This window comes from Cibotium barometz, chromosome 2, assembly GCF_041138505.1.
Source record: "Cibotium barometz isolate CiBa-2024 chromosome 2, ASM4113850v1, whole genome shotgun sequence".
Taxonomy (NCBI): domain Eukaryota; kingdom Viridiplantae; phylum Streptophyta; class Polypodiopsida; order Cyatheales; family Cibotiaceae; genus Cibotium; species Cibotium barometz.
In genome coordinates this window covers 33,638,840-33,710,928 of record NC_141047.1, presented here as the reverse complement: position 1 = coordinate 33,710,928, position 72,089 = coordinate 33,638,840, and the positions used below count along the sequence as shown (strand labels likewise).

The 72,089-nt window shown below is 38.2% G+C and overlaps 2 protein-coding genes across 9 annotated transcripts; both read left to right on the top strand.

Moving 5' to 3' along the window:
• The first annotated feature begins 3,837 nt into the window (after positions 1-3,837).
• LOC147640968 (guanosine nucleotide diphosphate dissociation inhibitor 1-like) lies at positions 3,838-20,293 on the top strand. Of its 2 annotated transcripts, none has more exons than XM_086816917.1 (14): positions 3,838-3,971; positions 4,138-4,239; positions 4,806-4,868; positions 4,966-5,049; positions 17,467-17,574; positions 17,962-18,134; positions 18,347-18,458; positions 18,551-18,631; positions 18,724-18,786; positions 18,870-18,971; positions 19,273-19,397; positions 19,490-19,700; positions 19,817-19,891; positions 20,069-20,293. In XM_086816917.1, exons 2-14 carry the CDS (start codon positions 4,153-4,155, stop codon positions 20,117-20,119), a joined length of 1,335 nt encoding a protein of 444 aa, XP_086673043.1. In that variant the 5' UTR covers positions 3,838-3,971; positions 4,138-4,152; the 3' UTR covers positions 20,120-20,293. The 2 variants fall into 2 exon arrangements, with proteins under 2 accessions (XP_086673043.1, XP_086673048.1); XM_086816922.1 differs by having other exon boundaries at positions 3,878-4,055.
• Positions 20,294-52,821: 32,528 nt separating this feature from the next.
• On the top strand, positions 52,822-58,126 carry LOC147640967 (bifunctional pinoresinol-lariciresinol reductase 2-like). 7 transcript variants are annotated; one of them, XR_015268643.1, is made up of 6 exons: positions 52,822-53,259; positions 53,385-53,519; positions 53,765-54,005; positions 54,101-54,304; positions 54,401-54,537; positions 57,761-57,895. XR_015268643.1 is itself a non-coding variant. In XM_086816888.1 (6 exons), exons 1-6 carry the CDS (start codon positions 53,077-53,079, stop codon positions 57,768-57,770), a joined length of 906 nt encoding a protein of 301 aa, XP_086673014.1. In that variant the 5' UTR covers positions 52,826-53,076; the 3' UTR covers positions 57,771-57,903. The 7 variants fall into 7 exon arrangements, 5 of the variants coding, with proteins under 5 accessions (XP_086673014.1, XP_086673001.1, XP_086673008.1 ...); XR_015268645.1 differs by lacking the exon at positions 57,761-57,895 and adding an exon at positions 55,329-55,563; XM_086816888.1 differs by having other exon boundaries at positions 52,826-53,259; positions 54,405-54,537; positions 57,761-57,903.
• Positions 58,127-72,089: the final 13,963 nt, after the last annotated feature.

Genomic DNA, 72,089 nt, shown 5'->3' with positions numbered 1-72,089 from the left:
TTAGGTTGGTATGATTATTAATCCTATGTCAAGCCTTGAGGCTCTCGAGCTGTTGCCTTCCAAACCTTTATTGAGTGGAATGCCCCTTCAAATAGTTTACATATGTAGACTTTTTGTGATCTTTAAAACTTGCTCAAGTGGTCTTCTAGTGTCACAAATCTTCACTACTGAATGGAAATAGAAGGTTTGAAACCTTACTAAGTCTTGCCTATGATATACTCTCGAGCTGTTGCCTTCCAAACCTTTATCGAGTGGAATGCCCCTTCAAATAGTTTACATATGTAGACTTTTTTGTGATCTTTAAAACTTGCTCAAGTGGTCTTCTAGTGTCACAAATCTTCACTACTGAATGGAAATAGAAGGTTTGAAACCTTACTAAGTCTTGCCTATGATATACTTACCTTTGCACTCGTGTGAAACTCGAAATTAGGTAAGTCCCTGAGTATAAGTAACAACATATCACATGTTCTTTCGAGGTTCTTTCTAGCACTATGTCAAGTTCAAAATGCAAAAGATCTCGACTGTCATTAAGGGCAAGCTCAGATCATCGTCATCTTGATCAAGCTGCAATTGTCACCAACCATTAATGTCGATCGTGGGTAACCTAATGAAGCATGATCTCTCTTCTTTTATCATTGGTCAGCACCTTGTCAACACACTATTGTGAGACTATTGTTAAAACTATCTCTTGTGTTACATCACAACCTCTTCCACATGTGCACTTTAGTGCTACGTGAACTCACGCAAATTCCCAAGTATAAGTAACAACACATCCCATGTTCTTTCTAGCATTATGTTAAGTCTTGACCATCATCAAGGGCAAGCTAATATCGTATCATCTTGATCAAGCTACAATTGTCACCGTTAATGTCGATTGTGGTAACCTCAATGAAGCATGACCTCTCTCATCATATCATTGGTCAACACACTATTATCATGTGTGAACAAGTTGGCATCTTCCACATGTGCAAGTTGATGAAGTAGTAGTATTGCTAGTTGGTAGTACACATGTGCAAGTTGGTAGTACACATGTGCAAGTTGACCAAGTAGTAGTATTGCTAGTTGTTGGTAGTACACATGTGCAAGTTGACCAAGTAGTAGTATTGCTAGTTGGTAGTACACGTGTAAGTTGACCAAGTAGTAGTACTGCTAGTTTGGTAGTACGTACATGTTGGCCTCTTCCACATGTGCAAGTTGACTAAGTAGTAGCATTACTAGTTGTGATAGTATATATGGGTACATATAGGTTGGCCTCTTCCACGTGTACGTTGACTAAGTAGTAGCATTACTAGTTGTGATAGTATATATGGGTACATATAGGTTGGCCTCTTCCACGTGTACGTTGACTAAGTAGTTGCACTACTAGATAGTAGGCTTGCAGTGAGGACCGTGGGTGCTCTGCAAGCTTGTTAGCTTGTCATCATAACCACAAAGGGTCTCACATCATAATTATATTATGGCTATGGTTGTGTATGGCATGCGCGCTAGACAAGTTGGAGAATTGCAAATATTAACTAGAGTAGATGACGACCCTCTTGTAGTTATGACCATAATTGAAGGAGTTGAAACCAACATATAAAATCTACTAACCCTTAAGGTCCATGCCTCAAGTCACACCTACCATGCCTTGGTGAAGCCGAGACGTTCATGGCTAGAATGCCAAAGTGGCTAGAGTTATAGGATTGAAAAATGAAAGTGATTGACTAAAATGAGCCCACCCAATTTGTTTTCAGTTAATTCGACATTGAAATTACAGAAAGCATGAGGTGGCTATCGACGAGAATTTGCCAAACTTTTTGTAGGAAAATGTGTATAAACAATCTCAAATTTAGCAGCTCAATCTAACCAACTCTCATTGTATGAAGATTGGGCATGCACCTAATGTGTAAAGCCCTTGATGAGATTACATATAGTAGTGGAATGAGAAGGTTGTGCATAGGTCAACCTTAGAAGGTGGGAAACAAAGTATATGTTTGTTCCCACCAAAAAATCGTCACAACTGGTATGCTAACTCCAATGTGACTTGCGTTTGGCAATGGGAGTTCTTCTAGGCTAATCAGTCTTGGTGTCAACTCTAGGAATCTCGTGCTATCACACCTTCCAAGTTCCTACCACATAATCGTCTAGGAACTTGTTGTTACAAAACGAAAAGAGAAATCAAGGGTTTTGGATCACCATACAACTTACTACTGTTTCCCAAGAAAGGGTTTCCTTTTAGGCAAAAGGAATAATAAACTTTATTAAACCCAATCAATGTAATATAGATGCTTGTGGTGGCAACTTAGTAAAGAGTGTTATTGATTGCATGTTCCAATATTTGTCGACTCTGTATCATCATAACTTTACTATAAAAGGACACAAGCCTTCGACTATTTTGACTGTTTGACAGGGGTTCGGATCTCGAGAAACCTTATTGTCATCACGCAAAAAATAAGGTTTCTTGTCAGGTAAAAGGAATAGTAAAGTTTATCGTCCCACTCGATGTAAGACAAATGCTTCTCTCAAAACCTGGTAGGGAGGTTACTAATTGCGTGCTGCGCACTCTAGTACTTGACTATTATTGCTAACATCTCCAGAAACCTTATTGTCATCACGCAAAAAATAAGGTTTCTTGTCAGGTAAAAGGAATAGTAAAGTTTATCGTCCCACTAAGACAAATGCTTCTCTCAAAACCTGGTAGGGAGGTTACTTAATTGCGTGCTGCGCACTTAGCTAGTACTTGACTATTATTGCTAACATGTAACCCTCGTAGATGTATACACAATAATACTACTCAAAAGTATCATGTGAGTAAGTGTGTGCGTCGCAGTGCAGATTTTGTAATCTTCTTTCTTTGAGATGTTGCACACATTCTTTCATCCTCTTGCACATGATTCTAGCTAAATTAAGCTTTTATTTTTTTGTAATTGCCATCGCATCTCTAAGCTCCTCTTTATCAAATATGGTCTTCTAATTAATTATCATTAGTGATGTACTTAATACCTAGTCTTTTGTCTATGATATAAGTAGCCCTTGTTTCTGTAAAAAAATGCAAGCTCAAACTCCAACATCTCTACATCCTATCATACCACGTATCATTTGCCCACCACTTTAGTGTGTTTCTTTTCTTGTGAATCATAGTTCTACATAGCTTTTATGGGGCTTCTACACAAAATCATCTATGTGGATAGAACCTGTCAATTCAAGCTTGCTTAAACTATTGGTAAATTTCATATACTAAAGCACATTCCTTCATTGCCATGGATTCTTGTGAAATTGATTGATGTGAAGAAAAGTATATGCTAAGCTTGGTTGTAACGATAAGAGATAAAAATAGATAAATAGAATGATTATAATGAGAAAGGTATTAGATAGATAGAATGATTCTAATGAGAAAGGTATTAGTGTTTTATATAGGAATAGAAAGCGAACCTTTAAGGCATTAAATGAAGACTCGTACAATGAAGAAAAAATTACAATGACGAGAGTGTTGCGACAGTAGTAACAAGTTTTCATTTGGTAGTCAGTCAGTGATAGGAAGCTTTGATTGTAAGGGATTTTCAAATGATTGTGAACAGGGTTTGACACGATGATAGAAAAATTTCTTGTGCCTAGGTGACCTGCACGCTACAGCCAAGCCATACAACAAAAAATGCTTGGGAACAGCCAAGCCATACAACAAAAAATACTTTCCCAAGCGTGAAAACATTATACCTTCATTTCAAATTTCAAAAATCCTTTGTCTTCCTTTTCTCCCTATTGTTTGGCCACGTGGAGAGCGAGTAAGTTGTGTTTTGCTAGATTGTTCAACAAAGTTGTCCGGCCATGTGTGAAACGTCCAGCCTCTTGTGAAATGTTCAAAAAAAGAAGCATAATTTATATAGGTAGTGGTCAGTCTTCGCTTGATTAGCTTCCTATTACCGCATCCTGCAGACAGACCAGCATTACCGATCAGAAAAGAAGAAGGTTTCGAAAGCTCTGCTTCGCCTACGGTTAGCTCTTTTTCCCCCCTGTGCGACGCTCCGATCCACCAACGGACACCCCTGAGATCTAGGGTTAGGGTCAGGATTTCAAAGGTCTGCACATTCTAGGGTTAGGTTTGGATTTTTCTGTGTGGCACTCCTCCTATAAGAATGTATTTTGTTTTTTATTCTGCAGATTTTCTTATTGGCCATGGATGAAGAGTACGATGTGATCGTACTTGGCACCGGCTTGAAGGAATGCATTCTTAGCGGCCTGCTCTCTGTCGATGGCCTTAAGGTAAGCTCTAAGCACTATTGACAAAAGTTTATGTTTGTGAGAGGCAGTTTAGCCCATTGGCGTCCCGTTTTGATGTGCTTTTCAGTATTGAAAACTCCAGCTTTTGGATAGATCAAGGGAAGTAAACAAAGGCTTTGAGAAGTTTTTTAAAAAAAAGTTCAAAATTTTTAAGCTTAGATCACCACTTTTTTCAAAGCTATGAACATGTTCTTTTCAAGTATATATCGGGCTGATTACAGAAAGTTCCTGCTCCGTTTTGGTGGGTGGAGTCTTGGATGTACAGGATTCCCATCCATCCTTGATGGCCGGGTGGCTTGTATGGACACCCACTGTCGGGCAGGAAGATCTTTGTAACCAATCTTAGTTATTTTCCATTATTTGCTTCATGTGGAGTGTCTAGACCCAGTGGTCAATTTGTGCTTGAGTTTGTGAAGCCCATGTCTAGAAGACCTACACAGAAGCATGAATAGCAATAAAACATAAAAGCACAAGATTGATACAGCAGTTTTCTGAATGCTGCTTTTTTTGGGATTCAATATGACTTATCGTATGTTTTGGTTATTAAGGTCCTACACATGGATAGAAATGATTATTATGGAGGAGAGTCAGCATCCCTTAGTCTTACCCAGGTAATGATCCTACATGTTTATGTTCATCAAAAATTTAAAGGCTGCAAACTTTGCCTTAGAAGTGGGTTTTTTCTCATCGCATGTTTCTCTTGTGCAGCTTTGGTCCAAGTTTAGGGGCAGTGACAAACCTCCCACACATTTGGGTTCAAGTAGAGACTACAATGTGGACATGGTTCCCAAGGTTTGCCCTTTCATGTTTTCAAAAATCTGCTTGGGGGAGCTTTTTGTTTTTGTTTTTTATTGCAGAACTGTGCAAGTAGCGTGACAGCAGCATTGGTTTTGTGGAGAGTACTAGGATGCACTTCGAACTAAAGCTGATTGTGGGCTCTTATGATTTTTTTCTGTGCTTCCCAAAGCTATGCTCACTTATTATGTGCCAAACATGGCTCTGTGGCAGCCATGTTTGGCAAGGTAGACACATTGGCAGGTATGGTCACGGAAAACTATCAGTGAAGTGGAGTTGAATTAGGCCAAGTGATATGCTATTTGATGACTGTTTAATGCAGGGCTCTTAGAACTGGCAACAGTTCTACTGAGTCAATGGAAGTATGAAGGCAAGTAATGCAAAACATAAAGTAAGTCAAATAATGTAAGTTGGCTCACCTAGTCGGTCTTCTTTTGGAAGTCTATAACTAGAACCCACCTCTCCCATTCTACATGTCACTATTTGTGGGTTGGGGAAAAGAAATGTCAAACACCGAGCATTCGGCACATTGTCGTCAAATCTATAAAGCTCTTAACATTCTCCACATCATTGATGTGTCAAAGCATCTATTTCTCTTCCTGTCAACCATGATGGCACATAACATCCATGTGAAGGCCATTTCACTTGAGAAAATGGGTTGCTGCTATGTGGCCTCCCATCTTCTCCGATTGAGTGGCCTCATTAAGGCTGTTCTCTTTCTCTTCTACAAGCCTCTTGGAGTAAGGCTGGTGGTGACAGGGCATTTTCAGCCAAGGACAAGGGGAAAGTGAAGAGCTTTAAGCATGGAGGACACCAGCCCAACAAAGGCTGGTCATTGACAACCCTCTTGTGGAGGTGATACATGTGAAAAAGGGGATGCTAGCAAGCCCAAAAAGAAGGGCAAATGTCACTACTATCATAAGCCTGGCCACTACATAGATGAATGTAGAAAGTGGATGACAAAAGAGAAGAAAGATGCGGGTAATGCATCTTTATAGCTTACACTTCGAATGACAAATTAGAGTAGTCTGCTAATGTAGTCCATGAGGAGTGGACATTTGGTCACATGCAATGGTGACACACCAAGTGCAACAGAATAGGATTTGTCTTTGATTGCATTCCACAGTAAGGATGTCACTTGGTATTTTGATAGTGGTTAGCAAGTATGTATTTTAGCACTTGGTTTATGCTTCTAATGGCGGCATTGTATCATGTGCAGATCATTCTACTTATCCGGTGAAAGGTTTAGGCAAGGTTATGCTTGTTGCAACCAATGGTGCAAATGTATGCATGACAAATGTATTGTATGTTCCAGGGATGAAGGAAAATTTGCACTCTGTCTTAGTCGTAACCGATCAAGGTTAAATGGTTGAATTCACAGATAAGCTGGACAGCTATAACGAGTGTTCATATGATGCACATATAGTGGTTGCCCACATTTCTACTATGCATGAAGTATGGCATGCTCGCTTCGGGCATGTAAACTTTGGGAGTTTGATGCTTTTTCAGAAGCATTATATGGTTGACAATATTCTGTCTCGAGTCTCCAACAAGACATGTATGTGAGGTGTGTATCTTGGGAAAGATTCATCGCAAACCATTTCTCGAGGATGTTGCTGTTAGAGCTGAAAATAAATTACAGCTCATACATAGTGATGTATGTGGTCTGATGTGGACACCATTCATGGGGGGCATCTTTACTTTGTCACATTCATTGATGCAAGTGCAAGGCTTCACGGACAATATCCACGGTGAGAGCCAAGGTCAAGTCAGCACCTGTAGAAATCGGACGGTGCTAGTATTGAGGTGGGTGTCATAAGAGGAAATGAATCTAAAGCAGGTGGTGTTGAGGTCTTGTCTCTAAGCCTACAGAGTTGCCAGTCCATCGAGTTTGGGTCTGTCTAGGTGTTCCATGACTTTTGGTCTTTTGGTAACTTGGTAACACTCTTGTGTGTGATAGGTGAGCTTGTGCTCCACCTCTTAGATTGGTTTTGGTTGTGGATCATGTGGTCCCTGACTTCTTGGAAGAGGTTGACTAAGTCATTGGCTGCTAAGTGGTATTCCAAGAGCTTGGCGATCTTTGTGGCCTTCCTCTTCTTGGTGGGCGTGAGCAGCATTGTATCCGAGGAGGTATTTGAGGCTTCCTTTATGCAGCTACCCCATGATGATAGTGGAGGAGGCAAAGGGCTGGGCGGTGGGGAGGATTCTAGGAAAAATTGTCACGTGTATCCTGCACTTGGATGCTATGTAGACATATCTGAACAAGAAGGTGCAGGTCGTGGAGTGGAAACTGGTCTCATACGAGCCTAGTCCAGGACGAGTCAATCAGGGTTCCACTCTATGAGTTCGAGATTAGGTGTGCATTGTCTTGCACATGAAGCAGTGTCAGTTCGTACTGTGAGTCTCCCTCTGGAATGATGTTAGATGATCTGCTTGTTGGGTTTGCAATCGAGCACCAGGTGTTTGTAGAAGCATGTAGGAATTGCATGTACAAAAGGGGTCCAGCCCTTGGGGCTACCCTAGAGAGAGTATCATACTCTTGGATTGGGCTTGGGACAGGTTGTGTCACCCTAAGGGCGAGGAAGGCTCCAAGCCTTGCCCACCAGCCCATAGAAGGGCTGGGCAGGCTGTTGGCCAGCCCAAGGAGGCTTGGCCAGGCAGCTGACAGGCCTATGGGTTAGTCTAGTCAGGTGGCCAGGCCAAATGGCTGCCTAGTAGCTAGTCAGCCATGCATGGGGATTGTTGAGCAGCCTAGAGCATGTGCAATTGGCCAACAAGACAGCCAATGTGAAAACATTGGAAATAAATCATGTAATTATAGTCGTGGAGAGACTTTAGAACCAGCCGACTTGCTCATGAAAAGGGTATAAATACCCAAGTTAGAATTTAGTCGATTCATCTCATTATTCAATGGGAAGTGCGTAAGTTTGAGTTAGTCACCTTTGAATATGCACTTTCGCTTGCGCAAAGTGCTGAAATGAATGAAATGAAGTACAATGGCAGAAAGCCCAAGACTTCCCAGCTTGCCACTCCCAAGGCAACCGCCTCGCGGGGAGGGAGGGGAGGAGGCAGAAGCAGACGAGGTCTTCCCTAGAACAGAGCATGACAACCTCTGGTTCCAAGAACTGGACTAATGCGACTAAGCTTACTCCAAACCAAAAAGCTCAGGTAAGTAAGACCAGTGGGAAACTGAGTGCTGTGGAGACAACTCAGTACAAGGAGGGTAGGTGTTTCTTTTGTCACACAAAAGGACACACTTCTTAGGATTGTCCGAAGAAGACTACCACTCCGTTGATAATCACCCCGACCTCCACAGCTTCCGTGATGAGCCTAACTCCCATAGTTATCCGAGCGGCTGTCCCTAGTTCTTTGGATCCTAGTTTTTTGGTTGGTGCTATCGTTAGCCAGGAGCTTGGAGACTAGGAGTATGAGCGCAATGAATTACTTGAGACCTTTGGCTACATAGGTGGCCAGAGAGCGTCTTGTTTGATAGCGGCAACACGAAGGATGTGGTCACGGAACCAGACGCCCGGTAAGCCTGTTTCGTCCCGACTTCGGTAGACAAGAAAGTTGAGAGATTTAGCATAGGAATGATGACAAGCATCAAGGTTGAAGCTCAAGGTGCTAAATTAGTGATTCAGGGCATAGAGTTTGTGCAAGATTTTATGGTTGCTCCTCTTGTAGGAGCAGACATAATTTTGGAAATTTAGTGGTTTCACAAGTTCTAGCTAGATATTGGTTAGGACAAGCACACTTTTTGGATTATCCGAAATGTGTCCAAAGTCCCAGTGACCATTAAGTGTGAGCTAGGAATTCCGAACTTTCCTCTCATAAGCCACTTGCAGGCTAAACAAGAAATCAAGAAATGCACACAATGCACGATGATATACATCCAAATTTCAGACTGCCTTGACGGTGGCCAGTGCTTCAGAGAAGTACAAGGCTCTCTATGAAAAGTTTCAAAAGATTTTTCTTCGGGACGATCTTCTTTCCCAGCTCTCCTTGTCTAGACCTAAGGGCCACAAGATAGACCTCCTTCCAGGCTCGGATCTCTCGACCAAGTTTCCGTACCGCTTGTCCAAGGCAATAAAATTGGAGTTGGATCTCCAACTCCAGGAACTATTGCAATTTGGCTTCATACGCCCTAGTGTCTCACCATTTGTAGCATCAATTCTATTTGTCAGGAAGAAAGATGGTTCTTCTTGATTGTGTGTCGACTATCGTGTGCACTCAATAATCTGACTATCAAAGTTAAGGTCCTGATGCCTTGGATAGATTATATTCTCAAGAGGCAGAATGGGGCTAAGGTGGTCTTGAAACTAGACTAGAAGAGTGGTACCATTAGGTGAGGATTGTTGAGCACATTCCCGAGACAGTCTTCCGTACGGAACGGGCTCACTATGAATTTGTGGTCATGTCTTTTGGCTTGATGAATGTCCCAGATACATTCAACTGCATGATGGTGCGTGTTTTCAGGAACTTGATTGGACAATGTGTTCATATTTTTGGATGATATACCGGTATTTTCAGCTACGGTTGAGTAGCATGACATTGATGTGGAAAAAGTCTTGTAGTTTTTGGTGGAAAGCAATAAGCTTTATGTCAATGAGAAGAAGTGGGAATTTTATTTGTTCGAGGTTCACTACCTAGGATACATAATTAGTGCTGAGGGCATCCGACTTGATCCGGCCAAGGTGGTTGAGATTGTCAATTGGGAAATACCACAGACCGCATATAACATTAGATCCTTTGTGGATATATATGGCAGACATACTCCACCCACATAGATAGATTCTCTGACCTCGGCGGATCTCACCAATCTGCCAAAGGGTGTCAAGACTAGAAGGCAACGGATCCGAATGACTCTACATGCGTTGGAGGCATTCAAGAACCTCAAGGTGGCTTTGTTAGAAGTACCTTGTCTAGTGCTTGCCTTGTGGGACCAACCGTTCCAAGTAATCACCAATGCGAGTAACATCACGATTGGAGGTGTGTTACAATAGAATGGCCATCCAGTAGTTTATATGTCTCGTAAGTTACTACACGTCGCGAGAAAGAATTACTCGGTCTACGATCGAGAACTCTCAGTAATTATTCAAGCCTTGAAACATTGGAAACATTTTCTTTATGGTTGTGAATTTCAGGTTCACACTGATCATCAGCCATTACGTTGGATTCAGACTATGCCAAATGCATATTGGAGTGACCGTCAGCATTGTTGCAGCCAAATCTGAAGGAGAAAGCACAGGCGGAAGCATAAACAATAAACATATGAGAGAGTGCAAAGGAGATAGAGAGAGTTGGATAAGATCACCTTTTATAATAGCAGTAAAGCTTTACAATGGCAATGGCCAGCAATTGAATGTTGAACTATGTGTAAGTGGATTGGATGAAGAAGTGAATAAAGAGAAACTGCTTATATAGTGTCTCAGTGAGCTGGGCGACTGCCTCTAGGGCTGGCCGACTACTCATAGGACAAATAAATAGGAGATATAATAAAATGTCAGATAAATAGTAAAGCCCCAGAACACTGAGATGCACAATTCTAACATCCCCTCTCTAGCTCATAGTGTGCAAGAGTCGGAAGAAGATAAGTTGATGAAGATGCAATCATGGACCCTCCAGCACCGCGAATACTAGAATCACCTCGGAGAGAGCATCCACCGACCTGTTTCCTCCAAACAAGATGCCACCACGAACAGCAAGGAACTTTGCTTGGCCACGAATTCCTACACAAGTGTGCAGTGAACTGTGAACTCCAAAAATAGATGATGAGCTGCTGGACACACCGTGCCCATTATCCCCAACAGTGGACGGAACACATCACGTCCTAAAAGCCTCAAACAATGAACTTGGAATAGATCCAGTTCATAATCTCTGCGGTACCAAAGATAACCATGTCTTGCCAGATATCTAAGGCTTGGAACTGCGAATCATGGTCGCATGCACCAGTGAGTGGAGCTGTAAGCAGTCCCCTCTCGTCCACAAGACTCTTTTGGTTGGAAGCACATGGGGGGGGGGGGGAATTGCATGTGTACTAGAGAAGCACACCATCTGGGGTCTCTTGAGTCGGAAGCGCCCTGGGAACCCTAGAAGTGGTACTAGAATCTGTATCACTATCTTGTGTCATGTCTTTGTCTTTTCGCTGAGATGAAGGCTTGCCCTTCGTTTTGTCCTTCTTGGACAAACAATCCTTAGACAGATGTCCTCTTTTCCCGCAAGAGAAGCAGCGACTCCGACCTTTCTTTTGAACTGAGGAAAGTGCCTGGTCGGAATTGTTGACCGACACCTTCAACTTACCCTGTGAGATGAGAACGGACGACTCCTCCAAAAGTAGGGACACCTTCAACTTAGATGTTCTCTTTTCCCACAAGAGAAGCAGCGACTCCGACCTTCCTTTTGAAATGAGGAAAGTGCCTGGTCGGAATTGTTGACTGACACCTTCAACTTACCCTGTGAGATGAGAACGGACTCCTTCTCCAAACGTAGGGAGCTAAGATCATAAAAAATCCAACTGAGTGGATGTGACCTGGCACTGTAAAGATCAAGAAATAACATCATAGTCCAGAGGAAGCTTGGTGAGGACAAGAGCAGCCAGTTGAGAAGAGGACAAAGCAACACCCAAAGCCAGTAATTGGTGATGGATAACCTTGGTCTCCATTAGAAAAGATTGCATTGAATTGCCTTCAGGAAATAACAAACCGTAGAGCTACCCCTGCAAGGTAACTGCCCTCATCGATGAATCTCGAGCAAAGAGATCCTCCAATTTTGACCATACTTGATGAGCACTGGAGAGAGTTTGCAGTGTTGGTGAGACCTCCTCGGTGATGGTCTGCACAAGCACAAAATGCGCCTTCGAGTCTCGATTCTCCTAGTCTTGTAATTCCACAGCAAATTCATCCTCCTGATCTTGAGTCCATTGCCTAGAGTTTTGAGGATGCTCGGGCTTCCTTTCAGTGCCCTGAACAATGTTCCACAGACCCTTGTGGATGAACTAGACCCGCATCCGAAGCTTCCAATGAGCGTGGTTGGGTCCTTTCAACTTGTCATCTTTGTTCGTTAGGGGGGGAGCCGTAGCTATCTTTTTGGCTATTTTTCTTGTGCATGTCTATGTAGGATTAATGTTATCACAAGGGCTTAAAGCCAAATCCTAAAGTATTATTCAATATGTTATGCATTGTTCTATTGGAAGAATGTTCTATCCAAATGAATTTTTAATATCAAGGATTCTGTATATGGCCAAGTGGAGCTGTTTTATGCAGTGGATTTGTTTTGACTTAGTTATCTTTCTCATACCTTGGCTATATCTACAGTATTTGTTATACTATTTTCCTTGCGAATTGGCTTGGGTGTATGGTTTTGGGATTGGATATTGACCTGAGAGTTTCACTTAAGCAAGGCTTGTGTAAGACTGGGTACTACTCCGAGAGGCTCCACAGCCAATGTTATCCTTCACTGATGTGATCAGTGAGTACTGACATGATCAGTAACTTTGACATGTGACTTGAGCCCATCTCTTTTTCTGCAAGAGTGTGATAGATGTTCACTTGGGAGTTAACTGGTATATAGTCGCTGTTTATGGCTGGATGGCCTTCATTTGAGAACTCTAGTATGACTAGATCTGGGCTTATCCTTTTGGATGAGAACAACCTTGCTTTCTCGCAAGGGACCTGTCCATAGTTGTGGTGAACTATTTAAAAAGGCCGGGAAGATGTCACCAGCCTAGACATTTCCCAGTATGAAAGGGATTTGGTGGACTCCAAGATGTCCAAATATTCGGAAAGAACAAGCTTTGGGAATGGGGGATTATCCTGGAATACAAAGGATCACACTCCTAAAATTTAGGAGAGTTGTTATTTTTGGCCCGACTCCAATTGAAATTTTGTTCGCATCATTACGTCTGGAATTGAGGAGATACCAAGAGTTGCCAAAGTACCTATGACAAATGGGCTACTAGTTGGAATATTTTTAGAGATAAAGATTATGGGAGAACCCATCTCTTAGATTGGGACATGTGGCAAGAAAGTGGATCAAAGTGAGACAAGTGGCCTCACACTTGTCATCATAGCCTTCTCTTTTCATTTTCACTCATGGGAGCCCTAAATCTATAAATTGGAGCCTTGTCTCTTCATTTGAAGGAGGCTCTCTTGTTGCACACTAGCCTCTACCACCATTATAGGCTGCCCTAATGATGGCTACTCTCTTTCTCTCTCTCTTGAAGGCTGCCTATGAAGAACACCGGCTGTTGGGGACTGTTTTGGAGGTTTCCATCGTGAAGAAATACTGAAGGCAAGGGTATTTAATCATTTTATTATGATTTCTAGCCATTGTACTTGTTGTACCAGTCCTTGTACTTGTTGTACTAGTCATTGTACCTACGGTACCAGCCATTGTATCTATTGTACCAACCATTGTACATGTGAGTGGAGGGCTGTACCTACTGTTTAAGAATCTGTAGCTGCTGTACCGGCCCTATTGGTGTTGCCCAACTTTTTCATGGTGAGTATATTATTTGCTTCAGCTGAGTTTTTCACATATGGCATCTTGAAAACCCGTGGTGATGGGGGAGATTAGTACCCTCACGGGAAGAGGTGATTTACATAGTCATGGTATTTAGGGGCTTCTTCTGATGATAGCACGTGTGTTTGGTCAAATGATGGTTGCATATGGATAATCCGGCATCTCCCGTGGGGAGAGTAAGACCATCAAAGCTTGTACATGACATTATTCTCCTTGGGTAATAAAATACTCGGGGGGGGGGGGTCGGCCCAGTCCGGCCTCTATGCGGTGTCACATGTGCAAGCTCCATTTTCAGCATTTATGGATGTTTTGTCCAGCTTTTATGTTTTATGCAAAGTGATGATGGATGTGTGTTAAGGGTGTGGCTGATTTTAGTGTTTAATTGCACTAATGATCAAGTGTTTTGCAAAACCCCTGGGCACCTTGGAAGTTAGAGTCATGCTTGCATAATCATGGTACCAAGCCAATAGAGATGTTCTTCTTTGTCATCATTAGGGTAAACATGTGGGATTCATCAAAAGAATGAAGTTCTCCTTGCTAGATTTATTTTGTACAAAAGTTTATGGAAACTTTTATATGAAATAGAAGCGTAAAAATCGTCAATGCTTTGTATTTTACCATTTTGTGAAATAATGGGTTTTTTGTTTCCCCAACAAACTGCACCATGACAGAAATGCTTATTACCATCTTTCTTCTTTGATAGAAGAACGGGTGTCCCATGGAGTTTTACTCGATTGAACAAAGCCTTTATTGAGATTCTAGCTATCTCGTTCTCTTTCCTCTGGCTAATCCGATATAGTTGTCAATTGAGGGGATGGCTTCTAACTCAATCCCATGGTTTAATGTTCTTGTCAGACACCATCGAGTAACTCACTAGAAAATACATCACAATACTGGCACAAAATTTGATCCACAAGTTAATATTTTGTACTTATTTCATTATAAGCAAGTGAATTGCATTCACAAGAAGACATCTTAAAGAATTTCACTATTAAAAAAATCATTGAAACGACACAACAATACACTTCTTGGTTCAAAAAGAGTTTCATGTATTTCCTCGGCCAAAGCTTGAGTAACATGTACATCCAATATAGATCATCGACGGACATTATCTGGGATTACCAAAAACTGATAATCTAACATCATCATCTTGCTCCTCTCAAAAAACTAGGACATTCCTAGAATAACATCAATTGAATCCAAGTTCATGACAGTATTCTTGTATTTGGACCTCTAGCATAGGCATTGTTGGGTCCTATACTTCCGCAACCCCACCCTTGGCAAGTTTGACCACATAGTGATGGTCACTTGCCATTGTGGGTAGTTGGAGTGTTTGCACCAAACGCGAAGAAATAAAATTGTGAGTAGAGACGTTGTCAAACAAAACCTGCACCCTATGTTGCCTATAGATTACTCAACTTGGAGATCATGCGGACCAAAGGCAGATTTACTAATTGGACAACATAAAGTTAGGCATGTTAACCTTGGGATGTAGAGCGTGTTCCTCCACAGCAGCAGCTGCTGAAGGCGCTTCTCCTCACAGGAGGGTGGTTCTTGAAAGAAGAAGGAAGAAGGGCCTCCCAAACATGGAAGAGACTTGCAACTCCATCCTGTAGTGCATATGCCCATATGGATCACCAACCCCCGTTTTACCAAATTTGATGCACTCTTGCAGACCAGCTAATTGAGTCATCTAGTTCTGCAGTTGGGCATCGAGTTCCTGCCGGAGAGCCATAATGCGCTGTGCGAGCATTTGGGAAAAAGCTATTTGTTTTGACAACATATGGGTCATTGCTGGCAGCTGATCCTCTAAAGTTGTGATGGGAAACTGAATATTAGAACTTACACCCCCTTCCTCTTTCCCCCTCTTTGGCCTGCAGCCAAAAAAAAGCCGATTCTCCCCAAACCTGAGTTATGCTCTCCTCCCTGATCAGGAAGCAGACAACACATGCAGGTTGTTCGAGAAAATTTCTCAAATATCCTAGGCCAAATTGACAAAACCCTAATATACCTATCTGATAAACAAGAGAATATCAGGCCTATGTGATGGAAGCATGTCGTGGCTTCGAAGAGCCTCTCTGATGTGTATCTGTGTTGGGTGGAGGGTTGTGATGCTTATCAGGCCTATGTGATGGAAGCATGCCATGGCTTCGAAGAGCCTCTTGGATGTGTATCTGTGTTGGGTGGAGGGTTGTGATGCTTTGGGTCGGGGGCATCTTGCCCACAAAGTAGATTGAGCTCCATCACTCAGCAGTGAGTCCTCTAGGGTGCGGGGCCAGACTGCTAGTGCAGGTGGTGGGCCCTGATGCGGAGGCATGCAGGCTAAAGAAATCTGTAATGACCCTTTGAGAAGTATCATGTCGGGTTTGCCTCTCGGTATGTTGTCTCAATACCACATTCCTATTACGCTTGAGCTCCAACAAGTTCATGCTGGCCCCTGGGGCATCTGTGATCATCATACTGCATCACCCATGTGAGTCGGACAAACCCCTCTCGGAAGAGACGATAGAATCTCCTCCGTATCTCATAGTAGGCTGGGCATCTAAGCATGTAGTGCACTGGATCTGTGGTATGAGAGCAGGAGACCCATGAGGTAGTCCACTGTGATAGTTCCCCATGTGGGAAGCATGCGAGGCTGTTTGACTGTGGCCATCATGTCATCTTGTTGTATATAACCAGTTCATGGCATGCAGCATTCTCCCACCTCTAGGAAGTGCGTACCATAAGCTGCAACACCCCCTTCATCTTTGATGCTGTTCCTCTGTAAAGTTCAGCCAAATCAATCTCTGACAATGTGACATCATGGAAATCATACATTCGCACTTGCCTGCCTGCTGTCCAGGCATTAAAGTCCCCTAGTAAGAGTATGTCGTCCACAAATAGAGGTGCGTATGGGGATTCCCCACTTTCTGTCTCACTGCATGCAAACCTATAGTTCTCTTGTGGGAAGTAGCATACGGCAATATGTGCAAATCTCATGCCAAGCCTGGCAAGTTGTATCCAGATAAACCATGCTTCCACATCCCGTCTTTCCACTTTGAGCATCTAATGCATATGGTGCCTAAAGTGGCATGCCACCCCACTAGACATGCACACCTCTAGTGGTGCGTGTTTGTTTCCTGAAGGCTGATTCCCATTCGTATCTTGTGACATCACGTAACCCTCTTTCAGGGCTTTGGTGAGAAAAACTACATCTCTATCTTTGGATATCTCCTTAAATCCCCTATATCTGACCAAAGAGTTCCACTTCTATTCCAAACTGCCATTTCCGAGGCATCTTTGGGTCTCAGAGGCCCCACGCCATCATGCGGGGCATCTTATCTGTGATGATCGGCTGTCTATCATGGTATATTGCCCACTTGCCTGCTTTCCTAGCTTCCTTGGCCATGCCATTTCGCCGGCGTTCCACCGGGAATGGTATGAGGTCGTCTCTGAGATATATTTTGGTGGCCCAAAGGTCAACCCTCTTTCTTAGCTTCCTGGTCTCCAAAACTGAAGATGAGGGGCTGTTCCCTCTTGATTTCACGGCTGGGCTGTAGCCTGTGGCTCCCTCTTTCTAACCGCCCGCCAAGCATTAATGAATTGGGTGCCCGTGATCCCCATTTTTTTGCATGGAGCAATCCCATCAGCTTTTTTTTTTTGTGTGTGTGTGAGAGAGAGAGAGAGAGAGAGAGAGAGAGAGAGAGAGAGAGAGAGAGAGAGAGAGGAAGGATAGCTTGCACTTGCCACTGTTAAGATTTCTTGAATGCCAAAGACGGGTGGTAACTGAAATCCTTATTGCCTTTCATCTATAATAGTAATGTCTTTGATTGTGGATATTTTCTATCTTGCTTTGGTTAGACATATTAAAGCGTTTATGGACTACCTTATTAAAGAAGATTTCATGCTTTGCAGTTTATGATGGCCAATGGAGCTCTTGTCCGTGTATTAATACACACAGACGTAACAAAATATTTAATGTTTAAAGCAGTTGATGGAAGCTGTGTCTTCAACAAGGGGAAGGTATTAGTTGATACTAAATCCAATGTGGACAGACGTTTCATGTTGAAAAGTTTTTTTTTCAATACCTGATGGTCATGGATTGCTAGCTTTTCTGAAGTGGATCTGATGTAGGCTTTGCCATTACAGAACCGGGTTTTTCTTGCTTAGTTTAAAGGATTCAAAGGCACCTCTACCCATGTACTCATCCTTGAATGGGCCTGTTATTCATGTCTTTGCTCATTCTAGGGTTGGGGGATCAGATGGAGAAAAATTACCAGTTTCTCATGCATTACATACAGACTTGATGGGTGGGATTAGGAGATGGGTGTAGATCTTGTACAAAGCGTCTGAATGTACTCTAGTTTTATAAGTAAAATTATTTTGTGATTTTCCCTTGAATTTGTGCAGATACACAAGGTTCCTGCAACAGATGTAGAAGCCTTGAAGTCTCCTTTGATGGGCCTTTTTGAGAAGCGGCGTGCCCGGAAATTTATCATTTATGTCCAAGATTATGTGGAAAATGATCCAAAAACTCATGAGGGCTTAGATCTTACGAGGGTTACTCCAAGGGAGATTTATGGGTAATACTTTCACCTTTTACACTGGCTCATTCAGTTTGGTTAGGGCCAGTAGCTATGCCTTTGTAATGTAATACTTTTCTTTTACTGAGTGCTGTCTTATGCTATTCCAATGCCAATGGACAACAATAGTGTGTAGCTAGATATACTTTAAACACCCTTCACGAACATTACGATTAAGCGTCTTGATATTATGTTGTTTTTTTCTTAAACAGGAAGTATGGGTTAGATGAGAACACCATTGATTTCATTGGACATGCTTTAGCATTGCACCGGGATGATGCTTATCTTGATGAACCTGCTTTCGAGTTTGTGAAAAAAATTAAGGTACATGTTGCTGCCCTGAAAGCTGCAATAGGCTTGTAAGCTACGTTGGACCCCCATGCCTGCTCCATTTTGATGTTTTCTGTTTTTTCCAGCTTTACTCTGAATCATTAGCCCGGTTTCAAGGGGGCTCGCCTTATATATACCCTTTGTATGGGCTTGGTGAATTGCCACAGGTGATCATTTGTTTTTAGAATACTGTTGCCTTCTGTTTGCCTTTTCTTATCGTATAGCTGAAAGGCTTCTTGGACAACCTGGTTTTGTGCAGGGTTTTGCACGATTGAGTGCTGTGTATGGAGGCACCTACATGCTATCAAAACCTGAGTGCAAGGTAACTTTTTCAAAACAAGAACAGTTTATTGATGAAGCCCTTCACCTGTTTACCACATGATCGAACTTCTTCAATTGATGCAGGTGGAGTTTGATGAGGAAGGGAAAGTGTGTGGTGTCACATCAGAAGGGGAGACTGCAAGGACTAAGAAAGTTGTTTGTGATCCATCATACCTTCCAAACAAGGTATGGTCACCCTATTGTTGGAGCAATGGCCTCCAAAGGCTGCCCTCCTCCCCGATGCCTTAGTGACTGTCAGGTTTGTCAGAGGAAAAATCGGGAGGGGGTGGTGGGGTCCTTTCATCAGTGGGACTTATTTTCTCATTTGTGGAACTGCATGTGTGATGTTAATCTGGGTTTTAATAACATGATTCCTTTTTTGAAGTTGAGACTGGATTGTCATTACGATCTGTCATGAGATGACTTGAAGTGTGAGCATGAATTGCCCTGCAGTCAAGGGAAGATTTTATGGCACTGCCTTTTACAGGTGAAGAAAGTAGGAAAAGTCGCTCGAGCAATCTGCATAATGAGTCATCCAATCCCAAACACCAACGATTCACAATCAGTACAAATCATTTTGCCACAGAAGCAGCTGGGCCGGAAGTCTGACATGTATGTGTTAAGTCCACATGTTTGTACCATGCAATTCTTACTGTTGTGATTTAATTCTGAAGCGAGGCTGCTGCTTGCCCATGCCTCTGTAGGTATGTATTCTGCTGCTCGTACTCACATAATGTGGCCCCGAAGGGTAAGTTTATTGCTTTTGTTTCAACCGAAGCTGAAACAGACAGGCCTGAGGCAGAACTGCAGCCAGGGATTAACCTCTTGGGACCTGTTGATGAGATATTCTTTGACACCTATGATAGATTTGCACCAGTAAATGAGCCTTCACTGGATAACTGCTTCATATCCAGAGTAAGCCATTTGTTCGCCTTTGAATGATTTATATATAATTGTTCTTATATAGGTGTGGGCCTGCAGTTGTGAGTGTGGAAAAGGGACCTAACACTTCACTGTTTTTCATGAACCAGAGCTATGATGCTACCACCCATTTTGAGACGACTGTGCAGGATGTATTGGCAATGTATACATCTATAACTGGGAAGGTAAATTTGTTGTTTTATAATTCATTGGAAATTTTTTCTGCCTCTTTTTATTTTAAAGATGTCTGCGAGTGCATGCATGTATATGTATGTTTGTACATGCATGCATTATATATGTATGTAATTATGTATGCATATTGCACGGATACACTATACCTACTTAATGACGGTTTGTGACAGGTTCTGGACTTGAGTGTTGATTTGAGCGCGGCGAGTGCTGCTGAGGAGTGACTGGGAGAAATTCATATGCCGATATCTTCGATCCATGTTGGTTTTGGACTCCTTTTAAGGATGCATGTTGCGTATGTTTTTGTCTACATAATGTGAATACCATACCATGTCAACTGTTAAGCTTCATTCTATTTTTAATCACATGTTTGAATGCCAAGAAGTTGGTTTATGTCCTATGAGTTTCAAGCTGCTTATCTGAGTCATACCTTACATGTTAATGGTTGAGCTTCATTCTATTTTTATTCACATGTTTCAATGCTAAGAAGTGTTGGTGTATGTGCCACAAGTTGCAAGCTGCCTTCTTGACCCTTTTGGTTACATGCTTGAGTTTAGTTTGTCACGATGTTTGACATTGGAGTTATCTATGATGTGCAAGCTGCCTTCTTGAGTTTTATTGGTTACATGATTGAGTTTAGTTTGTCACGATGTTTGACATTGGATTTATCTATGATGTGCAAGCTGCCTTCTTGAGTTTTATTGGTTACATGCTTGGGTTTTAATTTGTCATTGTGTTTGGAGAAGAGTGAGTTTGTTATGATGTTGGCATTTATGTATAATTTGCTTAGAACAGTAGCAAGGAAGAGAGACCTTTTGGAGAAAAGTGAGTTTGTCATGATGTTGACATATATCTATGAAATTGCTGACAACAGAAGCATTGCAAATATACCTTTTGGTTTCAATACCGAGGGTTTTAGTTCACTGACTGTTTATGCAGTCATCTGTGCTGTGGTGAATGGTTACTTCCTTGCAGTAGTGGCTTTTCTTGAGCTTTCTCTTTGGGTCTGGATACATACCCCCTACCATAGCGTGCTTGCCCATGTATGGTATGATTTGCATGCAATTATGTGCCTCAAAGCTGTCCTGTTCTTGTCCTTTGTCTGTCCGGGATAATAGATCTATGTGTTGTTTTCCAATCTGTTTCATGTATGGGGTGTTGGTCATGACCACTCCCGGCTAGATCAGGTGCGAACACAGCTTACTCATGGGCACTTTTTCCTTGTGACTGGACATAGGTTTTTTCCTCGTGTGAACACACTTATGTGTGTTGGGCACCTTGCCCTAGGCTGGTTTATGTACTCACATTGTACTTTCATATTACAAAGGAGTACATCTTTTCTAGCACTCATGTTTCTCTGTGCTTGAGGTTGTGTGTGTGTATGCATGCAGGAGCCAACTTCCCTCCTACCCAACATTGGTATCAGAGCTTAGCTAGGGTTAGCATTAGGGTTTGCCCCTTGTTGCCCGTCAGAGCTTGAGTCTATTGCACACATTTGGGAATTAGGGTTTTGTTGCATTAGGGTTAGGGTTAGGGTTTTGCCTTCAGTCGCCTTGTAGCCACCTTGTCGTCGACGTCAACTGCCTCTGCACGTCGTCGCTACTCTGTCCGTATGTCGTACTGTACGGCCCTTCTGCCACCCTCAATTGCACCACGTCGTCGTCGTTGCCCTTGTGCGTTGACGTCGTCGTCGATTGTATTGTCGTCATCGCCATCGTCGGTTGTACCTGCGTCTCGACTAGTTCGGGTGTGAACACAGCTTACGCACGGGCAGTTTTTCCCTGTGATTGGACAGGTTTTTTTCTCGTGAACACACTTATGTGTGTTGGGCACCTTGCCCTAGGCTACTTTATGTACTCACATTGTACTTTCATATCATAAAGGAGTACATCTTTTCCAGCACTCACGTTTCTTTGTGCTTGAGGTTTTGTGTGTGTGTGTGTGTGTGTGTACAGGCTAGCTTTCCTCCTACCCAACATGGGGTGCATCTTAGATGTCTCTAGTTTCCCTACATGAAGTGTTATTTGGCATGACGTACTTAGGTTTTGGACTTCAAGACTTTTTTTTGGTCTCGATGGTAATAAACATGAAATCTAAAAATAAGGTTTTGGTCAAAATACATGGCTTTTGAAAAATTTCAGATGAGAGCTTTGAAAGCTCAGTTAGAAGGTTTATATCATGGCCATGTTTGGAGTCAAATGTTTGGGACAAATGGTAGTAGACAAGCGATTTAAAAATGTGGGTACGTGTCTGAAGGTTAGATGGGTTAGCAAGGGTGTTTCTTTGGAAGTTCACATGTGCTATTCCTTTGGCCTTTTGCATTAGTAAAGGTCAAAATGTAGGAGTGCACCAATGGAAACACCATCATCAACTTTGCGTCGTATGCGTTAAAGTTTATAGATCACATTTGAGGGGTATCACGGGCATTTTGAGATTGTTAGGGGCCTTTATGAGATATCTTCGTTATAAACAAGACTAGTTATGCACCCATGTGCGGCTGAAGCATTGCCCCCACCTATGCAGAGTTTGCCTCTTTGTACACCCTTGCCATGTGGCTAGAGGAGGAGGAGAGGAAATGGTTTTAGAGGAGATTAGAGGAGATGCTAGAGAGTGAAGAGAGTGAAATGTGACAAAGGGGGAAAACTTGTGTGTGATAGAATAGATAATTATTAAGGGAAACAATGAGGAACTGTGGTCAAAGATTTACCCATCAAGGATCATTATTTTTTAAACGTCTCATCATTCTTTTCAAGTATATCACTTAGATTTGAAACCTTGTGTTTCTCCCCTTTTGTGAATTTCCTTTCACATGTTCCTTCTCATAGCTTAATAACGCCAACCTCAACACCATTCTCAAGCTCTTCATTCTTTCTCTCTTCCCTTCTCTAAAGTTTTATTATCTTGACATTATTATTTTTTGAGTTTCCTTAATCTACTCACCCACACATGGGTGGGCCTCCCTACACCCCCTTACGCATTGATGTCGTAGCTACACACAATAAAATTTGAACTTGAGACCTTCCCTTTGCTTTTGAAGTGTCACCACTACCTGTTTCCTCATTTTTTGTGTTTTTCATTATCCCTCTAAGCTCTTTTCAACATATGAGGGCTTTTTATTGCTTATCACCTCTCTTAAGCACTATCTCACCTCTCTAAGCTCTTTTCAACATATGAGGGCTTTTTATTGCTTATCACCTCTCTTAAGCACTATCTCAAATGCCCATCATATTGAAGTACTCTATTAGATATCTAAGCCTACCGCCCCTAGAAGTTCTTTTGTTGCTCATCCTTGATTTGAGTACACGTTGAACATTTACATGCCATTTTCTCTCCTTGCATGTCTAAAAATCAAGGATTCAACCCTTCTAAGGATTGTATAGTAATCCACATTAGCTTGCTAAACTCTTGAGGAATCATTACTTCAAATATTGCTTGAGAACATAGAGCCAATAAAGACATTGGACCTTCTACTAGCACGTGGGGGCATTATTCAAGCTTTTGTCGATTTGAGAAGAGAAACAAGTAGGAGAGAAGGGTATAAGTTAAGCTCCGCATGTAGATTTTTGGGAGTTGTTGTATGTTAAAGAAAAACATGTGAGCTTAATTTTCTACGATGCCTCTTCCTTTCATCTCAACTAGGGTACATGCTACGGATGGTACATGCTACTCCATGCTACATATTCGAACATGCTACTCTAGGGCCCAAGCTACATATTCGAAGTTCATCTCGATGACACTAAAATTTCAAAAAAAAAAGCACACAAGGTGAACTTCATAGAGGCATGGGTGCTCGAAATATGTAGTAAGAGAGTTCCTTACATCTGGATCATTTAATAAACCTTGGAATCCTAGATCAAATGATTTACTAACTGATTTTTATTTACACATTACTATATCATAAATCTAGATCACTTAATAAACCTTGGTATAGGTAATGTAGGATTGCAAGATGAGGGAAATCTTCCTTCTCCAAGAGTGAGAAATCATGGATGCTTCTTGATCATGCAAGTAAGTTGCCTCAAGGTAAAGCAGTTATTGAAAATGAGCTGGTGAAGGAGAAATGGGTAGGACTTGCCTTTCAAAAGTAGAAGGAACAAATGTACAAAGAAAACTAGAAGAAGAGAAGGGCAAGGGGCTTCTCCCATAGTTACATGTCCACCTCTTGAATGTCATATTGGATAGTGAAGAGTTCCTATTCCTAAGGGCAAGGGGCTTCTCCCATAGTTACATGTCCACCTCTCGAATGTCATATTGGATAGTGAAGAGTTCCTATTCCTTAATGACATTTAGATGGCTTTGGGCCTTAAGGAGGATGAAGCTCTTTCCATCCTTGTAAATATGGAAGGTCAATTTAATATTGATCATAGGGATGGTGATCTTTCCAAATTTCTCAAGTACATGCCCTTTGAGGACAACTACAACAACGTAGACGAGATAATTGCTTTTGCACTTAAAAGTTACATTTCTCAAGTACATGCCCATTGAGGAAAACTACAACGTAGATGAGGTGATTGCTTTTGTACTTAAAAGACATGTCAATGCAATAACAAACAGTTAGTTTCAGTTCAAAGGTAGAGCTAAAATGAAAAAGGATTACTCAAGACCAATAAAAAAAGACGGTACCATAATAGAGCACATACAATAGTATCTACACATCAAATTTTAAAGCTATCTATTGTTGATTTCATACCCTAAACATTTTGGTATGTACAATTAAACAAGAGCATTCGCAATAGGTCAAACATTGAATGAAATTGTCCATCTTGGCTGAATCATGGCTAAATTTTCATCACTCTTTTTTTGGTGAGAAATTGTCCAGCTTGGAAGTTTAGGATTAGGCGATTTTAACAAGAAATTGAGTTATAGGACATTCTCACTAGAGATGATGCCAAACTAAGAGAAGAGTATGTTAATAAGAGTGCATTTAAAGCATGTCATACAAGGGCTAGTCGAATGATTCATTTCATTACCATTAGTATATCAAATATTACGATTAAGCACATTCAAGAGTGTTAATCACCAAAAGAATCGTGGGATACTTTGCCAAAATATTTAAAATCTAACTCTAGCAGGTTCATAAAGCAAGCCTTGGTAATGGATAGGGGGAGAACAAGATAAGGAAGAGGATGATAAAGAGCTAGAGGTGATGACACGTTTAGGCAACAACATATAGGCTATAGTCAAATTAGCAGAATAATGGTCAACAAAGACAAATTGGTGGCCAACAAATTCAACAATATCACAAACTAAACCTTGGCTACACATCATAGATGGAGTTTACATTAAGTAAATGTAAATGATGCAATTTTGAATGGTATTTTTTGTTGGAGGAAGCAATACAATATCCATGTCAAAAGTCTAAGGTTGTGAGGCATATTTAATCTTTGGATTACACTTCAAGAAGGCAAAAAGAAATGCAAGAAAGGGGGCCACAAGAACATGTAATATATCAACATTTATGGAGCCTCAAAATGTTGACTTATCTTAAAAAATAGGAGAAATTATCCAAGCATAAAATCCACATATGCTTGAAGAATATATTGGCATAAGATTTGTAAAGTTGCCTTTATAGAAAAAGGTACAATCTAATGGAAATGCAATAAGCATACAGTTTTTGCAACTTTTGTGTATGTCTCTCTCTATATACCCAATTAGTGTGCAATTATCTTAATCTCTTTTCATTAGCCATTAGTTATGTTTAAAACATGAGCTCCTTCTTCTACTCTGATCTACCCTAGACCTAAACTTTTCATGAGCATGTATACATGTAATAACCACTAGGTCTTTAGATATTAGATAGTAGGGAAGCTGAAGAAAGCACTTTATGGTCTAAAATAAGCACCTAGAGCTTAGCATGGCAAGATCAACAATTTCTCATCAAATGGTTTCAAGATATGCAATACAAATTCACCATTGTTTCTGTTGACATTAAGAAATGATAGAATCATCATCATGATATATTTTAATGACTTGATACTAATAGGTAATAGTGGGAGTGTAGTCTCACAAGGGAAACATGAATTACATGTTAAATTTTATATGAAGGATTCATGTGGATTGAGATACCTTCTTGGGACTTAAACTATTTGGTTGGATGATAGCACTGGGGATGATAGCACATGGATGGTGTAAAGGAAATATACCATTGATATTCTTTCAAAGTATACATGATGTAAACCATTTGATATATCCCTTGAGAAGAATTTGAAGCTAAAGCCAAATGCTAATATATCTCTTGAGAAAAATTTGAAGCTAAAGACAAATGAAGGCATGAAATTACAAGATGTTGGGATGCATAGAAAAATGACAAGTAACTTGATATACCTAATCAATACTAGATTTAAATAATGGACATAGTTTAATAGTTCATGCAAAATCTACACTTAGATGTAGCCGTGAGGATCTAGAGATATGTGAATGGCACCATTGTATATGGGTTACATGTTAGGGATAATTTTGTAGCTAAAATTATTCAGATTTACTCCATTGATTGGGTTGGTAGTGCATATGGCAGGAGGTCTGCATTTGAATTCATGCAATGCTCTTTCAAGAAGCAACCGACAATAGCCTTATCCTGAAACAAAGGGGTTGCATAAGGAACAATATGCTATTGAAGTTGGTCTTCCAAGAAGCAACCAATAATAGCCTTATCTTGAATAAAAAGGGATTGAAGTTGGTCTTCCAACAAGTAGCAAAAACGAGTTGTTCCTCCAAGTAGCAACAGCCTTATCTTAAATACAAAGGGGTTTCATTGGAAATATAGGGGTTACATTGGGAACATCATGTGAAGTCCCTAATGGGATCCCCTCTCTTGCATTGGTATCAAAGCTCATACTTTGATCCTTCTTTTTTCTCTAAATCTCAAGAAAACAAATTTATGAACATTGCCTAATTTTTGAAATTTTCTTTGACAAATTTCTCCTTTAAACCCTAGGGATTCAAGTGTATCTTACTTAATGAGCTTTTGTGGGAGTGTTGAGAGCTTAGCTAGGGCTTCTTGGTCATGTTTATCACCAACCACATTAAGCAAAGAGGCAATAAAACATAATATTTTTCTCCTAATCTCATGAAGCCACTCCTCTTTGACATACTTTATCTGTCTTTTGCCATTAGAGACTTTTCCATCCCTGCTTGAAGGCTTTGAAGCAGACTACCAACTCTGAAGTTTTTGATATCATCCTTTCCATAGACGGTAGGGTACATAGGAATGGTCACATTTGGAGCATTGCTTGGGGGTCTCACATAAGAAGATGGGGGGAACCTTAATTCACTTGAAGCTCTTAGGAATGGCCACATTTAAAGGAGCATCTCTTGTGGGTCTCACATAAGAAGATGGGGTACCTAGGAATGGTCACTTTTGAAGGAGCATTGCTTGTGGGTCTCACATAAGAAGATGAGGGAACTTTAATTTTCTTGAAGCTCTTATAACCACCCTTGAAGGTATACTTTTCTTCATATGTCTTTGCCAACAACATAGCTTCTTCAAAAGTGGTTGTCCTTTGAGAATTAACATCATCCCTTATGTCCTTCACAATGCCCTTTGATGTACTTGACCACCTTGAAATCATCCTAAGACATTTGACATAGTGCATGAGTTTGAGGAATTTGTGATTGTAATCTCTCATACTTCTCGTTTGTGTCAAGTCATCCCACCAAAGGAAGACTATGTAATTTGGAAACAAAAGCACCTCTCATTTTATCCTTGAATTCCAACCAAGTGGTGCCATCTTCTTGTACATGCCACCACCACATGTGTGCATACCCTTCTAATTGTAGAGTAGCAAAATAAACCTTAGCATTGAGCTCAAATTACAAGTCAATTTTATTTTCCTATTCTTTAAACTCCTCATTGTTGGTGTTGGTGTTATCTCCCTTGAACTTTATAAACACCACTTTATCCTTCATGCCCTTGAACTCATCATTGTTTTCATGAGCATTGCTCCTAACATGCCATCTTGGTGTAGGTCTACAAATGATTAGTTGAGTATTAGGCCCAATAATTGTCCTTTATACTTGGCCCTCCTTTCACACTGATTAAACTACGCCCATGTCCAAACTTATACATGAATATAGATGAGTATGTACATGGCCACTTGTTATGCCCATGGCTCACCATTTTTATAAACCATTCCTTCTCATAGGTTTTTTCATTGAAACCATTAATATTTAGCTTAAGATATGGTTCAACAAATGCATGTAATACTCTCAAAACAACCCTCCATAAAGCCCGATGTCAACACATACCTCATGTAACATAGCTCCCAAAAGGATTTTTTGCATCATACAGGAACTATGTTACTCATAGGGCCTCCAAAACTTAAATTTATAGGAAATTCCAACAAGCATATAATCCACCTTTGCCTCAATTATTCACCACTCAATGCATCTCTGAGTCCTTGGAACCCTTCCAACATGGAAACTAACTTCCACCTCCTCAAGGGGGAAACCTTTCCATTTCACCAAGTAATCCACTAAACCACTCTTTCCCTCTTTCCCACTATACTCTCTGGAACATATTCAATCATACCGTCCTCGTCTATAAGAGGTAGATTATCCACCACTTGCACATCTGGACCCAAGTAAGCCTTCAAAGATGATACATGGAAATCATCATGTATCCTAACAGTAGGAGGAAGCAACAATTCATAAGCAACTTCTCCAAATTTCCTCAACACTGAGAGTGGTCAAGAGGGAAAGAGAGCCATATCTTCCCAAGTTTTGTCAAGCTAGGGCCCTATCTATTCCTCAATGATGGGAAAGCTTTGTGCATGTACCTTTGAGTGCACCATATCTTCCAATGTACAAGTGTGGGACCAGCCTGGCCTAATCTGTCGATGAAGCTCAAGATCTGATTAATGTAGAGGATTTAGAAGGCCTATTCATTGTCAAGTACAAAGTTGGCCTTATTTAGAAGCCTCTTCTTCATTTCTTACTAGATATGTTGATGATGCTCTCTTTTTGAAGATGTAATCCTTTTCTTCATGATTTATTTTTCCACAAAAGTTTCTTGAATTAGAGATCTTTTGTTTTATGGTTAGGTTTACCCCAAAAGTTACAATTTTCACCTTTACCCTTGTGAGGACCTTTCTTGGAGAAGAAAGCTTGGTCTTCTTCTTGGAGGGAAGGGATGATCCATTTAAGTGTTGGAGAAAGATGGTTCTTGAGAGTAGTGACTAAATGTCCATACTCCTCATCTCGCATGCTCTTCAAGAGAATTTCCACTTTATCAAATCATCACCCAATAGGTCTCTAATAGCTGAGAGTTGAGTCATATGACTCTTCATTTCTTGGGAAATGAATGACTCATGAGGGCTAAAAGAAAATCTTCAATGAAATCCTAGAATTTCTACCACATCCACATTCGTACATCCACATTCACATCTACATCCATACATCCATTTTCACATCCACATTCATACATCCACATCCACATCCACATCCACATTCATACATCCACATTCACATCTACATCCATACATCTATTTTCACATCCACATTCATACATCCACATCGATACATCCACTTCCACATCCATATTCATACATCCACATCCACATCTACATCCATACATCCATTTTCACATCTACATCCACATTCTTACATCCACATTCACATCTACATCCACATTCTTACATCCACATTCACATCTACATTCATACATACACATCCATATCCACATCCATACATCCACATCTACATTCATACATACACATCCATATCCACATCCATACATCCATATCCACATCCACATTCATACATCCACATCCCCATTCACATTCATACATCCACATCCATACATCCATTTTCACATCCATACATCCACATCCATACATCCACATCCACATCTACATCCACATCCATACATCCACATCTACATTCATACATACACATCCATATCCACATCCATACATCCACATCTATATTCATACATCCATATCCACATCCACATTCATACATCCACATCCATACATCCATTTTCACATCCATATTCATACATCCACATCTATATTCATACATCCACATCCATACATCCATTTTCACATCCATATTCATACATCCACATCTACATCCATACATCCATTTTCACATCCACATCTACATCCATACATCCATTTTCACATCTACATCCACATTCATACATCCACATTCACATTCACATCTACATCCATACATCCACATCCATACATCTATATCATACATTCACATCTGCGTTCACATTCATACATTCACATCTGCGTTCACATTCATACATCCACATCCATACATCCACATCCATATCCACATCCATACATCTATATCATACATTCACATCTGCGTTCACATTCATACATCCACATCCATACATCCATATCCACATCCATATCTACATTCACACATCCACATTCACATTCACATTCACATACATCCACACTCTTACATCCATATCCTTATCCACATTCCATATCTATATTCATACATCCACATCTACATCCATTTCTACATTCCCATTCATATAACCACATACGCCTTCACATCTATTCTTTTACATCACATCCATTCTCGCCCTATCATCATAACCCATATACATCTTATCCCATCAGATACACTTCTTACCTCATCCCATACACATCTTATCACATCCTAACTCATCTTATCACATCCTAACTCATTCCATATGCATCTTATCACATCCTATCACTTCTCATACACATCTTATCACATCCTATCACTTCCCATATGCATCTTATCACATATTATCACATCTCATACACCTCTTATCACATTCTATCACATCTCATACGCATCTTATTACATCCTATCACTTCTTATATGCATCTTATTAGGCATAAAGACAACTTTAGTAGGAATAACACTTTTATAATAATCCTTTTATGCATTTTACTATGCATAAATTCCAATTTAATGAGAATAATACTTTCGAAATAAAAATAAATTTTTCATATATCTTTCTATGCATAAATTTCCATCTTAATGAAATTAACACTTTTAGAATAAATCTTTTATGCATCTATCTATGCATAAAATCAAAATTGATAAGAATAACTCTTTTGAATTAAAAATAAAATTCTTTATGCATCTTTCTATGCATAAAATCAAAATTGATAAGAATAACTCTTTTGAATTAAAAATAAAATTCTTTATGCATCTTTCTATGCATAAAATCAAAATTGATGAGAATAACACTTTTGGGTTAAAATAATTTCTTTATGCATCTTTCTATGCATAAATCCAATTTAGTAGGAATTACACTTTTAGAATAAAAGAATTTCTCTTATGCATCTAATTTGTGCATAAAATCCAATTATGACAAAAATCTCACTTTTAATATAAAAAAAATCTTTTATGCATATGTTTATGCATATAAATCATTTATGATGAAAATCACTTTTAATATAAAAGAATTTATTTTATGCATCTAATTTATGCATAAAATCCTTTATGATAAAAATCACACTTTTAATATAAAAAAAATTCTTTTATGCATCTACTTATGCATAAAAATTAATTATGATAAAAATCACACTTTTATAAATAAATATTTCTAGTATACATTTTTCTATGTCTAGAATGAAAATAACCCTTTAAGAATACTCATACGATGGGGATTACTCTTTTTAACATAAAATTTAATTACTAGAAATCCTCTTTTTCTTAATTCATCAATTATGCATAACATAAAAAATCAATTTCTCCATGATTACAATGAAATTCTTTCAATTAATCTAGGATGATAATTCCTAGAATGTGGTAGGAAGTCCTCTTTTCATGCTTTGAATGAAATTATTTTGTGTAATTTTTTTAAGAAATTTTACCATAGCTCCGCTGCTATGACTGATAAATCTCAATTATTTTAAAGGATAAAGCTTATCACTAAGGGAATGATTAGAATGATCCCTAATTGGATCATTAACCCATAATGGATTGAATCATCAATATTTATGAAATACATAAACTAAAAGTATAGAAAAAAGCTATTAATTTGGCCTCAAGCATAGATTAATCTTGGATTAAGGAAAAGCTTTATGAAAAGCTTCATTTGGATTGAGAATAGGTCATGAGAATGACCATTCTTTGAGTGAGAGAGAGAAATTACATAAAAACCATTAAAATTAAGCATAAATAAAAATTTATATAATTCTTTACTACCATTCATCAATTAACTTCAATAGCATTCAAAAACCATTCCAATTAAGCTTCTCAAGCTTGAGAGGGGTTGAGAAGAGAGAAACATTGAGAATTTATAGAAAAGATCAAAATTCACCATTTACCTTACAAATTGCTTGATTCTTTGTTCGCGGTAGAGGCCCCCAACCAATCAATTGGTTTGGTGTGCTGATGGAGTCACCAATGGAGATTGAAGAAAGAGGGAAGCTCCAATTTCTTCAATTTGGAGAGAATTTTAGAGAATAGTAAAAACTATCATTATTTCAGCATAATTCTGGTATAGTAAAATTATCCTATTTTTTTACAAAGACTCAGGTTCTATTTATAGGAGAGGGAGGCTCTAACCCAAGACCAACTGATTTCTAGAATTTTTCAAATTTCAGTTTGGTTGAATTTGGACTAGATTTGGACCTAGTTTGGTTCCTTTTTGATTCGGTTTGATCCAAGAGAGAGGAGAGATAAAAATATCACATTATTTTTGAGTTTAAAACTCATTCAAGCATGTGAAATATGCACCTCCTTGAAGGGACTCCCCTTCCTTACATATGTGTCAAAATGGAATGATTATACCCAAAATATCTCATTTTTTTAGTAATACTCATAGTTTTTTACTAATAACCCTTGTACATAGTCAACTCTTCATCTTATGTGAGCATTTACTCATTTTTGGGTATTTTCTTTTACAAATTGGATTTATCTCCTCCCCACACATGGATTGATCTTATTGGCCCATAGGAACCTTAATTTAAAATTTCAAAAAAATCTTGACCCTCAGGATAATGCCTCTTGAATAGATTATACTTGATTTCTAATGAACCTTCTGGAAATCTTTTTGAACTTCTGTTTCAGGGGAACTTATATTAATAAGATGAGAAATTTTTCTATCCAAAAATATTCAAAATCTGAATAATCTCTCTCTAGAACATTTTATCTCTCTAGGCCAAAACAGGCAAAAACAAGATCTTTAATATTTCTGAAGAGGGGATTGATTATAGGGGAAGATATTGGACATCCTGAGAGGCTGGGGAGGAATCTTATAATTTTGAATAATACATTTAACATATATGTGCATGCACACACACACATTATATATATATATATATATATAGATAGATAGATAGGGATAGATGGATAGAGAGAGGGATAGATGGATAGAGAGAGAGAGAGAGAGAGAGAGAGAGAGAGAGAGAGAGAGAGAGAGAGAGAGAGAGAGAGAGAGAGAGAGAGAGAGAGAGAATCTAAAAAAAAATGATGTGCTTGCCCATCGAGCTCGGTATCTATCCCACCAGCATCCATTATCCATCGTTCACACCTGCTTGATGTTCTATCATTGTCTATTTTACTTAGGGTTGATTTTTGAATCAACCTTGATAACCAACCATGTTAAATATCCACACGTTAAGCTTAATGCTAAAATGGGCATTCTTTTGTTGTTCATTCTACTCAAGGTTGAACTTTTCTAGCCTTTTTAGTAGTTTTGGCCCATTTTCAACTTTTTTTTAACAAGTTTTTCAAATAGATGTGAAAAATACTCGAAAAAGATTATTTATACAAGCAACTATGTGGGAAAAAAATAGTTGTTAATGCCATATATACTACTAAAAATATATCTCGCCCTAATAAATTTTTTAAAAAGCATTCTCTCTATTTCTCTCTCACTCCCATTTTTACCTAATTCAATTGGCGGGTCCATCATCTTCGATTCTTTCGAGTATTCAATGACCTGTGAAAATTTCATGGACTTGCCTAGCCTCTTACATTGAATGGAAAATGGATACAAAGCATGTCTACAAAAGGCAAGCGCAAGCATGAGTGTGAGGGGGATGTGAGTGCAAGTTGAGTGAGTGTTAAAATTTACTTTAGACTTCTAATTATTATATATACAATTCACTACATGTGATCCAATCTAAGATTTAAGAAGCCCATGATTTAACCATCATTTGCATAATATTTATCAAAATATGGTGATGCTTATATTTAAAATATTTAAGACGCCCATGATTTTAACCATCATTTGCATAATATTTATTAAAATATGGTCATGCTTATAGTTAAAATATTTAAAATGGGTCCAAAAAATCTCTTGATTATGTCAAAACTTTAAAATTTAATAGCTAAAAATCAAACCTTGAGCTTATCCATAAAGAAATACCAAGACTCTAAGTTATGTGCTTCCTCAAAAAAACTATATCATTGTGTTAAGTCTGGCCATGTTAGGAAGCGATAATCGCATGGGCATGCATGCTTGTGTCCAAAAAAACATGCCTATATTAAATTAATGATGCTTTCTCAAAAACCATTTATCTAGTCATATTGTGTCATGCCATGTCTAATCTTCTCTTTCTTCACCCTCTTCTCCTCTCTTCCCTCTTTCTTGAATGTTTAGGCACATCATGGTGATCAGCTTTAATGAAGATTGCAAGTTTGACCATCTTGAGTAGTAGTTGTTCCATCCATTGGAGGAAGATCTACATCAGTGTGATAACAAATGTGAGAAGCATGGCATCGAGTAGCTCTTTGCATATAAGGGTGAAACTCTTAAGCTTGGCTCGAACCTAGTGATTTGGTAAGTCCCCCACATGACCCTTGATCCCACAAGGATTAACATGTATGGCACTACTATTGAGGAGTGTGTCTTATCACTTTTGATTGATGAGCTTCTCACTCTTCGATTCCAATAGAGTCTAGCATTGCTCGATGTTGAGTATAAAAATTTAGATTTGGAAGTTGTTTGTCTATACTTTAATTTTATGTGTTGTTTTTGGTATTTATGCTTTGTTTAGTGTTTAGAGTTGATTTAAAGTAATAAAAAGCTAAAACAAATTCAATGAAATTGATGCATGAGGTGGCCATGTTTCTTTAGGGGACTTATATTAAGATATCAGGCTCAAGTAGTGCTATTGAGATTGATGACCCACAAGGGCGATAGCTTCTGCACTTATGGCGCATGGTTGGTGAGATTATGATTGATATGCTGCCAGTGGAATGACAGGCTATTTGATTAGCCATATTTGGATTACTAGAGTATGGCATAGTTATAGCGCTAGCTCATATAGTCCGGTTCACACTATGGACCGAATATTGTAAGTTATATAGTAGGAGATTACTTTCCCATATAGTATGTACTCTTATCTCTTCAAGTTGTGGAAAAGAGAAAAAGATAGAAGAAAATTTAACCATCCATCTCTCTCTTATGTCTCTCTCTCTCTCTCTCTCTCTCTCTCTCTCTTGTGTGTGTGTGTGTGTGTTTTCTTGCAAGGAACTTAAGCTCTCCCTTTGCCCCATATTCTCTTTATAGTATTAGAGCTCTAGTTCATGTGAGAGCCAAGGAGGCAGAGGTAAGAACAAGGCAATTAAGGAAGCGATACATGGGTAAGGGTATTTCCATCTCTTTTCCTTTTTAATTTTGGAGCAACACCTTTGGTAGTTGTGAGAGCTAGAGGTAGGATGAGGAAGTCGCCTTAGATTGAGGAATCCTCTTGGGTAAAGGAAGAAGACTATATTGTGTACAATTAACTTTGTTCATTGATATTTTTGTTAACTTTGTTAACTGATATTTTTGCATATTTTAATATGATTTGGGCATGTTTCGGGCCCTATTTTGGCTCTATGAGTTTTCTATAGGCACTCTATGAAATATTAGTTTTGATTATGTATGCTCAATTTCTTGTTTGGTGCAAAGATGTAGCAGAAATTTGGTTGCAAGATAGTTTGTGCAAAGAAACTAAGTCTTATAGGTGTTGGTAGATGTATGTTTATGTGATTCGTTCACATATAGTTGTTGTATAATAGGTTTACAATATCGTAGTGTCGTAAGTGATTGGTTCACATATAGTTGTTGTACAAAAGCTTTACAGTATCGTAGTGCTGTAAGTGTAGAAGTTTTGCAAGTGTAGAAGTTTTTGGAAAGCACCATTTGGTAACTGCTCTACAGGTAATCATGTCTGATAGTCTATGCTAGATTTTGAGTGAAAAGCTAGATAAGAATAACTTCTAGGCATAGAAGTTCAGGATTACCAATTTCCTTATGGGAAAAGGATATTAGGAGTTCATCAAAGGCGATGAAAGGGAGCCGACGATTGTTGAAGGAAATCTGCCCCACTATATAGGTATAGGTAGATAAAGCATGGAATAAAAGAGTCAAAAAGGTGTTATATTGGTTTGTCTATTAGTGTGTGACATATTTTATGATTGTGCATATACAAGATGCACAAATGCCTAAGGAGGCTTGGGATACCTTGTAGGAGCTACATAATGTGACCAGAGGAAAGCTGAGCATAAATGATTACTTAGTGAAGGTTAAAGGGCTTGCAGATGCCCTTGCTCATATATTAGATCAATAATAGATGATGATAATATGGTTTTGGTGACATTGAATGGTCTTAGTAATAAGGAATACAACTAGTTTCAAGCCTCCATTAGAGTTCAAGAGAATGTACCTAATTTTCAGAAACTGATTGCTCTTATCATCTGTGAGAGGAGATAAATATTGGGGGAGGTTCATCCTCCAAAAATTCAAATGAGTAGGCCTTCTACTTAGATATAGGTAGAGGTAGAGAGATATCGTCATCTAGAGGCCAAGGTGGAGGCGCTTAGAAATAAAAACACGAGCAGTAACAACAATAGGAATCAAATGTATAGACAAGTGAAAGAGGCCACTGTAGAGGCAAGGGGAGCCAAAAAGGCTAAGTTTCTTGGCAAATAAATCAAAATGCAAATAGCATAGAGTGTTGTTACTATAGCAAACCAGGGCACATGGCAAAGGAGTACTATAAAAAGCAAAACGATATCAAAAGTGAAAAGTCGCAAGACAGCAATGCAACTATGCATCATCAAGTAAACAGGGTGGTGGTGGTTATAGAAGCGAGTAGCTATATTTGTGATGAAACATATGCTCATTACCATAATAAGAGATGTGTCAGGATATGGAGATGTTTAGTATGTGGATTTTGGTACCGAGGCTACTCCCAGTCCCACGATGCTATAGAAAAATATAATCTCATTGCACAAAGTAGCACCGAAGTTGCTAGTACAAGACCTTCTACCACTAGATTCCTTACTCTCCCTATGGAGCTATAGTCACAGCTGGATCCCCTGTGTAGTATAGTACTAGGGAGAGAGGGAAGATAAAAGCTACTGTGGATCTACTGCTTAGGAAAGTCCATAAGCTTCAGTGTTCACCTTAGGGTGCTGTATCTATTTTGATACTTAATATAAATTTCTTTGCATTAAAAAAAAAAGTAGCACCGAAGTACTTGTGTGATCATGTAATAACCCTCTAGGCACCAATAATGGAGGCGATCTCTTTGAAATGGACGGTGGCCCAGATCTGTCTTCAATGAAAGACCATGATCGTTTAATAATCAAAGGCCAAGCATCTTTCGATAGCCTAGGAGCCCCTTCTCTGTTATACAATGGAGATGCCTCCAAATCTCAAGGCTGGGCTATTTTGTGGATGCTTGTAATGCCACACTCAATGGCTAAGAGGGCTTCACATTTGACGGCTCAAATTTGTTGTTGCAACCAATAGCAAAGATCACCCTCTCGTGTGAATGGCCAAATTTGTCCTTTGATGAACGATGGCGATGTCCTAAAGATCTATGCGGCCTCAAGAGCGAGTTAATAGCCTTGATCTCCACCCTTAATTGTTGGCCAAAATGTAACGAATCTTGATGCCCACCTGCTCTCAGATCCTAGCATTCATGAAGTATCAACTTTACAAGCGGTCATGCGTGTTGTTTTGAAGAGTCCACAACAATATATAACAGGGGAGCACAAGCACCACATGGAGAAAACAACACCAAAGTAGACACCAAAATAGAATCTGATGGGGGTGACAACTCTGAAGAAACCATCTAGGTAGCAATCAGTGAAGTAATCAAAGTGCACTCTCTCAAATTAGGAAAATCAGCCCTCACAGAAGCCAAAGCCCTGCAAGGTGCCTCCCTCTCCACTATATCTAATGCAGTGCACGAGTTCTCTCAAAAGGTAATTAATGCTTGGCAACATGATTTTTTCTCTACAAAAGGGCAGCTCGTTGCACACACACAATTCTTGATCCTTTCACAAGGATTTTACCCTACCCAAACCACAATGACACATCAATTATCAAATTTTCTCATTGCAAAATGGTAATGGATAGTGGTTAATGCAAACTTTGATCTTTTCATTCTTCTTGGGCAAAATCATTACCCACAATGATAGAGCAAACTCTGGTCTTCTCATTCTCTTAGGTGCTATGACTATGGGGGATACCCATTTTGTATTGTTCAATATCATAAATAAACCTGGCTTCGACAAGCTTGTTGATTTCCTTCTTGATCATCTTTGAGTACTTAGGGCTTATTGAATATGCCCTATGTCAAGTCTATGTCGTGATGTGTTAGCTATTTCCATGATAGGAATGGTGTGCTTGACCATCTCAGGAGGTACATCCTTCACATCCATGTGCTTCCACATGAAGTAGTAGTCTTGGAATTTTGTGTGCAGATCAATGAGATCTCTCATTCTTCTTGGGAAAAATCAGTATGGGGGATACCCACAATGATAGTGTAAACTTTGCTTAGACACTATCACTATAGGGGATACCCATTTTATATGTTTAATCTCATAAGTAAACTTGGCTTCCACAAGCTTGTTGATTTCCTCCTTGATCATATTTGAGTACTTACTATTCTTTGAATATGCCCTATGTCTTGATGTGTTAGCTCCTTTCATGATAGAGGAATGGTGTCATGTCTATGTACTTCCTCGTGATGAGGAAGTAGCTTTGGAAATTTGTGAGCAAATCAATGAGATCTTTCTCCTCTTCCGGAGCTAAATCCTTTTTGTGGCCTCCCTTTGGATATTTGCCAAGTCCCAGCAAGATTAATCTACTTGAGTTTTTTCGGCCTATCATACGATGTTCTAGGCTTGCTATTAGGGGTTCTTTTAGCTTTCTCAAAATGTATAAAGAGATATCCCACATATATGTTTTAAAGTGTTTGATGGCTTATCTAAGATCTTCAGCCCCCTCGCATTGTCTTCCAAAATGCACTTGTCTTCCCTCTCTACTTTGGACAAGGCCTTGTTTCTAGCTCTTCTTGTTGCAGAGTGAGAGATGAATTTTTATTTAGCTCTTTATGCAATCGATGATGGTAAAATTCTATGTGGGTGAGAGGATTGATTTATTGTATTGATGAAGGCACTGATATCCATTTTCTTCCTTGAAGAGGTATAACTCATCACTCAAACATCTCTTTGTCCATATTGTCAACTTTTGATTGTGAATGTTACCTTTGAATTTAGGTGTGCAGTGCATTTTGTTGTTGCTCTCAACATTTAGATAGATGTGATATCTTTGCCATTTGAAGTGGCATTCCATGATATCTTTGTTGTTGTATTTTGTTGCACTCTCAACATGTAGATAGATGTGATATCATTGTCATCTAAAGTGGATTATGGTATCCCTATCCTTGTATAGGAAGAATATCCATGGTCGTAAGGAAATACATCCGATTCTAAAAGTTTTTCAGCTTTAGAAGTGGAGTAAACTCTGAGTTCTCATGCTCTTTGACATGTGAGGCATAAGTTCACTTTCATAGTTTTGGTCGTATAGCACGACTGAGTCCTTGGCAAAAGGGCCTCTAGGTCCTCCCATGTACACAGATTCACTTTCAACATTATCTGGCTACTTTTTATATAAATGCAATGTGTATCCTAGTGGTGGACTAATCTTACTTCTCGCATGGACCATTATTGCTTCTCACATGTCTACCTAAGATGATCCACTTAAGATGCAATCATAAGAGTTTTGGTTGGAGAAAAGTTCATCACCATAAAAGAGTGGCAAAAACTTATGCAAAGATGCTGATTTTGAGATCCCATGAAAGTCTCATGGGTTCATGGGTCTAGTGGTGGCCCCATTAGCTAGATTCATAATTAGACTACTATCATCCAATGTTGTTTATCCCCATTTCTCCTAGAATTATTGTTGGTGATGGCTTAATGATGCTGGTGAATCCAACACCACCCTCCAAGATTGACCCCGACACCACCATCTAAGATTGCTATCTAAGCTTGTCGGTGATGGCTTGATCATGTTGACCCTAGAACCACCATCCAAGATTGTTATATCCAATATTTCTATAACTTGTAATCCCTTCACTACTACAAGATCTTCTATTTTCGATGCCTAGTTTTGACGGCACTCGCGTTGTCAAAATGTCTGTCGAAATAAATGTCAAAAAAATCATCTATGCTTGTGTCGAAAACAACATTGAAGTAAGCGTCGAAAAGAATGTCGAAAAATTATTATTATTATTATTATTTTGGTGTGACTTCCAAAAAAAATTCATAGTTCTTTTCAACCTAATTTTTAGTCACTTTTCAAATAAATACATAGATATGTAACAATATTTATAAAAATTAATATGCCAATATTTGTTTGCCAAATCTTGCACTAATGATCCCAAATACAAATATATATGTAGCAATATTTATGAGAAATTATGACAATTGTCTGCTAAAGTCCCCATTAATAGTCCCAAACAAGAAAATTGTGACAAAAACCAAGTATTGTGTGGCAAATAAAAATGAAATAAGATGTTATAGCTCATCATCAACTCTCTCATCCTCAGTTAGATCCATGGCTCAAAATACATCTATTTCTAGAAAGACCTCTCCATCTGCATCTTCATCAATGGGTGTAGCCTCATTTGTTGGAGTAGAAAGTAGTCCATCCGTCCATTGGATCTTCCTCTTTTGATTCAATATCTTATCTTGGATCTTATTGTGACATAAAACCTTTTTCAAAGAGAGAACCTCTGAGAGGAGTTCACTAAAAAGTATGTAAGATAGCATTTGTACAGAAGGGGTTTTATTACCTTATAGAGTTACATAAAATCTACATACATATAGAGTTTCTTAAGTAAAAAAATATAATATCCATACAAAAGGGATACTTTTATCATCTTAAAAGTCACAAAGGGGTGTATGTTACTCATGAAAATTTGTAGGAATTAGGGTTTTCAATTACCTTATTATATGGGGTTTGCCCTTGGGAAATCCTCTAAGTATTTTCAATTGCCTTGCAATATGGGGTTTGTCCTTGAGAAATCCTCCAAGTGTTTAATTTAATGAATTTCTTTAACAATGTATTAAGTTAGTCTTATAGCTTTATTTTAGCTTGTGAAGTGTTGGTTAGGGAATCCAACTTTGCTTTTATACTAGGGAAGGATCTAAGTACCATAATATACTTTAACTTTATACACTATCTACTTCTTGGGTGAGGGTTCTTGCCTTACTTGAATGGTCTTAGTCAAAAAATGGCAGGCACTTCCTAGCAATGGTATGAAAGACGTTAAACAAGTTGTTATGAGCATACCTACTTATGACTATCTATTAAGGATCTCAAAGTATCATACCAAACTTCAACTTTATACACTATCTATTTGTGAAGGTTTTGAAACGTAATTCATATGTATATACATATTGATTTCAAAGTTGCTAGTGAATCATGTGTGTACACAACTTTTTTCTCCACATTATTTGTGTCAAACTTTTTTTTTCCAACTCTTGTGGTTACAAACTTGAGAGTGAAGAACTTTTCAAATTATGTATAATTTCAAATTATTGATATTTTAATAGTGTTGCCTTGTTGGACATGAAAAAATGGTTTACAAGTTATAATATGAGCACATTGAACCTATTATGTTCACTGCAAGAGGGGGAGAGTATAGCCGCACAAGTTTGAGAGAGAGTAATGAGAGAAGGCATGCACATGGTACACGGCTATAGTTGTGTATGGTAGCGCGGCTATAGCCACACTTATAGCCACACTTATAGCCACATACTATAATTTTAGAATTTTAAATCCCATGCGTGCTGTCGCCACATATCTCATCTTCTCCTTCCAAGGAGGTTGCAGCTCAATTCTTACTGCTCTGCTGCTGCAAACCCTAGGCATAGTACCCTACTCCCTTGCTCCTTGCTATGACTCCCTTCTCCTTGCTATGATGCCCTTGTCCTTATCCTTTCTCCTTGTTATGATGCCCTTCTCCTTGCTATGATGCCCTTCTCCTTGCTATGATGCCCTTGTCCTTATCCTTTCTCCTTGTTATGATGCCCTTCTCCTTGCCCTTCCCACAAGCTTTCTTCTTCTCCTCTCCTCTTTTCACAAGCATAAGCCTTCTCCTCCTTGCAAGCCAGAAGCCCTCCTCACTAAGTCTCTTCTCTCCTCACAAAGGAAAAGGCCTCTCCCCATAAGCCTCATAAGCAAGCCTTTACTTCCAAGGAAGGTAAGGTTTTCCATTAATCTATTAGTATTTTTTTTAAAAATATATTGGATTGAATGCATGCATAACAAAATAAATCACCTAATTCTTACTAATCACTTCTCTAGGTTAAGAGGATTCTTTCTTTGGCTACAAGCTTCTCAGTCACAAGCTTTCTTCTTCTGCTCTCCTGTTTTCACAAGGATAAGCCCTCTCCTCCTTTGCAAGACAAAATCTCTCCTCACTAAGCCTCTCCTCTCCTCACAAGGAAAAGGCCTCTCCCCACAAGCCTCAGAAGCAAGCCTCTCCTTCCAAGGAAGGTAAGGTTTACTCTATGCATGTTTTTTTAAAATCTATTGGATTGAATGCATCCATAACAAAATAAATCACCTAATTCTTACTAATATCTTCTCTTGTGTGGCTAGGTTAAGATAATTTGTTCTTTGGGTACTTGAAGCTCTCTCAAGCAACACGATGCCTTCTTGCAAGCAATAGAGGTAAGCACCTTTCTCTCATTCATGTTTTCATAGCACCTCTGGGTGTCAGGGATTTTTTTTTCTTTAGTACATTCTTATTTGAAGCTTATGCACGCATGCTTTAATAAAGCATGTATGCATAAGCAAAGGCTTTATGCATTAAGCCTTTGTTAAGCTTTATGCATGGGCTTTATTAAGCTTTATGCATGGGCTTATGCATGAAGCCTTTATGTATGAGCTTAAAGCTATACATAAGCTTTATGCATAAGTCTTTTTTAAGCTTTATGCATGAGCTTATCTAAAGGCTTTAAGCTTTAAGCTTTATGCATAAGCCTTTGCATAGGCTTTAAGCTTTAAGCTTATGCATAAGCCTTTGTATAGGCTTTAAGCTTTATACATAGGCTTTAAGCTTATGCATAGGCTTTAAGCTTTATGCATGAGGCTTTAAGCTTTATGCATAAGCCTTTGCATAGGCTTTAAGCTTTAAGTTTATGCATAGGCTTAATGCATTAAGACTATGCATTAGGCTTTAAGCTTATACATTGTGCCATATGCATTAAGACAATGCATTATGCTTAATGCATTAAGCATATGCATAGGTTTTAAGCTTATACATGAGGCTTTAAGCTTATACATTATGCTTAATGCATTAAGACTATGCATTAAGCATATGCATAGGCTTTAAGCTTAAGCTTTAAGCCTTATGCATATGGCTTAATGCACAAGCCTCATGGATTAAGACTATGCATAGGCTTTAAGCTTTAAGTTTTTATGAGGTCTTACTCCATTCCTAGTCGCACACAGGAATTTCACCCAGCTACACACACCATACTAAATGCCACAAATGCTGGTATGTGCACAAGTATACCCCCCCAAGTACATAAGTGCTAGTATTGGTGCCAGTATAGGCGTCGATAAAAGTATAGTTTCATCATCGTAGATATCGATGCGCATACCAGTGCATATACTGGCGTCCTATGCAGGAAATTATTTTTGGGCAGAATGGTGTAGTCAGTTGCAGATTGTAGTTGGCTACACCATTCTGCCAGTTGGTAAGAGTACTTGTCAACTGTACTCAAAATTGAGACAAAACCTGCATTTTGTATTAATTCAAAGATGATTATATTATTCATATAATTACATGCCGGTGTTGATCGAAGGCATGGATAATAACACTTTGTATGTCCTAGACCATCATATATACATGTAAAAATGGTAGCCTAAAATACGTGTAACAAGTAATATCATTTACATGAAAGTTTTGATCCATTGATGGATAGCAACACGACAAAAAAAGATGTGTACAAGCCTTATATAAACCTTGGCTAGCACCGCACTACTCGTCGCCACACAGGTGAGGCCGGAGGCATATCCTATATCAATGCATGCATAAGAAGAAATTAGTATTCAATGTGCAAGCACGCCAATACAAATGAGTAGATGCACGCAAGTAGTAGTAGGACATTTGCTGTCACTCCCCAATTGATAGGCGTACCCTCGGACTCCAATTGCTCAGCGCATGCATGCCACAAACTTGTAGCCATATCTCTCCTCTTGTAGAAATGGAGGACGGCCTACCACACTCTCCTACATCAACCAACCAACACAAGGTTAAGGGCATGCAACCAATGCACATCATAGACAATGAATTAAAGAGATTTGCAAAAAAAACTTATAAAGTACTCGTGGAAGGACTCATAGCCTCCACTACTAAGGTGTGAAGTGCCAACACTCTCCATTCGAGCCCATGTGGCTGTCCTCTGCTGGATGTACCTATCAGGCATGTCTCTATACTTGGTTTGGATCATCCACCACTCCTCCTCATCAAGCCAAGTAAGTTTTGGCTTCCCCCTTGTCTCGCAGCATCTCGCACTTCAGATCTACACGATGCCAAGGTTTTAACCATGACACTGTTGATCCATTAATTTGGCACTACATCACTTGGTGTGAGAGTGTACTCGCTCTTAATTTTCTCAATGATGAAGTTTTTCTTATCTTTATCCAGGGCATCCCACTTCTTCATCCCTTCATGCGCAAAGAAGGAGAAGAAGGAAAATAACCTACAAAACAAAGCAAACACACACACACACACACACACACACACACACACACACACACACACACACACACACACACACACACACAAATTAGCAAATCCATGGCAACAAGGAGGAAAACATGAAAAAAAGGAGGGGGTGAGGATTCTTTACCTTTGAATCCAACACAATACTTTAAGAAACATGAAAAATGGTCCCGCGAGATAGAGTTCTGTAATTTTTACGGGCATTGGTATCTTCGTTGTTGATATAAGCATCGGTATAAATGCCGATAATAATTAAAATAATTTTCAATGATTATATCGACAAATATACTAGTGTAATTATTGATGCTCGTTATTTTTCACAAACTTTGAATTTGAATCTTTGCATTTTGGTTTGCCGCGCTCAACATTTCACATTACATTGACTGACAAATTTGGTCTTCCCTATATAAGAGACCCCCATTAGTCCAAATTAAAAACATCCCAATGCGGTGGAGATGGTAAACAATGACAACGTGGTGCCCTAATATACTCGTGACATGGAGCCTGCAAACACTGGCGTGGCATCCATATTGAGGCGTCTATCAATCTTGAAGAGATATGCATGTGCCCGTGCACACAATTGTAAGTATCAAGTCACTCAAAAATGGAGAATTTGTAATAACCATGTACGCATGTATGGTATATATCCAGTGAAACGTCTACAAATCTATAAGCTTTATGCATTAAGAATATGCATTATGCTTATGCATAGGCTTAATGCATAATGCTTAATGCTTTAAGCTTATGCATAGGCTTAACATAATAAATGCTTAGCTTATTGATCTCTTCTCTTGTGGGCTAGGTTAAGAGAATTCACTCTTTGGAAACTTGAAGCTCTCTTAAGCAATGGTGCCTTCTTGCAAGCATTAGAGCTAAGCACCCTTCTTCCATTCATTTTTTCATAGCACCTTTGGGTGTGCCAAGGCTTTATTTTTCTTAAGCACATTCTTGTTTGAATCTTATGCATGCATGCTTTAATAAAGGTACAAACCCCACAAGTTAGTCACTCGACCGATTGGAGTGAGCACCCTACACAGCTTTGGTAGAATTGGGTGTCGTAAGTCGATTCATGATCTTTGATGTCCATGGCAACCATCATCCTTGATCTAGAGCGTGAGCTTGAAGGGCAAGCATTGCACACTATTGTTGTCGCATGATCGCCAAAGAGGAAGGTGGAAGAAAAGCACCATGAGACGATCGAATGCTGATGGCCTAAGGAGTGTGGATGACTACCTACGTGCCCACTTGCATGTGAACACAACCTTAGTATAAGATGTCCCCACCACACACAGAGGATTTGAATCCAAGACCTCCTGTAGAAAGTCCAAGGTCTTATCCCCTAGGCTACTGCCTCAAGGACTAAGCTTTAAGCTTAATATGCATTAAGACTATACATTTTGCTTATGCATAGGTTTTAAGCTTTAAGATTATGCATAGGCTTAGTGCATTATGCTTAATGCTTTAAGCTTATGCATAGGCTTAACATAATAAATGCTTAGTTTACTAATCTCTTCTCTTGTGGCTAGGTTAAGAGAATTCACTCTTTGGCAACTTAAAGCTCTCTCAAGCAACGGTGCCTTCTTGCAAGCATTAGAGGTAAGTACCCTTCTTCCATTCATTTTTTCATAGCACCTCTGGGTGTGCTAGGGCTTTATCTTTAGTACATTATTTTTTGAATCTTATGCATGTATTCTTTAATAAAGGGACAAACCCCACACGTTAGTCACTTGACCCTACATAACTTTGGTAGAATTGGGCGTCGTAAGTCAAGTCATGATCAGCGTGAGCTTGAAGGGCAAGCATTGCACACTATTTTCATCGTCGCAGGATCACCAAAGAGGAAGGTGGAAGCAAGCACCATGACGATCGAACGATGACGACCTAAGGAGTGGGGATGGCCACCGACGTGCCCAACTGTACATGAACACACCCTTAGTATAAGATGTCCCGAAGAGGATTTTAACCCAAGACCTCTCATAAAAAGGTCTTATCCCCTACGCTACCGCCTCGAGGACTAAGCTTTAAGCTTATGCATAAGCCTTATGCATTAAGACTATGCATTATGCTTATGCATAGGCTTTAAGCTTTAAGATTATGCATAGACTTAATGCATTATGCTTAATGCTTTAAGCTTATGCATACGCTTAACATAATAAATGCTTAGCTTACTAATCTCTTCTCTTGTGGCTAGGTTAAGAGAATTCACTCCTTGGCAACTTGAAGCTGTCTCAAGCAATGGTGCCTTCTTGCAAGCATTAGAGTTAGGCGCCCTTCTTCCATTCATTTTTTTGTAGCACCTCTGGGTGCCAGGGCTTTATTTTTCTTTATTACATTCTTGTTTGAATCTTATGCATGCATGCTTTAATAAAGGGACAAACCTCACAAGGTAGTCAATCGGCCGATTAGAGTGAACACCCTACACAGCTTTGGTGGAACTGGGCATCGTAAGTCGAGTCACAATCTTTGATGTCCATGGCAACCATGGTCCCTGATCCAGAGCGTGAGCTTGAAGGCCAAGCATTGCACACTGTTATTGTCGCATGATCTCCAAAGAGGAAGGTGGAAGCAAGCATCATGATAATCTAACGATGACGGCCTAAGGAGTGCAGATGGCTGCCTATGTGCCCACCTGCACGTGAACACAGCCTTAGTATAAGATGTCCCCAAGAGTATTTGAACCCAAGACCTCCTGTAGAAAGTCCAAGGTCTTATCCCCTAGGCTACCGCCTCGAGGACTAAGCTTTAAGCTTATGCATAAGCCTTATGCATTAAGACTATGCATAGGCCTTAAGCTCATGCATAAGCCTTATGCATTAGGACTATGCATTATGCTTATGCATAGGCTTAATGCATTATGCTTATGCATAGGCTTAATGCATTATGCTTAATGCTTTAAGCTTATGCATATGCTTAATGCTTTAAGCTTATGCATAGGCTTAACATAATAAATGCTTAGTTTACTAATCTCTTCTCTTGTGGCTAGGTTAAGAGAATTCACTCTTTGGCAACTTGAAGCTCTCTTAAGCAACGATGCCTTCTTGCAAGCATTAGAGGTAAGCACCCTTCTTCCATTCATTTTTTCATAGCACCTTCAGGTGCCACGGCTTTATTTTTTTGTAGTACATTCTTGTTTGAATCTTATGCATGTATGCTTTAATAAAGCAAGTAAAGGCTTTATTCATTAAGCCTTTGTTAAGCTTTATGCATGGGCTTTATTAAGCTTTATGCATGGGCATATGCATTACGCTTTAAGACTATGCTTGCTTAAGCTTTATGCATGAGCTTATGCTAAGGATTTAAGGTTATGCATGAGCTTATGGAAAGGCCTTAAGCTTATACATATGCTTTAAGCTTTATGCATAAGACTTTATATAGACTTTAAGCTTATGCATAGACCTTTGCATAGGCTTTAAGCTTATGAATAAGCCTTTGAATAGGCTTTAAGCTTTATGCATAACACTTTGCATAGATCTTGAGCTTTAAGCTTATGCAATAGGCTTTAAGCTTTACGCTTATGCATTATGCCATATGCATTAAGACTATGCATGATATTTAATGCATTAAGCATATGCATAGGCTTTAAGCTTATGCAATAGGCTTTAAGCTTTAAGACTATGCATTATGCTTAATGCATTAAGCATATGCATAGAATTTAAGCTTATGCATGAGGCTTTAAGCTTTAAGACTATGCATTAGGCTTTAAGCTTTATGCACGAGGGTTTAGTATACCTTCTGTCATTTAGTCAACCAAACCTATAAGGACGCCTTCAAACCATAGGGGGAATAGAAAGATAAGGACTTCATGTATGTAGTGTAGTGCATGCATGAGTGATTTTAAAACCCACCACATACATGTTTTTTTGATGAGTGGGCGAGGAATCGTATTATTAATATCTTCAATAATAGGAGGTCTCATGTAAGGAGGTGCGCGAAAGAGGGAAAGAAAATGCTTTCCAAACAACTACACCATTAAGGACTTGAAGAAGGCAAAGAAGGAAGCCAAGGAGGGTACTCAGCAACCTCAACAAAAGGCCATGCACGCGAGTCAATTATTGAAGTATGGTACGATGAAGTATGGATTCGGAGAAAAGGTAGGTTGGCTCGCACAATTTATAAGTTTTCTCTTTGCCATTTTTCACTAACTTTACTTTATGTATCATCATTACCCTTTTCATATCTCATGCATGTTGAAATGGCATCTAGGAAAGGGTAGCAGCGGGTGGTCTTCCAACATCTAGGGAGAATCGGTACCGTAAACACCACAACAAAGCGGACACTTGGGAGTGGCTCAAATGCTAGGGAGTGGTCACCGAAACAGATATCCAATGAGATCAACAGGGCAACTTGGTGAGACTCTAAACTTGATTTTTAATTATCACCCCAACTTGTTTTGCTTGTGGCTAATGTGTTTGCATTGTATTTTATTTTAATGTAGGAAGACGAGGATGTTGAAAGTGACGGTGATGATGAAGGTGGTGGTGCACCTGGTGAAGATGAAGATGGAAGATAATGAATTAGTTTAATTAGTGTCTTCGTATTTATTAGTTTTTGGGACATAAACACTTTTAGTATTTTGCAACTTTGCATATAATTTGAAAGTAATAAAAACCATGACATTGTTGTTTTGTAAATTTTTGTGTATTTTATGTGTTTGTCTAAAGAAAAAGTTTAAATAATGTGATTTAAAAAAAGGAGATAGAATGGGTGAGATGTGTGGGGGACATGTGTCTGCCACATATCTCACCCATTCTGTCCTCGTTTTTTTTGGTAGACAGTACATTGCTATATGCTCAAGTGTAAATGTGGTTGTGTGCAATGTTGTAAACATGGCTATATGCACAGTTGTAAATGTGGCTATATGCGATGCTGCTATAGAAGCCAATAATGTGCTATTGTAGGGCACGTCTATATGTGCTGGTGTACACACGGTTATATGCCCAGCTGTTTACGCTGCTGTAGTCGTGTATATAGCCACACTTATAGCCACGTGAGTGATTTTTTCCATTTATGGATCCTTTGTAATTTTTACGGCTCTTTGTGTGGCTATGCTCTTAGTGGTTCCTTGAGGCAACGAGATGCATGTGCAACTCTCAATAAATGAATGAATTTTTGATATTTGTGTGCAATCTATAGTAAGGTTCCCTCAAAGATGTCATCTATGGCCTAACCCATCGCAATCTAATCTTCATTTCTCTCTTACCTAGGTTGTATCCTTTAATGTCTCATTGTATCCTTTAATGTCTCTTCTTGTTATTCTTTTAAGAACGTTACAAATTGAATACATAAACTTGTGAGACATCCCAAAAAATATTACCTTGGAAAAATAAAAACTGACACGTTCCATATTAGCTTATTAAAAATATTAGTATTTAAAAAAATTTCATACAATTAAGAAATTTTGGCTTAGAACAAGCAAAAAAAAAACTTTAAGTTGGCTTGAAACATGTTGAAAAAACACTAACATTTTGGCTTGAAACAAGTTGGAAAAAACACTTTAACATTTTGGCTTCCTTAATCTTTAAAAAATGAATTATTATGGTTGCATTTTTAAGTGCCCACAAATTAGAGAAAAATCAACACAATTTTACAAGTTGTCTACTTTTTAAATCACAACATTTGCTACATTATCAGCATTACTAGTAGGTCACAACCTAAAAAAATATACATGAGTAATACATAAAAAATGATAAATATTTTTAAAAGCTTACCTTTCATCAACAAATACAAAAAAACAAGAATAAATAACAGTGAAGATTAGAGTGCGATGTGTTATGTACTCAAGCTGCAACATTTTAAAAGGACATTGAAGGATACAACCTAGTTTAGAGAGAAATGAAGATTAGAGTGCGATGGGTCAACGAAGATTAGAGTGTGATGGGTTACATACTCAAGTTGCAACATTGTTAAAAGAATAACAAGAAGAGACATTAAAGGATACAACCTAGATAAGAGAGAAATGAAGATTAGAGTGCGATGGGTTAATAGTGAAGACTATACATTTAAGGAATTGATAGAAGATTAGAGAGTGTGATAAGAATTTGAGGCTAACAAAAATTTAAGGAATTGATAGAAGATTAGAAGAATTTGAGGCTTAAAAAAGGTAAGAGAGTTTGATGAATCAATTGAAGAGGCAAAAACAAAAAAAACCAAAAACATTTTTGAGTCATTTTTGGCAAGAGATAGATTTGTTTGCTAGACTAAAACTTGACAATGGGAATATGGGATGATGAGCCATGTGTGGTGGTGGTTGGGGGGGGGTGTTGGGGGGGATGGTGGGACATGGGGGAGGTAGGATAAGCGAAGTTAGGATCTAGGGGGAGTTAATAGGTAGGGGAGGTAAAATGTAATAATGATAAGAGAGGAAGAAAAAAGTGAAAGGAGGAGTCGGGCTTGGTATCTTTCTTGCTTTTTGTGGTAGCCATCACTCCATTTTAATTGTCATTTTTTTCACAGATAATATAAAAATTACATTAAAACTTGGAATAACATATGGATTTCACACACATTTCTTGTCATTTTGAAGGGTGGAAGAACCCATCAAAACGACCTTGCTTGGGATTTTCAAAACAAAAAGTGAAAGAAGAGAAGATATTAATTTTGCTTGGGATTTTTGTACCTAAGAAGTGCAAGGATAGATGGTAAGATGATGACATGAAACTATAAGCTCTCTAAACATAGTTAGGAGTCCCTTACACAATAATTTCTTTTTCTAGGCACTTTTTGAATTCATTTCTTTCCTAATAAAATATCCTCAATGGTGGCCAATTTAAAGCACCTTTGACATGCTACCAACCTAATAAAATATCCTCAATGGTGGCCAATTTAAAGCACCTTTGACATGCTACCAACCTAAAGCAGATCTACAAAACTATAAGATTACAATTTCTTTATATGGTGGCTCTTGAACTCTTATAGTCTTTTTGTTTTTTTAATGTTGTTCTTTCTCTTTTGTTTCCTTGTGTGAATTCATGCAACACTAGTGTGAATGAAACACTAGTGTAGGTACTAGACGTTGCAGGTTGGTGAACTAGGTGGCAAACTGGAATAGGAGAAGGTGGGGTCCAAAGTGAACGTAAAGGGTGGGTAAGAGGGTATACTCCCTATAAGATTACAAGTGCTTTAAATGGTGGCTCTTGAGCTCTTGTAGTCTTTTAGTTTTGTTGCTAGTTTTTTATGTTGTTCTTTGTCTTTTGTTTCTTTGTGTGAATGGAACACTGGTGTAATTGATGATGAAGGTTGGTGAACTAGGTGGCAACTAGAATGGGAGAGGGGTTGGAGAATAGGTCCAAAGTGAAAAGTCTTCGAAGGGTGGGTAAGTTGGTATACTCCCCACAGCAAAGACATGATACTATAGGTGAAGGGTGGGTAAGAGGGTATATTCCCTATAGGACAAGACATAGATAGTATATAGTATATAGGTCCAAAGTGAAGGTAAAGGGTGGGTAAATGGGTATACTCCCTAGATCAAAGACATGATACTATCGGTGAAGGGTGGGTAAGAGGGTATATTCCCTATAGCACAAGACATTGATAAGTCAATTGTACATTTTTAAATGCATAAGGCACCTTTCTAAGAACCAATGGTTAAGACCACAATCTTAGAATAAGGTTTCAGATAACACAATTTGTCAAAAAAACGCGAGACTAAATTAAATTTCACAAACACAATTTGCCAAAAACGTGAGGGGAAGCATGTCTAAATTAAATTTCACAAACACAACTGTGTTTAAGATGTTTCATTTATATTTTTTTAATTTGATATTGAATATGGAGAAGAGAATACTCTGCCGACATATTCTTATATAGTACGTTAAAACGCCTATTATTTGGGTGTTGGTAACTCGAGAGCAGTACCGGCCAACCTCCAATCACGTCACAATTCAAGTGTCCTGTCGCATTTGGAATCTATGGCATTGCAGATAAATATGTGTGCGCACTGCCCCTTGTCGGACGCTCTCCCACTTGAGTGTGTGTGTGTGTGTGTGTGTGTGTGTGTGTGTGTGAGAGAGAGGGAGATAGAGAGACTGAGTGTAGTGTGTGTGTGTGTGTGAGAGAGAGAGAGAGAGAGAGGGAGATAGAGAGACTGAGTGTAGTGTGTGTGAGAGAGAGAGAGAGAGAGAGAGTGTCGTGCGTGTGAGCGCGCGCGCGGCTGTGTAAGAGACAACGCGCGCTCCCGAGTCCCTGCGCACTCTCTCGTATAAGCAATGTCACAGCCTCGTCGTGTGCTGATATTTGGCGCTACTGGTTACATTGGCAAGCACATCGCCCAGGCGAGCTTGGATGCTGGGCACCCTACGTTTCTCTTCGTCCGCCCGGACATAGCCTTCGATGTCCACAAGGCCCAGCTCTTGATGTCCCTCAAGAGATCCGGCGCTACCTTCTTGAAGGTATAAAAAAAAACCAGCTGCAACGTAGCAATACTTGAAATTACTTATTTGAATTAAAGTAAATGTTCCAATGATTAATTCCATTCCTTTGAGGCTAATTTCTGTGCTTCGGTACCTAATTGCAGGGCACCGTAGAAGATCATAGCAGCCTGGTAGATGCAGTGAAGCAAGTAGACATTGTGATATCAGCCATGGGTGAACACAAACTTCTAGATCAACTGAAGCTGATAGAGGCCATGAAAGAAGCTGGGAACATCGAGGTAAAATCAGCAGCTCTGTAAAGATGCAGGATTTAATGATGAGAGTTAGGACGACTAATTTATCATGAGCTAGATAGCGACGAGGAATAGGTAGATGACTGATAGAAAGCAGACGGTGATAATCATGATTGGATTTGTTTATTGCAATCAGCAGTGACATGATGAATGCAGCAGGCATGATTAATTAATTGGGCATCAAGGTTAATTATTCAGAAGCATTGCATGCGTGTTAATGGTGGGTGTAGAGGTTCTTGCCTTCGGAGTATGGGATGGATCCGGACCATCTGGTGGACTGTCCGTCGCCGGCGGGTGATGTGTTTGCGGAAAAGAGACAAGTCCGGCGAGCTGTGGAGAAGGCGGGGATCCCTTACACCTACGTCTCGGCCAACTGCTTTGCCGGCTACTTCCTGGCCGGCCTTGCTCAGTATGGCCGGTTCTTGCCACCCACGGACAGCGTGGTCATCTACGGTGATGGCAATCAAAAAGGTCAAATCCTACGTATAACATTTTTTGCCATATTTTTTCCGAAGGTTTACACCTTAGATTATGAATTAATTTCGAGATAATTTGAGGCTTTGCAGTAATCTGGGTGAGAGAGGAGGATGCTGCTGCTTATGTGATCAAAACTGTAGAGGATCCTCGTGTAGTAAACACGACTGTCTACATTCGCCCAGCAGCAAACGTCCTTTCTCAAAACGAGGTGGTGGCCATTTGGGAAGAGCACTCAGGAACAGCACTACAAAAGACCCACATTCTTGAGTCTACATGGCTTAAGGACATGCATGGTAAGCATCCATTTGTGATCCACTCCAGTCTCTTTATGATATTATAGATTTATATGAATTTTCTAAATCTGTGATGCATCTCTACATTATCTTAAGGAAGGGTTTCACAAAGCTGCCACACGTGGCAAGAATTCGGAGGTTCGGGAAGGGGAGGAGAAGGTTTGGGTAGAATTTGATTTTGGAAGTCTCAAAAACGTGCGAAGCACGGGTTCCCAACTAGTATTTATGATAAGGTCTTGTTCTCTCTCCTTCCTTCACAAAATAGACATAGCAAGGGAAACCTATATTCTTGAGTTAAGATAAGCGATAGCTTCTTTCACTTTAGTAATAACCTTTAGTTATGTTAATGCTTGAGTATGCAAAAGATAATAAATATTAGATGAAGTACTCATAATAACCTTCCTTTGGTTTAGTCCGACAAAGATTATGAATATTTAGTGAAATAATATTCATAATAACTTTCCTTATAGAGAGAAACTTAGTGGAGAGATGTTGTAACTAGTTGCAAAATGCATTAACATTAAACTTTCCTTATAGAGAGAAACTTAGTGGAGAGAAGTTGTACCTAGTTGCAAAATGCATTAACATTAAACGGGGTATGTGGGTATGCATTTAAACAAAAGTTGCCTTGATTTCTTGGACTTAAAAAAACATACCGATGAACATAGTATCTACCTCTACATGGTAGGGCAAAGACACAAATTCTCTCTCTCTCTCTCTCTCTCTATATATATATATATATATATATATATATATATTTATAACCACAAAGACAAACATAATACATTGTGTACCCCCCCAACCTAGGTCTTCCTCTCTTAGGATAGATAGGGGATAGATTGATCTTGGGATAGGCATTTTGTGATTACATGGGTTTAGCAATTGAATCATGGAAAGCTAGTTAAACATCCCACTTATAAGGCTAGAAATAAGTCCTAAGGGTGCATGTAACTATGTGATGATTTTTCATTGTGTGGTTTGGATCTCATCTAGTAGATGAAGTGGTGATTTGTGAATGTGTTAGGGAAAACATCAAGTGTTCATTTGTGGACAAGGTGGCTGATGGTCTCAAGGACTTCTAAATTTTTACTGGATTTGTGTATACCCCAAATCCATTTGTCTATGATAAGCTCTCAGTTTTGAGTTTCTTATGTTTATTATTTGTACAAATTTCTTATTGCTTTTGATGTATGAGCATTTTTACTATTTTGAGCTTTATGGTTGGAGTGAATAGAACTTTGCTAACATGAAGCTTCTCATGTTTATGGTTTTCCTATATGCTTATGTGTGTGCTAGTTTGGTGCTCAAAGGATGAAGGTTGAATTTATCAAGTCTTTCAAAGTGTAAATTGGAGTACACTTTGCATTTTAAAGAAAAACAAGAGATGCCACAACTTGTTATAGTAATGACCATGTAAATTAAATCCCACCATTGATTCATCAAGTCTCCACATGGATATTTGATTTGATGGAATTAGGAGAAAATCCCTTCAATTTGTTGAGAAGAGAGGCCTAAACATTGGTGGGTTGGGATAAAGAAGAGAAAAAAGATGCAATTGAAGGGATTTCTTACTTCAGATGTAGGGAGAGCAGTCTCCACATGGATATTCGTGTGTTAATTTGATGGAATTAGGAGAAAATGCCTTCAATTTGTTGAGAAGAGAGTCTTAAACATTGGTGGGTTGGGATAAAGAAGAGAAAAAAGATGCAATTGAAGGGATTCCTTACTTTAGATGTGGGGAGAGCACTCATGGGTGAGCACATGATAGTGAAAGATAAAATTTTCACAATGTTTAAGTTAAATTTCATGCAAGTTACATGAATAGATGCATGTAGACACCCTAATAGTGCTTTGTTTATTGTGTTTTGGAACTATAAGCACATGAAGTTTTTGTTAGCACACTAACTTAAACAATACATCATACCATGGTATACCATAGTGAATATTAGAATCTCGATAGGAGAAATATTATTTGGTTGTGTTTTTGAATTATTAAGGCATCATAACCTTGCACGCACACACAAATGATATTAAAAAATACCAAGGATTACGTATGTAAGACCAATCCTAGACCCCTTTATCAATGATAACCTTTTAGTTGCCTAATATATTTATGCAACACTAACATTGTGAATAATGATGTTCATAAGATTTTAACAATTGAAAGTGAGATATCAAAGAGAATGCCAAAAAGCATAGGCTGAATTCTATGTTTATAATAGATGCATGAGCGAGACCTATGAATTATATGGCCTCTTGTGAGAGTAATAGCCTTTAGAGTTTCCTATTACTCAATACCTTGTCTATGAAGCATACTAATAGATAAACAAGTCAAAAGAGTCTCGTATACCTTGTCTATGAAGCATAAATAGATGAACAAGCTGAAAAATGTCTCTTGTAAAAGTGTACATTGCAAAAATGGTCCCCTTAAAAGCATCTCTTAATGCACGATAAGCAATTTCCACATACAAACTAACTACCACTTTTAAAACATCTTACCAATCTCCACCCATAGGAAATCAGTCCATTTTGCTATGCATAACTTCCTACCCTTTGGATCCAATAATGCAGTGCCAACAAGGGTTTAATGATAATCATATTTTGAACCAATTTGCAATGTAGGAGGGATAAGGATCATACTCCAAAGAAAATACCATGAATTTTTTTGGGTATTGAAATTCTTGAAAATATCTACCTTAACCACCTCTCAAGGTCAAACACAAATTGCTTCTTAGTTGAGACACTTCAAACAAGAGTGATGAGGATGAAGGTGTGGGTAGTGGATATCATATAAATGTTTCTAGCTTATAGAATTGATGACTAGTAAGATAAGTGATTGCTTGGAATCATCATTTGACAAACCTGTTTTCGGAAAACATTCACGTTTCTTCTTCATTTTTCATGAAACTAGAAAATTTATGAAAACAAAAAATCTTTTTGAATATTTTACACTATCATTGCAATTTCGTCAATTGGCTCAATTCCTTTCATGACACTCTCAACTGACCATTTTTAGTTTTCCACTAGCTAAAGGATGAGCTAAGGGATGTATATAAGAATGCATGAGAAACTCTTGAACTCCCTTTGTAACAAACGATATGTTAGTATTTTTATGCTTTTTTTTCCATCACCAAGTTTTCCTTGATGTGGGTAGTGTCTTCCATCCTCTCACTTAAGTAGAAAGCCCAAAGGAAGGATGGGCGTATTCTAAAATGAACTAATTATGCAAACATCTAGCAACACCAACAATCTCTCTCTTTTGGTGTGTGTGTGTGTGTGTGTGTGTGTGTGAGAGAGAGAGAGAGAGAGAGAGAGAGAGAGAGAGAGAGAGAGAACAAAAGTGTAGAAATACTATAGTTTTTATCTTTAAAAGCGTAGAACTAGAGTACTATAGCTTGTAGCTTTAAAAAAACAAGTTAACCTTCAATGCTTATGCAACTTGATTTGATTGTACAGATTGTTCTAATTTATATCGCAAGATTGTCATGGGACACTTTCATCTCATCTTTTACCTTGGGAGGATTTGTGACTTTGATATAGGACCTAATGTTGAGGCTTCACAACTTTATCCACAAGTCAACTACACAACAGCAAAGTCATATTTGCATGACTTTCTATAGTCGATGCGAAGGAGAAAAGGAAGGGCTAATCTAAAGGATCTTTAAAAATAATTGTGCTAATTACCATGCCTTTAAAAAACCTAAAAAGTATATGTATCTTTGACAAATAAGGTTTTGACTTAGTCCTTACTTGAATAATAGAGGAGGAGCCATATGGAGATGTCTTTTGTTTATTATTTAAAGTTTTAGTAGATTTTATGCTCACACATAGTTTTTTAGGGATCTCTTGAGTGTATTTGTTACTCCACAACTTTTAGGTGGGTTAAGTTTACATCTTTAAATGAGATGTCTTTGCCCATATATTGATGTCAACATTTAAATAATGTTTGAGAAATAATATCCCAACTTTTAGGTGGGTTGATGTTTACATATTTAAATGTCAAGATGCCTTTGCCCTTATATCAAACAATATTCAAATAATGTTTGAGAAATAATATCCCAACTTTTAGGTGGGTTGATGTTTACATCTTTAAATGAGATGCCTTTGCCCTTATATCGATAATATTCAAATAGTCTTTGAGAAAAAATGCTCTAAATTTCATTATTTTCTTGAAATTTTATTTAAGTATCCTTACATGTACCATTAAATTACCTATCCATCATTATGTGTAAGATTTTGTGAGGTGTATATGATAGATTAAGTGATGGTTTTTTTTGGGAGGTGTATATGTCATAGGTGTTAGCATTTGAAATCCTCACCTTTCCAATCAAATAAGGGACCACCGATATAAAGTGATAGTTTTCATGCTTAACACTCATTAGGCATGAAAATTATAAACAACTACACAATTATCAATATAATAACTTGGATTAGAATCTTTAAACAAGAAGAATGAAGATGATGGATTAAGTGATGGTTTATTTTTTGTGAGGTGTATATGTCATAGGTGTTAGGGTTTGAAATCCTAGACTTTCCAGCCACATAAGAGACCACGAATATAAAGTGATAGTTTAACCATACCCCTTTGAAAAATTGAAAATTGTGCTATCATTTTTCTCATGTTGGCACAATTAGCTACAATTTTTTTAAGCAAGCACCACTCCCCTCATAGAGGCATGCTTTGGGCATGAAAATTCTTTATTTAACCCTCACTGAACTAAGATGGAATGCAAAAGCAACATGGAGCTCAAACCAATCAATGGAACATGGTGCATCCTAAAACCAATGTTATTGGAATGAATCCTAATCAATGTGATTAGGTGGATGGTTTTTGAGAAAGCATCTCTAGTTTTGTATAAGCATGATTTTGGAAATTGGGGAGTTTGGAAAAATCCCAATTCCAATTTTGTAAGATAAAAAAGATGGGGGCACAGTGAACCCTTTTAAGCTTTTGTCAAAACCAACTCTTGTGCCATACCATTGGAAATCTCTTGAAGAAGAGGTTCTAAATCCAACATTATCCGACAACTTTGGATTTGGTATGCTAAAGATCACCATATAGCTTAGGACTTCAATTTCATCTTTGGATTTTATTGCATTGCATTAGATTAACCATTTCGGATTATGAAGAAATCCTAGTTCCAAAATTGCTTCTTGTTGGATTCTATACATCTCATTGCATGTTTCTTTGAAATTATAGTGTGAATTCATCATCATCTTAATTAGGGGAATATTTTATATTTGAGGGAATATGGGATTTAAAGGAAATTAAAGTACCTTACAATGGAAACAATGACCCTGTAACACATGAAATCCCTGTGACAATCATACTATCCCTTTGTCAAAATAATCATATAAGATTCTTGAAAAATCACATGGGATTCTTGAAAAATCACATGGGATTCGTTGATAAAACATGTGGTGTAAGATGACCAAGAACCATGCAAGATTCTCACATAATTATGCAACAATTTTTATAACTAAGAGGCATATATATAACAATATTTATAACTCTGAGGCATGTATATAAAATTTTTTATAATTGATAAAGGAATGTAGGCAGTCGTGTAGTAAACATGACTATCTACATTCACCCAGCATTAAACGTCCTTTCTCAAAACGAGGTGGTGGCCATTTGGGAAGAGCAGTCAGGAACAACACTACAAAAGACCCACATTCTTGAGTCTACATGGCTTAAGGACATGCATGGTAAGCATACATTCTCTCTTCATGATATAAATTTATATGAATTTTCTAAATTTGTGATGCATATTTACGATAAGGTCTTGTTTTTCTCTCTCCTTCCTTCACGAAGTAGACATAGCAAGGGAAACCTATATTCTTGAATTATGTTTTTTTAAAATATATTAGAGAATAGAATTAGAGTAAAAATACAAAGGCCTTGTTTCTCTCTCTCATGATCCATCCGAGTTCAAGTCCCACCGTTGGTCATATATGCCCTTGTGTTGCATTCTACCGACGTTAATACCTCTCTCTCCCATAGTGTGTGTGTGTGTAATAAAAGAGGACCCTCGCACTACCTTTCTGCCACCCACTAGTGGGGCAGATTGGCTAGTGTGAGGGTCCTTATAAAGGCCATGATCCACTCAAGTTTAAGTCCCACTGTTGGTCATATGTGCCGACGTTAATACCTCTCTCTCTCTCTCTCTCTCTCTCTCTCTCTCTCTCTCTCTCTCTCTCCACAAAGACAAACATAAAACATTGTGTATCCCCCAATCCAAGTCTTCCTCTCTTAGGATAGATAGGGGATAGATTGACATTATATGGGTTTAGCAATTGAATCATGGAGAGCTAGTTAAACATCCCACTTATAAGACTAGAAATAAGCCCTAAAGTTGCACATAACTATGTGATGATTTTTCATTGTGTGGTGTGGATCTCATCTACTAGATGAAGTGGTGATTTGTCCTGAGAACATGTTAGGGAAAACATCAAGTGTTCATTTGTGAAGAACAAGGTGGTTGATGGTCTAAGGGCCTTCTACTTGGGTGTAAATTTTTACTTGATTTGTGTATGCCCCAAATCCATTTGGCTATGATGAGCTCTCATTTTTGAGATTCTTGTGTTTATTATTTGTGCAAATTTATTATTGCTTTTGATGTATGAGCATTTTCACTCTTTTGAGCTTTATGGTTGGAGTGCATAGAACTTTGTTAACGTGAAGCTTCTCATGTTTATGGTTTTCCTATATGCTTATGTGTGTGCTAGTTGGTGCTCAAAGGATGAAGGTTGATTTTATCGAGTCTTAAAATTGTAAATTGGAGTACACTTTGTATTTTAAAGAAAAGCAAGAGATGCCACAACTTGTTTTGGAAATGACCATGCAAATTAAATCCCACCATTGATTCGCCAAGTCTCCATCTCGTCTCCATATAGATACGCTCAATTGTTGAATTTTTATGTTAATTTGATGGAAGGAGAAAATCGCTTCAATTTGTTGAGAAGAGAGGCCTAGGAATTGGTGGGTTGGGATAAGGAAGAGAAAAAAGATGCAATTGAAGGGATTTCTTACTTTAGATGTAGGGAGAGCACTCATGGGTGACCACATGATAGTTAAAAGAAAAAAGTTTCACAATGTCTGAGTTGCATGTCATGCAAGTTACATGAATAGATGCATTTCAACACCCTAATAGTGCTTTGCTTATTGTCTTTTGGAATTGTAAGCACATGAAGTTTTTTTGAGCACACTTACTTAAACAATACATCATACCATGGTATACCATAGTGAATATTAGAATCTTGATAGGAGACATCTTTTTTGGTTATGTTCTTGAATTATTGAGGCATCATAACCATGCACACCACTCCCTCTAGAGAAATATGCACACACATCTAGAAATATGCATACCCTCTAGAGAAATATGCATACCCTCTAGAGAAGTATGTAAAGATAATTGAAACTTCAAACGATATTAAAAAATACAAAAGATTACATATGTAAGACCAATCCTAGATTCAATAGAACCCCTTCATGAATGATAACCTTTTGATTTCCTACTATATTTATGCAACGCTAACATTATTAATAATGGTGTTTATAAGATTTTAAAAAGTGAAAGTGAGATATCAAAGAGAATGCTAAAAAGCATAGGATTAATTGTATGTTTATAGTCACGATGCATGAGCGAGACCTATGAATTATATGGCCTCTCGTGAGAGTAATAGCCTTCAAACTTTCCTATTACTCAATACCTTGTCTATGAGGCAAAATAAATAAATAAACAAGTGAAAAGAGTCTCCTATACCTTGTCTATGAAGCATAAATAGATAAGCAAGCCAAAAAGTGCCTCCTATAAAAGTGTACATTGCAAAAATGGTCCCCTTAAAAGCATCTCTTAATGCATGATGAGAAATTTCCACATACAAACTAACTATCACTTTTCAAACATCTTACCAATCTCCACCCATAGTGCTCATTAGAAATCGGTCCATTTTGATGCATATAACTTCCTAGGTAGGATCCTTTGGATACAACAGTGGAGTCCCAACAAGATTTTAATGATAATGACATGTTCAACCAATTTGTAGTGTGTAGGAGGGATAACGATCATAATCCAAAAAAATACCATTAAAATTTTTGGGTATTGAAATTCTTGAAACTATCTACTATAACCCCCTCAAGGCCAGACACAACTTAGGTGAGATACTTTAAACAAGAGTGATAAGGATGAAAGTATGGCTAGTGGATATCATATAAAGGTTTCTCGCTTATTACATTTGATGATTAGTTAGATAAGTGATTGCTTGTAATCATCATTCGAGAAACTTGTTTTTGGGAAACATTCACATTTCTTCTTCATTTTTCATGAAACTAGAAAATTGATGAAAACAACAAAACCTTTTGAATATTTTACACTATCATTGCATTTTTGTCAACTAGCTCAGTTCTTTTTTATGATGCTCTTAATCGACCATTTTTAATTTTCTGCTGGATAAGCTAAGGCTACCCTTTCCTAAACACTACTTATGATAACAATAGCTTTAGCACTAGTTTATAAAGTTTAGGTATGTTTACATGGTAAAGTAATATTGGAACATCAATCTTGCTAGGGATGTATATAAGAATGCATGGGAAACTCTTGATAATATTTTTATGCTATTTTTTTCATCACCAAATTTTTCTTGATGTGGGGAGTGTCTTCCATCCTCTCACTTGAGTAGCAAGCCCAGAGGAAGGATGGAAAATCCCACACTAAAATAGTTGCATAAGAGGGATATAAAAAATACTTTAATTTCAAATTTAACTAGAAACCTAGCTACTCTTTTTCTTGAGAGTTATGTATTTTTCATGTCTAACTAGTCCTTTTTTGTTATTGTAATGGGAGGCTTATTTTTATTTCCCATATTCTAAAATGAACTAAAGCAAACATCTAGCAACACCAATAATCTCTCTCTTTGTGTGTGTGAGAGAGAGAGAGAGAGAGAGAGAGAGAGAGAGAGAGAGAGAGAGAGAGAGAGAGAGAGAGAGAGAGAACAAAAGTGTAGGACTACTATAGTTTTTAGCTTTAAAATTGTAGAACTAGAGTACTATAGCTTTTAGCTTTTAAACTAATAACATACATAACCTTCAATGCTTATGCAACTCGCTTTGACTGTATAGATTCTTCTAATTTATATCCCAAGATTGTCATGGGACACTTTCATCTCATCTTTTACCTTGGAAGGATTTGTGACTTTGATATTGGACCTAATGTTGAAGCTTCACAGCTTTATCTACCGCAAGTCAACTACACAACAACAAAGTCATATTTGTAGGACTTTATATAGTCGATGCCAACAAGGAAGAAAGGAAGGGCTAATCTAAAGGGGCTTTAAAAATAATTGGGCTAATTACCATGCTTAAAAAAACCTAAAAAGTGTATGTATCTTTGACAAGTAAGGTTCTAACTTTAGGCCTTACTTGAATAATAGAGGAGGAGCCATATGGAGATGTCTATAGAACACAAAGTTTTTTAGGGATCTCTTGAGTATATCTATTACTCCACAACTTTTAGGCGGGGTGATGTTTACATCTTTAAATGTGATGCCTTTGCCCATACATCGACAATATTCAAATACTCTTTGAGAAAAAATATCCCAATGCTCTAACTTTTATTATTTTCTTGAAATTTTATTTAAGCGTCCTTACATGTATCATTAAATTGCCTATGCATCCTTACATGTAAGATTTTGTGAGGTGTATATGATGGATTCAGTGAGTTTTTTTTTTTTTTTGGTGAGGTGTATCTATCATTCATAGGTGTTAGGGTTTGAAATCCTCGCCTTTCTAGCCACGTAAGGGACCACTAATATAAAAAAGTGACAGTTTCATGCTTAACACTCATTAGGCATGAAAACTATATACAAGTACACAATTATCAATCTGACAAGTTGGATTAGAATTTTTAAACAAGAAGAATGAAGATGATGATTAAGTGATATAGTTTTTTTTTGTGAGGTGTATATGTCATAGGTGTTAGGGCTTGAAATCCTGAGAGAATCCTAGTGTTTCCAATCACATAAGAGACCAATAATATAAAGTGATAGTTTAACCACACCCATTTGAAAAATTGAAAGTAAAGCTATCATTTTTCTCTTGTTGGCACGATTAGCTCAAGAATTTTTAAGCAAGCACCACCCCCTCATAGAGACATGTGTTGGGCATGAAAATTCTTACCTGTTTAACCCTCACTTCTAAGATGGAATGATATGATGTAATGCAAAAACACCATGGATCTCAAACCAATCAATGGAACATGATGCATCCTAATCAATGTGTTTTTTTGGGCCCTTTGGGCATTCCATAGGTGGATGGACATTGTAACTCTATGAGGCATATATATAACATTTTCTATAATGAGAGAGGGATGCCATACTTCTTGAAGTACTTATGGTGGTTCGTCATTATGATCAGGAAGCACCATGGTGAAGCATGATGAAAGACTTAAGCTAAGAAGATTAAGAAATGGATTAACATAAACATATGTGTGATTATTATAATCTTGCATACATTGTATTAGCTGAGTTGCCTCTTAAATAGGCATCATGGTGGGCATGAATCTAGAGGGCATCTCCTACATGATCATTTCCTAAACCTCCCCCATAAAGGCTAGAATCTCTCCATCTCTCCATAACTCATGGGCTCTCACTTTTAACGCAACTACTAGTACTTTTACATGGATAAAATCATAATGAAATTAGTCCCTTGTTCCCTAATGTCATAAATGATATTTTGGTGTATTTAATCGAACACCCCCCCTTAACAAAATATCCATGACTAAAGTTGATGACAATGCTAGTCCTTGTTATTGTTTGCAATGATTGGTATGATGACCATGGTGCTTGCAGGTCTTAGTCCAATTAGGTTTGCAATGCCATTTATGATGCTGTATAGCTAGATCTTAATTATGTTTATAACAACTAGTTTAGGATATGGGGATGACATTGGAAAGGGTAAGTTCTCTTTTAGAGAAAGCCCACCTATCTTGAAGAAAGTTGGCCTCATGTGAGGCTCCTCCTTCTTCCTTTGCTTCATCTCCACTTGAATCTAATTTCTCTCCAAGTAAGGCTTTTTGAGACATTGTCATGAAAAAACAATCTTTCTCTTCATGGTTATTTTTCATGCAGAAGTTACAAGACTTCTTAGGAAACTCCTTTCTCTGAAAAGATCCTTTGAAAGACGTCTTTGATCCCTATTTCTTGTAGCCTCCTTGGTTAAAGTAAGCATCCTCATTGTAAATGTGCCCTTGCCTTTACTTGATCTTCTTCTCTTCTTCACGTAGAGAAGCCTCTACATCCATTAGTGAAGGAGAAGGGAGGTTGGTAAGTGTGGTAACAACGTTACCATATTCATCTTATGGTAGACTCTTTAGAAGCACTGCATCAACTTCATCATCTTATGGTAGACTCTTTAGAAGCACTGCATCAACTTCATCATCTTCAATGTGTTTGTTGATTCCTAGAAGTTGGGTTAGAATACTCTTCATATAGTTTAGATGAGTGGGAAGGGAATCCCAGACATTCATTTTTAATTCAAAGGACTTTATAAGAAGAGAGATTTTGGAGTTCTTGGCTTGTGCTCCGAAAAGTATATCAAGTGTCTCCCAAGCTTCATTTGAGGTTTCTTTCCCATTGATATGGTGGATGAGATTATCACTTAATCCTAAGGCTATAATGGCAAGTTCTTATTCATCTTTGGTTAGCCATGTAGCCTCTGCATCCCTTGTGCTTGGTTTCTTATCTTTACCATTTGCAACATTCCACAAATCTTTCTTCACTAAAGTAAATTTAACTTTAATTTGCCAAGTGTGGAAATTTTTCCCTTCAAACTTATCTGTCTTCACTAAATAAGCCATTGTAGGGAAGGTCTTACCTCTGGGATGAATACCCAAAAAGCAGTGTCTAGTCCCTTTAGAATTTTTTTTAATTGCAAGACAATCTAGAATTCACCCTCTCCATACACATGCATGTTGTTGCTCAAAAAATCACTGAGACCCATAGCCCTTGCATAAGCATAGTAGTGTGGCTTCTTTTTGATCTTTGTAATATTGTTTTTAATGTAGTTAGATTATTCACTTGAGCTTGGCATACAGAAGGTTCAAAAGAAGAGTGAACATGAGCTTCCACTACTAAAATGAGCAATGAACTTCTATCCAAAACTAATGGGCAATCACAATATGAGTTGATAGAAGTTTGTAACACCTTCCCAATACCATGAATGAAGACCCAATTGCAAAGAGATACATACATTAACCTCAATTAACCTCGTATTATTAGAGATCTCTTACTATTTTTTTTGTGTAGAAACAGATCACTTAGTGGAGGATAATTACGACAAAGTTGTAAGGTTTCCTCCTTCCAAAATAGGGGAAACACATAGTCTACTAAGTCTTAACTTGGAGAAAATTTCTTACTTGTCGACACCTTGACCATGCAAAGATTCAAGGATACAATTTGGAGGTAAGACCTAGTCCTATCCCACAAGGAGAGTGGGGTCTTCTAAAAATCAAATCACCCATAGGGTAATTGATCATAATTTGGGTAACTACTAATCTTGATTCCTAGAGACAACGCTTTTTTCCTCATCCATGCAAGGCACAGCTGTTGGCCTAGTCTTCTAGAATAGAGTTGCCCGAGAACCTATTTATTTAGCATAGGGCTTTCACTTAATCTGTTGAAAAGCTACCCGACTAATCGGGTCCACCCGTCCATACGATGGTGCCGTCGAGGCAGCATTCCATCCTCCCACTTTCCACCCTACTCACGTGTCAATTTGTTTCCTAATTAATTCTACCATACTGTTTGACATAAATAAACATGTTTCTTAATTAGAGCCCTTTCACAAGGTTCACAAGGTTCGTTAAAACAACCTCTTTTCATAGTATAATAATGCTAAAGACTATATATATATATATATATATATATATATATATATATATATATATATATATATATATATATATATATATATAAGTTTATACAAGAATCAATTCCATACAAGCCAAACCGGCTCTCTTATTCTTTTCCTTTATATTGCCTTTATACTATCGATGATCTAGAATTTGCCCTTCCAACCTCTACAGATTGGACAAACCCTATGGGACCATATACCTCATCGTTAGTAGCTGGTGAGGACTCAAGCTGGCATGTTGTCCCCTCAGGCTCCGTCGCTCGATCCTCCCACCCCTCAGAGGGATGTCTACGCGCTAGGGTGGGCTTATTCACCGCACTAGCCTGGGCCCTCAGAACTAGGTAGCATCACCACCATTACTCGCCTCAATCGACGAACCTCATTCTCCCATTGGTATTGCAACCGGACCTTTAATTTTCTTGAAGGAAATAATCAAAAGACTCATAAAAATTATATCAAATATCAAAACAACTACTTGAATTAAATTAAAAATTAAAGCATATAACAAAACATAGAGCAAGAGAAAGAAATACATCACCATCAACACAAGGCAACACAAGACTGGGTGCAATCTTCCCCCCCCAACGTGAGTGGCTTCTTCTCGCGTGGGTATTTTTAATATATTCCAAAAGTAGGCTTTCAGCCAAAAATAAAGTACACATCCATATTTGGACTTTGCCATTTAATTAGCCTTTGTCCTCAATTAACCTTTGTCCTCAAACCTTCTAAGGTTTGCACTATTTTTCTAATACAATAATCTAACTTGTGCACATATGCACATTACAAAATAAATCAACTAGTGCTCGTATGCACACTGTACAATAAATTGACGCATGCACACACACATCACACTGATGTCAAAATAATATCAAACGCCATAGTACAGCCACAAAATATTGTGAGATCTGTCCACACGCCATGACTCAATCCACCATCCGTGCGACACCTAAATCGGTACCCTCGCACTGTGCAACACCTAAATCGGTACCCTTGCACACCTCATCACCTAAACTCATAAACATAAACCACGTCAATAGTAACAATCAATTAACATCTCATCAATCAATCCTAACGTGTTCATGATGAGAAATAGGCATCATAAAAAATATATACAAATTTAAATGACCATGATTATTATTTAAATAACATGGGTCATAACAGTCCCCCCCCCTGTTGGGAATCAACTGTCCTCAGTTGCGCAATCAATGAGTGGATGGATTCATGGTACAAGTGGAGGACAAGATCATCACATCAAATAATTTTTGAAAATAAAACCAAACAAGTGAACGCATGTAAAAGGGATCTAAGTGTCCCATACCGCAGAGGTACCTTCCACATACAAACACTCGCTGGTAAAAGATAGAAGACATAGATACGTCTGGGGTAGGCATGTAAAACCAATCTAATGTCCCATACCATAGATTAATTCCACACGACACTACCTTAAGAATAGAAGTTTGAGACGGAGTAGCTAATTCCCTCTGAAACTTTCATTCCGACATAACTTTTCTCTATCCTCAAAATTAGTCTACAAGTCTTATTCCAAAAATAAATTAGGTCGAAATGGAAATTCTTATCAACTTAAGATTGAAAAATAATCACTTACATTACTATCAATAACTTGATGAATTCTGGGGATTTGTTCTTGATCTTATTCTTGTAATTGTCTAACGAAATTCTCGGGATTTGTTTTTGATCTTAATCTTGATGAATTCTCGAGATTTGTTTTTGATCTTATTCTTAATCTTGTAATTGTGTAACTAAATTCAAAAATTATAATCTTTGAATAGGTATATAATTCTTGAATTTATAAATCTTACTTGTAAACAATGAAATCTAAAGGGGATCTTGATCTTAAGCTTAATCTTAAACTTGAAATCAGAACTTGAATAATGATAGACATTTTGCATCCTAGTTGATTGCAAGCACTTGATATACTAGTAATGAATCTTGGCTTAGATTAAAAATACTTGAATAGATGAAAATTGAGAGATTAGTCTTTAATTAATCATAATTATAATTCTTGAATAAATCTTGTTCTTAAGGGGTTTAAATCTTGTGGTTGAATATATCTTTGACTTAGATCAATTCTTGGTATAGAAAGAATCTTGTAGTTGGATAGATCTTAAACTAAAACACTTGAAAATTTAGACAAAATCTTGTACTTGGATAGATCTTAAACTAGAACACTTGAAAATTTAGACAAAACTTTACTTGAATTGGTATAAACTTCGTAATTGTGATGATTGGTATACAACTTAAGCTTGGTTTCTAGTCACTTGAGAGCTATTTCTTTACTTTTCTCATCATCACTAAATTCGATGGTGAAGTAATTGATAACTTGAATCAAAGACCGGAGAAACTTGCTTGGTTCTTGAATCTTCAAATTGGTCTTAATCTTCTATGAAATGTCTAGCAATCATTTTTACTTGAATTTGAGCAACTAGATCTTGAAGATAACTTTTACTAATCTTGTCTCGATCTTTCTAGTTAGGTCACTGTATCTAAAATTCTTTTCAGGAGCTAAAGTTTTCTAACTAGGTCTAGAAGAAAAGAATATTCAGAAAACAGATACAAAAGCAAACAAGAAATTGTGTACAATAAATAATTTTTTTTAAACACATACCTCCACCTTTGGTTAATGTGTCGAGTCCGTTAACCTCTTCGATGTCAAGCATGTCCTTTTGTGCAATTTGGTTTTTCTTTCTAGTTGGGCAAGATTTAGCATAATGTCCCAACATCTTACACCGACAATAGGCAGCTTGGATATGATGTCATTGGTCAGGCTATGCATGTCAGATGCATAGCCTGACATCTTACACCGACAATAGGCAGCTTGGATATGATGTCATTGGTCAGGCTATGCATGTCAGATGCTTCCACAATTTGAATTTTCTTCTTAATATATTTGTTTATTCTAGATAGACGTTGTTCAATCTTTCTTTGAAATTTGTCCCGATGCTCTCGTTCTTGATTCAAAAGAATATAGAGAGAATCAAGTTGTTCCTGAATAGTACGATAATGTTGCGGATATTCACCCATTTCGTGACAATTAAAAAGAATAGGAAAAAATTTAAAACAAAAGAAAAGATAGGGTTTCTTATCTCATATGGAATGTCGAGCTAGATGTGAGTCCTACCAAGTTAGCTCAATACACAAAATGCATAATTTTTCAAGAAATAATCCATGTACTTTTAAAATTAAAACTTTATTAATTAAAGCTCAAAGAGTTTCTTAATTAAGCTTACTAATAAAAGCTTTGCTTAACATGATTTTCTACTAATTTAAATCCAACACACAGTTAAACCCAAGCTTAATAAAGGCTCAAATGAAATGATTCAATCATCTTGGAATTCATGAAGTTCAGCGCAGATTTGTTAAAAAAAGGCTTTGGAGATTTGTAAAAAAAAACTTTGGAGGAAATTATAATTAGTGCATAATGATTTCAATATTTGCAACTTATATATATATATAAAGCTTTTACTTTTATGCTGGTTAATAAGCTTTTAATTAAGCTTTTTAAGTCAATCCAAGCTTTTATTATTAAAAGCTTGTAATGCCTTTATTTGAGCCCAGCTCCCAACAACTCGTAAAAAGTAATTTTCACCAGCTGAAAAGAAGTCGCCCACCATTGCATCTAATATAAAAAAATAAACAATTTAAGCTTATAAAGCTTTTAGATAATATAAGCTTTGTAATAATCAAAGCTTTTAAGCATCACTAAGCACAATTGACGAAATTGGAGTTTGAAAATTCCCCCTCTCCAACCTGAATTCGCAGCCCTCGGCGCAGCCGGTGGGATGGACAGAGGAGAAAAAAATAAAAATTAAAAGAAATTTTTTTTCTACGCTTCGCACAGCCGGATGGAGATAGAAGCGCTTTGCAGGATGGAGATAGAAGCGTGAAGCGCGCTGCCGCTGCCACTGCCGCTGCCGCTGCCGCCGCCGCCGCTGCTGTCGGATACGAAGGAGGGAGAGAGAGGGAAATTATATATATTATATGCAGCGCAGAGGAGGAAAATTAAATAAAACCAAATTAATTTTTGAGACGACTCTTGAATAATTCTCAACCTTCTATTATAGAAATTGAGCAAAGGAAAGGTTTAGCAATTCTGTTTATGGCTCTCCATGCTCCTCTGCTTGCTCTTTCAATCCGTACTGACAGATTAGGAAGAGGATTAGTGAAGAGGAAGGTGGTTTCATGGTTTTGAGAAACCCACTAATGGTTTTCCACCTAGTTTTACCCTTTGGGCAATAGATTGATGGAGATTGATTACCCAATGGTCAAAAACAAGCTTTATTTCATCCATACATAAACAAAAATCCCTAACCGTGTTCTTCTTCAATTTAAATTCAAAAAAATTACCAAAATCACCTCTGTTTTTGTCTCTTTCACCTCTTTTGACCGCCTTCAAGAAAATTAAATTACACCAAAGCTCTGATACAATATGCAAACCGGACCTTTAATTTTCTTGAAGGAAATAATCAAAAGACTCATAAAAATTATATCAAATATCAAAACAACTACTTGAATTAAATTGAAAATTAAAGCATATAACAAAACATAGAGCAAGAGAAAGAAATACATCACCATCAACACAAGGCAACACAAGACTGGGTGCAATCTTCCCCCCCAACGTGAGTGGCTTCTTCTCGCGTGGGTATTTTTAATATATTCCAAAAGTAGGCTTTCAGCCAAAAATAAAGTACACATCCATATTTGGACTTTGCCATTTAATTAGCCTTTGTCCTCCATTAACCTTTGTCCTCAAACCTTCTAAGGTTTGCACTATTTTTCTAATACAATAATCTAACTTGTGCACATATGCACATTACAAAATAAATCAACTAGTGCTCATATGCACACTGTACAATA

What these genes read in the sequence shown, in the direction of transcription:
- LOC147640968 (XM_086816917.1), top strand. Translation starts at nt 4,153, where the DNA reads ATGGATGAAGAGTACGATGTGATCGTACTTGGCACCGGCTTGAAGGAA. An exon ending in CTGGGCCGGAAGTCTGACAT is followed by an intron (nt 19,398 to 19,489) that starts GTATGTGTTAAG and finishes ATGCCTCTGTAG; the next exon opens with GTATGTATTCTGCTGCTCGT. An exon ending in ATACATCTATAACTGGGAAG is followed by an intron (nt 19,892 to 20,068) that starts GTAAATTTGTTG and finishes GGTTTGTGACAG; the next exon opens with GTTCTGGACTTGAGTGTTGA.
- LOC147640967 (XM_086816875.1), top strand. Translation starts at nt 53,077, where the DNA reads ATGTCACAGCCTCGTCGTGTGCTGATATTTGGCGCTACTGGTTACATT. An exon ending in CCGGCGCTACCTTCTTGAAG is followed by an intron (nt 53,260 to 53,384) that starts GTATAAAAAAAA and finishes ACCTAATTGCAG; the next exon opens with GGCACCGTAGAAGATCATAG. An exon ending in CGGTGATGGCAATCAAAAAG is followed by an intron (nt 54,006 to 54,100) that starts GTCAAATCCTAC and finishes GAGGCTTTGCAG; the next exon opens with TAATCTGGGTGAGAGAGGAG.